The sequence below is a fragment of the Bidens hawaiensis genome, unplaced genomic scaffold (assembly GCF_021521415.1).
Source record: "Bidens hawaiensis isolate Kalapana, Puna unplaced genomic scaffold, B.hawaiensis_p1.1 tig00014347_1, whole genome shotgun sequence".
Taxonomy (NCBI): domain Eukaryota; kingdom Viridiplantae; phylum Streptophyta; class Magnoliopsida; order Asterales; family Asteraceae; genus Bidens; species Bidens hawaiensis.
The window spans coordinates 375697-447785 of NW_027492239.1; positions in this window are offsets into that span (position 1 = coordinate 375697).

The following is a 72089-nucleotide window of genomic DNA, read 5'->3' on the forward strand; positions in this document are numbered from 1 at the left end:
TGTGTCAGTTGGGTTTGTCAAACCGATAGTACTATCCACACGTCATCGGCGTGAAGTTAATCACTTGTGTTTGTGGGGACTTTCAAGTGCTAGTACTTAGATAATTCACATCATCATAAGTTTTCAAGTATAAACTTATATGTGAACCCGCTTTCTACCCCAAAAGTTCGTAAAACATTTTAAAAGTAGGGTCATGAAACTCACCTTAGAGTAGTCTTGATCGGTTACACGAGTAGTATGTATAGTGTCTCGACTATAGCTCGTATCCTATAATCGGTATAGTACGGTTAACACTAGTACAATGTTTAAACTAAATCGGGTTGTATAACTAGTCTGGGTATAGCTTTTTGGCCCAGAACATGACCGTAGTCTTAGATTGTTATGTTGTACACTATGAAATGTTTTAAACTAGACTTGCCTCAGTTTCACCATTTTCCGAGCCTAGCCAAGTTGATCGTTTACGCGTTTTGGAAATAGGTAAGATCATAAAAATTAAGTAAACATACTGATTGATAAAATGATTAGATTTATGAAATAATTTTAAAGTTTCGGTATCTGGATTGATCGTCGGGTTCGTTTCCGTTTTCATACGGGTTTGATTATACGAAACGCGTATAATCCACCCGAATTATCCGGAAATCTCGTAAAAAGTTAGTTATTATCTCATCCAAAACTATGGTATTTGACCACTTTTGACGTTTTGAAATAATAGTCAGTTCATTAAACACAAAACTGCCGGTTTTGTTAAAACATATATAATTTAAATCTTCAAATAATCATAACTGTCAAACCACAACCCAAGGCAGAAATGTCGGGGCGCGAACTGATTGTCACAGCTCACAAGGTTACTATCATGCAACATATAAGTTTCAATATCTATTTAATAATTTCAAATAAAACAATTATTCATTTCAATATCTTAAAAGAAACACAAATCAAAATCATAATATTAATTGTCCATTGAATTTCTTCTAGCATAATTCCTTATACAATCTTCTAACTTCAACTACATCATACGATAACCTGCATAAGCGTTGAAAATAATATAGTTTTGTCAACACAAGGTTGAGTGAGTAAAACACCAGATTTTCATGATTTTATATATTAATAAATAAGATAGAAAACTGTGTCAAGTGAGATAAGCAATTTAACCATATCATATAAACAAATCAATAAAACCATAAAGAAAGGGCTAAACCGCTGCCATGCGAATGCGCATTGGTTACCAAAAATGAGGTGTCGGTGAAACCATTGTCAATGCGTCGGACGCCGGCCACTACGACAGTCGTATGATCATACTAGACTGAGATTATGTTGGACCTCTCCGAATGCGGAAGCATATAAAGCAAGTAAGCACATAAACAAGTAAGGTATAAATTGTTAAACACAAGTGACAACAGTTGCAAATTGAGTAATATATAGTAATAAAATAAGTAGAACACATATGTCCCCAAAACGGTTAAAAATGAGTTAAAAGGGGGAGTGACATACTCACCTGATCGGATGAAAGAAATACAAATGAAGATGATGAGTGAGATGAACCCTTAGGGGTATACCGTCAAGGATTCCTAGTTAAATATAATATTAATATGAATTATTTAATAAAAGATATACACGATTTAATGAATTAAGAATTTAATGTGAACTGAGTTATGTTTGAGATTAGAATGTTTATTAATAGATCGATGGAATTCATCAATAATTATTATTGTAAAGATTAATGTTATTATTTGTCATACATTTAAAAGATGATTAATTATTATTATTTATAAAATACTATTGATTATTCTTGATAAAATATAAAATTCATTTACTTAAATAACTTTAAAGAATTAAGATATACGATATGCTTACAATAATAATATCTAAATAAATATATAACTAAATATACAAATTAAATAAAATAATTTAATAAATATAACTTGAAACATACTTATAATTATCCGAACGAACAAATAATTAATTATGTAAAAATAAATAAATATAATATGTATTAAGATCTAAAATAAATACTTTGTTTAATTCTTTTAACGAAAATCAATATAATATGTTTATTATAATATATATATACATATATATATATATATATATATAATAAATAAATATAAGTAAGTTTATAGGCAATTGAAGACAAGCATCCTAAATGATGGTGTCGGGTTTAAATAAATTAGAGTTTGTTAACAATAATTACAATACTTACATATATAAATATATAGACATACATGTATATATATACACGAAAAGTTAGTGAGATTAATTGATAAGAACAACAGTTTAAAAGTGTCGGTTAACAAAAGAAAATATTCCTTTGATACTTATTATTAATCATACATCATTAATAAACCTTAAGTCCTTTTAAAAAATATAAAACAATAACCGCGCCCTGAGGGGCTCGTACACGCGCCCCTGGCCGGTTCAGTGGTTAACAAACACACAACGCAACCAATTCAGCTACGTGACCAATTGGTTATAAGCTGAAAGTTAAATATTAAATATATTACTGATTAAAAACCCCAAATCCCAAAGAACCCTAATCTACAAATTCGTTCATTCTGATCGTTTTGATTTAATTGATGATAGGGCTATTTTTATACAAGTTAAGACGATCATAAACATACAAACAAGTACCTTTAACACTGACAGATCGATGATGGACGACTAGATGTAGTTGACGGCCAATAGCAGGATCAGAACGTGATATTACAAGCTATGTTAATGTAATTAAGGTTAGGGTTACTGACATCGATGATGGTGAGATGGTGCTGGCCTATTTAATTGCGTTATGATGATGATTAAATGGTAAACGTAAATGGGTTTTATTCGGCTAGGTTAAACATGGTATAATGGATCAATTAGATCAATTTAACTTCATTGGGCCGTCGGTGTGGCTGTACATGGAAAGTATAACGCGAATATTGATCTAATTTCCATATTGATTGCGAGAATTAAGGTCCAAGCATGTTAAACGGGTGTACGGTATGCAAAAATGGTCACAGGTTTGGGTCATTGGTCCTGAATACGGGTCAGAGCTGATATTAATAATAATATTTGCACTTTGGTCCCTGAGAAGCACAAGTGGGTTATAGTTTAGTTTTGGGTTAGAATTGCCACAAATTGAAAGATATATATATATATATATTATTTAAATAATTAAGAAATAATATAATAATAATTAATTCATTCGACATACGCGATTTTTATATTGAAAATTTCCGAACATAAAATGGGTCGGGTTACGGATATAAATTATAAGTTTGAAATCCCGAGTTGTTATAGTCTCCCCTACTTTAGGGAATTTCGTCCCGAAATTAGAGAAAACTAAATAAAACATAATGTAATTAAAATAGTCGAATTTTTAAATAATATCCTTTAAAATAACATTTAAAATTTTAATTGTAATAATTGAAAATTTGAGTAGTCGAAGCAACGCTCCAAATGAAAATCTGATAAGGGCACTTATATATAGGATTACCAGCGGCGTATCCTCCATGTCCTTATCATCTCTACATTTGCGCCATTACTCCAACACTACTTTTGGTTCTATATTATGACACACAATTGTACGTTTATGATTTCTATGCGAGAATTTTGATAATTATGTTCCGGAGCATAATTATTTAGATTGTAAATGGTCCACATAACCCGTTCCATCATGTGTGTTACAAAACATTTGAAAGATATGATTTTTAAAGAAAATAAGAATCATAATATGTTTTGGTTATAAATTGAAGATACTCATTGCGTAAAATATTGCTAAAATGAATTGAATTTGTGAGTTGTTTTAATAAAATATTAGAATTTCAGAACATCTTTTGAAAGTATAGTATTGTAAACAATTATCTTTGAAAATATAGATTTTTATTGTATGAGCTTAATTGATAGATTATAAAGATTGAATAAGTTAAATTTCAAAATCGAATAAAGATTGGTTTATTGTACAAAAGATAAAATATGTTTAGATAAAAAAAATAACAAAGACATATTCTTTGATAACTTGATTAATTAGATCTATATAAAAAAATTTGAATAAGTGCAGTTGATTGAATATTTTGATTAGATTACAAAGTAGGGTTTAATAGAATAAGTTTGTAAATTTTTAGCTTGATAAATATGATTGAATCGAGAACACACACGGCGTAGGTGATTAAGATTTCCATAGCTGTAGCAATTACATGTGGCAAGGTATAAAATTTAAGAAGACGTCGTAGCATGGGTTTTAAAAATAGACAGCATGGACTGTTGTGGAACGTCTCGTGGTACGTGGCAAGTACTAACAAAATAACCGAGCGATTACATGGGGTAAAAAATGATATGAGGATTGGATTGAATTGAATAGTGATACTGGCAAGCGAAACGTAACAAGTGGATTTTGACGTAAAGAGTCTTGTTTGAGACGCTATGATTTTGTTGAGATTGGTTGTTAATTTGGTTAACATCATATAGTTGATATTTAGACTTGCATTTGTTATTGTTGTTGTTATGAGAAAAAGTAGGGGTAAATAAATCAAAATTACCAACAATTAGTTTAATGAACAAGATTTAGTTGATTGTAATTATGTTTTGGAAAAGAGATCGCAGAAGCTATTTCCTTGACTAAACATGTGGTCATTAGGCGTTTATAGAAAATAAATGGTTGATGTTGTTTGATGTTGAGAAAAAAATCCTATGATTAATAAAAATGTTATTTAATGAGACGATTGAATGATTTTATAGATTTTATATGAGTTATTGTGTAAAAGAAACTTAAATATGTTATGCTGATGTTTATTTATAACTTAAGGATAAGTTAGAATCTAAATTGAAAATCAATGAGTTAATTTGAGTGAAGGAATTTTATCAAAGTTTGACATGTTTTAACAAACTAAAATTTTAAGTTGAATACTTGAAATACGTTTAATAGTTTATGTATATGATATCATAAGTATTAGATTGTGCTATATCATTTAAAGTACTTGCGGTATTGATATTATAATAACGTGATAAGATGAATAGTTGAAAGTCAATTTCAATAATAGAGTCCTAATGAATGAAGAGTTTGTATCCGATCAGAAGAATAAAAATATTTTGAGTATATGAATAGATTGAATCAATAGATCTTGATTCAAAAGTGATTTAATAACTAAATAATTGAGTAACTGAATAATATAATAATAGAATAATTAAATAATTAGATCAAATCATAGATCATTTCGCATAAAATCAATCAAACAAACAAATAAACGAATGGCGAATGTTCTTCGAGGTGTTGGGTTTCCCATGAGCTTTCTATGGCATTTTGTTTCTCTAAGTTATTAGCATACCAAAACCAAAACAAATGTGTAAGTTGGCCTCCCATGAGCGTTTCTTGGCAATTTGAATGACCCAACTTAATTAACGAATTAATTAAGTTTTCTGCCCATGAGCGTTACATGATGATTTGACCGACCAAACTAAATAACGAATAAACGAACTCAAGCATATGTAGTTGAGACATCTCGTGTATCACCACGGATGATAATGTTCCAACAAAATATCGCAAATATAACAAATTGTGCAAGTGTACAGTTGGCGTGTCCATGGCGTCCCATGTGTTTTACACCCGACTAGACATTTAAAAAAAATAAAACACAAAAAATGGTGTAACCGTTTAGCCGATTACGTTAAATGCTTTAAGTTTCGGTCACATGAAAATTACCACAATGGCAGAGAATCTTGTCACACTCCGTAGTTTTAAGTGAAAACGAGCAAAAACAAAGCTAGGAAATTCGCAAGGAAACTTTCGACAATAAAAGGCAATCTAATAAAATTTAATATAAATATTTTAAGATTGAGGCATAGCGTCGAAGTTATAAAAATATTTTGAGAATGAGATATAGTCTCGGAGTATGCAAATATTTTGAGAGTGAAGCATAGCTTCGGAGTTGTGTGTATGCATGACAAATAAAATAAACAATTAATTAAACAGTGAAATAAGTACCTAATCTAGTGAGGCAAATACGTAAGCTGTAAATAATCAAATATAACACATCAGGTAAACAAATAAGCATGTATGGGTTCCTAAGCATGTCACTAAGGCACCACTAACGACCTATCTTAAACCTTCGGCTCTGATTCCAATCTGTAACACCCCAACCTAAGGCGAAATGTCGGGCGCGAACTGATTGTCACAGCTTATAAGGTTACTATCATGCAACAATATAAGTTTCAATATCTATTTAATAATTTCAAATAAAACAATTATTCATTTCAATATCTCAAAACAAACACAAATCAAAATCATAAGATTAATTATACGATCTTCTAACTTCAACTACATCATACGATGACCTGCATATGCGTTGAAAATAATATAGTTTTGTCAACACAAGGTTGAGTGAGTAAAACACCGGATTTTCATTAATTTATATATTAATAAATAAGATAGCAAACTGTGTCAAGTGACATAAGCAATTTAACCATAACATATAAACAAATCAATCAAACCATAAAGAAAGAGCTAAACCGTTGCCATGCGAATGGTCAGTGGATACCAAAAATGAGGTGTCGGTGAATCCATTATCAATGCGTCGGACGCCGGCCACTACGACGGTCATATGATCATACTAGACTAAGATTATGTTGGACTTCTCTGAATGCGGGAGAAAATAAAGCAAGTAAGCACATAAACAAATAAGGTATAAATTGTTAAACAAGTGACAACAATTACAAATTGAGTAATATATAGTAAGAAAATAAATTGAACGCATATGTCCTCAAAACGGTTAAAAATGAGTTAAAAGGAGGAGTGAGATACTCACCAGATATGATGAACGAAATACAAATGAAGATGATGAGTGAGATGAACCCTTCGGGGTATACCGTCAATGATTCCTAGTTAAATATAATATTAATATGACTTAATTAATAAAAGATATACACGATTTAATGAATTAAGATTTTAATGTGAACTGAGTTATTTTTGGGATTAGAATGTTTATTAATTGATCGATGGAATTATTCAATAATTATTATTGTAAAGATTAATGTAATTATTTGTCATACATTTAAAAGATGATTAATTATTATTTATAAAATACTATTGATTATTCTTGATAAAATATAAAATTCATTTACTTAAATAACATTAAAGAATTAAGATATATGATATGCTAACAATAATAGTATTTAAATAAATATATAATTAAATATAAAAATTAAATAAAATAATTTAATAAATATAACTTGAAACATACGTATAATTATCCGAACGAACAAATAATTAATTATGTATAAATAAATAAATATAATATGTATTAAGATCTAAAATAAATACTTTGTTTAATTCTTTTAACAAAAATCTAAATAATACGTTTATTATAATATATATACACACACACACACACATATAGATATATATAGTAAATATAAGTAAGTTTATAGGCGATCAACGACAAGCATCCTAAATGATGGTGTCGGGTTTAAATAAATTATCTATAATTACAATACTCACATATATAAATATATAGACATACATGTATATATATACACGAAATGTTAACGAGATTAATTGATAAGAACGAGAGGTTAAAAGTGTCGGTTAACAAAAGAAAATATGCCTTTGATATTTATTATTAATCATACATCATTAATAAACCTTAAGGCCTTTTAAAAAAAATATAAAACAATAACCGCGTCCAGGGGGGCTCGAACCCGCGCCCCTGGCCGGTTCAGTGGTTAACAAACACACAACGCAACCAATTGAGCTACGTGACCAATTGGTTATAAATTGAAAGTTAAATATTAAATATATTACTGATTAAAAACCCCAAATCCCAAAGAACCCTAATCTGCAAATTAGTTCATTCCGATAGTTTTAATTTAATTGATTATAGGGCTATTTTTATACAAGTTAAGAAGATCATAAACATACAAACAATTGCCTTTAACACCAACGGATCGATGATGGACGGCTAGATATAGTTGACGGCCAATAGCAGGATCAGAACGCGATATTACAAGCTATGTTAATGTAATTAAGGTTAGGGTTACTGACAACGATGATGGTGAGATGGTGCAGGTGTGTTTAATTGCGTTATGATGATGATTAAATGGTAAAACGTAAACGGGTTTTAGCCGGCTAGGTTAAACATGGTATAATGGATAAATTAGATCAATTTAACTACATTGGCCGTCGGTGTGGCTGTACATGGAAAGTATAACGCGAAGATTGATCTAATTTCCATATTGATTGCGAGAATTAAGGTCCAAGTATGTTAAACGAGTGTACGGTATGCAAAAATGGGTCATGGGTTTGGGTCATTGGATCCTGGATAGGGTCAGAGCTGATATTAATAATAATATTTGCACAAATTGAGGGTTATGGTTTAGTTTTGGGTTAGAATTGCCACAAATTGAAAGATACAGATATATAGTATATACATAATTTAGAAATAATATAATACTAATTAATTCATTCGACATACGTGATCTTTATATTGAAAATTTCCGAACATGAAACGAGTCGGGTTACGGATATAAATTATAGGTTTGAAATCCCGAGTTGTTACAATAACTATTTATGTAATTATAAATAAATTATGAGATTTTTTGTAAAAACAAATTAAAATCTGTAGAGACCTATAAACATATTTTCAGATTTTTTATACTTAATTATTTAGTTATAAAATTTCATTTTATGCGTTATAACTAACCGATAAATACCTCGTTTATACCAAATTGTTCCTGAAAAATCTGATAATTTTTCTAAGTGGTCACAATACCATGAAACAGCCCCTGTAAAATTCACAGAATTTAATTCTTTGACCAAAACACCCTTTTGTGCATTCTTCAGCTGTTAAGACTCGATAAAAACGCAAATGCACCAACCATACCTAGACATCTCCAAATCAACCCAAATTTTTCCAGTGATCTTACCATAACATTTATGCGTTCCAAACCAAATTTAATTTTTCATGAAGTTTAACTATTTTTCCCAAATAAACGGTAATAAATTCGCCAAATATTCTCCGTTTATCGAAAAATTACCAAATTTGAACTGGGAGTCACTTACATGATCCTTAATGTTCTTGCAAAGTTTCCAGGCCTAAAAACAAGCACGACACAATCGAAGCACAAACAACCCGTAAAAAAGTAATATGGTAATTACCTTGTCGGTTTTCGATAGTTTTCGGTGGTTTTACAACTCTACGGGTCCTGGGTCACAAGGTCAGTGTATCTACATATCATATAACACAAAACCAAGCATAAATCATCCATAGTCCAACCTTGTTAATTAGGGTTTCGGTTTTTTCTTCAAACCGAATTTTCGAATCGTAAAAACGTCATATTCATGTTCTAATCCGTGCTTTTTGTCAAAAATCTATATATTTCTGCTTTGTAAACATGCTTAACATTAAAACATGATTTTATTTGATTTTTAGGGTTTTTGAATGGTTAAACATGTTTAATACTAATCAAAACCTAATTTTCTATGTTTTAATCGAGTTAATTAAGTATGAAAATCATATAAATAAGATGTTTACCTCTAGAGTTTGGCTACCAGGGTGAAGAACACAGCTGAGTTTGATCTGGTTTAGAGTTTGGTGAAAATATCCAAGTGATATAGCTTGTTTACAAAAGGGGCAAAAGTCCACTTTGGCGGCCGGACCAAAAGGGGGGCCCATCTGGCCTCTTTTTTCCCATTGATGCCTCGTTTTATGTGCCGAGGTTCGGTCTCGGTCCAAAATTTAGTTCGGGTCCGTTTTTTTGCAAGAAAACTAGTTCGAGTGCGAAAAACAGCGCGAAAACGAGTGTTTTTACCCCATTTTTGTAAAATAAGAAAAATGTACTGACTCATTGTAACAACCCAAAATATTTTCACGGATTGCTTAAAACATGTCATATAAGTGTTCCATAAGTCTTTTTCGGCTTGACGAATGCTAGAATGCTTGTTTTGATGTTAACGATTGCGTTTAAACTCATATCGTATCGTTAAACGAAACCTTTTTCGTTTAAATGGTTTTATACATACCGGGGCCTTAATATCAATATGTTAACTAATATAACATACATATAACTCATATATGACCCATCGGTATACAAACGGGTCATAATCAGTATCGGTCGGTTACTCGTTTAATCCCTACGATTTAACCGATTAATCGTTTATTCGCTACGTAATGAGTAAGGTATACCTCGTTTTGTCACGAATGTTACAACTATGCTATGGCATTCCTCAATGATAAACTATATCTTTACCCTTGTTACTAGTGATTGATATGTCACTTGAGATTCACTTCTGGGTTTCCACAAAAACCATTGTGGCTCAAAGCCATTCTTCATAAAAAATTTCTCATCACCATTAAATTCTTTTGATTTCTTTATCTTGAAAACTTCCCTTTTACCTTTCTTTTCACATTCTGCTGACTTTCCATGGTCAACTGTTTTCATAGGTTTGACATCCTTATTAGGTTTAACTCTGATAGGTAGTTTGATCGTTGTAGTCTTTTTCTTTTCTTGTTCATTCAAATTCTTGTTCTTCCCTTTCTTTTGAATAGTTTCAACAGTTTCAGGATTACCATCTATCTTCATACCCTTGTTCAGATAATCATTGTACCTTTTCTTATAAAAGCCAAAATCTTGACCATACTTTGTTGTATCAGGAACATGAAAAGGTTCAGGAATAAACCTCTGTTAACATGAATCAGTGTGATGACCATAAACATCACATATTTTACACCACACTTGACTTTAGAATTTATCACTTGAGTTTCTCATCTTGTATCCTTCACTTGGTCTAGGTGGGTCAACACCAATGTGTTGGGTCAAGAATTTGACCCAAATGAGGAGATTTGACCTAAACGAAGAATATGGAAGATTAGAATCTTCTCAGCCTCCTCAGAAACTGCTAAGTATTGAATCCGAGCACACCTTGGACCTTCGAGTAAGCTTTAACTTAGACGAGTACGAGATTTTGCCTTCCGGGCAAGGTTTACTTCAAATAGTCTTCTTAAGTGGATATCCGAGCAAGGTATGCTTTTTAGTGATTTCCGAGTAAGGTTCATTAATTTGGCATATCCGAGTAAGGTTCACTTTGTCAAGCAGGGTTGTTCTTCAAGACCAAGTATTTTACTCTTCCGAGTAAGGTTTGGTCAACCAAGTCCAAGAAGCCAAGTAATTGGAAGACCGGGCAAGGTATTCTTTAATAAATATGGTCCGAGTATACTTAATGAGTTGATGGAATATCTCTAAGTCATATCGAGTAAGGTTCTGCTCAAGTAAGGTATGTACTCCCGAGTACGCCTTATCAATAAGTTGTTTAACTGACAATGAGCCAAACAGGATCATAGAAGAATAAGGTTGCTCGTAAGGATTTGTCGAGCAAAGTTTGATAAGTCCAAGAAGATTGAAGTCTACTCGGTGAATATTTTACTTGGTAAAATATTCTTTAAGTAAAGTCTACCCGGAAACTGATTCCTAGTACACTTCTATGTTTACCAAGTCTGAAGGAAGGCCGAGTACACTGCGTACCCGGAGACTGAAGTTTAATGAAAAGCCTACCCGGAAGACTTGTTTTACACTTAGTATATTTTTGAATATGTAAATTGAATATGTACTATCGGATAGGGTTTCTAGAAGGAATGACAGCCTGTCTTAGGTTAGCAGGCCTATAAATAGAATAATTAGAGCACGCCGCTAGGGACGAAGACGAGACAGAGCACAATACGGATAAGACCAACACATTAATTAAGAGAATATTTTGTGTGTGACGGCTGTTCTAGGATTCCTTCTAAACCCTAATCGATTATCCTTTTGTATGATTAACGTTATATAAATGTAAAACTTTTGAGTGAATCCTTTGTGTGTCTTCGTATTTTGAATATTCATTGCAACCGTATGTTTGTTATTGATTCCGCCTTTAACAAACAGTCATCTTTCTAAACATAGTAACCCGTCATTAACTCGCTTGTCAACACGATTAATTTTGTGTGAGTTATGACATGATTGATTAATATCTGATCCGAAACGATTTGACAAGTGGTATCAGAGCTTGTTGCTGCTATTTTTAGAAAGATTGTTGCTGATTAAGTTTTGAAGAAGAATGACGTAAGCAGAGCACTGTTCGATTGATTTGTGACGTCAGAAGCTCTGTTCTTCATTTTTCTTCCAGATCTACAAGTTTTTGGTGTTTTCTTTTCCTTATTTCACTTAAAGCTTTGATTTTTTTATTGTTGAATCTTGTTCTATTCATATCAGACACCTCAGATCTAAGAATTTATTCTCAGATCTGATCATTTTAATCAATTTTTGATAAGAACTTAACTTTTATTTTAAGAAAATGTCTGGATATGAGGAACAAGATGTGTCTACTAATAAGATACCTAGATTGTATGGTCACGAGAACTTTACCAAGTGGAAAGTACTTTTTGAGGCTGCTGTTTGCTATAATGATGTGGATACGTGGAATTCTATCAAGAATGGACCACAAGCTGCTGTTGAAGAAGGTGCTAATGCAAATGCTATTGCTGCTGTCAGAGAGAGAATGAGAAAAGTTGATGACAAAGCATTGTCTATGCTCAAACTTGGTCTGTCTTGGGAAATCCTCACAAAGGTTGCACATCATCAAAGTGCTAAGGCAATGTATGATGCAATCCTTGAGATGTATGAAGGGAACACTGAATTGAAGAACATTAAGAAGCAAAGACTGAAGCAACAGTTAGAAAGATTCAAGTATAGAGATGGTGAAAGGTTGAAGTCAATACTAGAACATTTTCTGAGTATTGTGAATGAGTTGAGAACAACTGACTATGTAATGACTGACTTTGATTTAAATACAAAGTTGCTCAACTCAATGCCAAAAGAATGGTATACTGCTTGCAAATTCATCCTTCAAAAGCAAAATTTCAATGAATTGAAATTGGATGATGTAGTATGTTTTCTTCAAGCTGCTGAACTTGAAATGATTGAGAATGAAATGATCAAGGAAGATAAACCAAGTTTCAATGTGTCAAATGCTTTAATTGCTCCAATGGGGAATCTCACAACAAAGAATAAACAACAAATTCCCATCATTGAAGAACCAAGTGATCATAACAATGAGACTGCTAAGTCATTCATTGGAGGTGGTTTACGCAGTCAAGGTGGTCAACAGAGGTTTAATGTTCAATTGATTGATGATGATTCAGTCTCTGTGGGAAATGGAAATGCCCAAAGTGCTGGTACAGGGCATGTTCAAGGGAGTGATACACAAGTCCTAATGTCTATGTTCACTGAATCCTACAATGCATTTGTGGCCAAAAACTTGATTCACACAAGTGTAGTGCAGGATGATTTGGAACAAATAGATGCTGATTACCTTGAAGACATGGATCTCAAATGGCAAGCTGCAATGTTGGCATTAAGAAGCAAGAGACGGTACAATAGAACTGGTAGATCACTAGATCCTGGTCCAAATGAGAGAATAGGATTTGACAAGTCCAAGGCTATCTGCTACAACTGTCAACAGCCTGGACACTTTGCAAGAGAGTGCAATATGCCAAGGAACTTTCAAGTTAATCAGTTCCAACAGCCTAGAAACCAACAACAATACCAACAGAATGTGCATAGAAACAACAACCAGCAGAACTTCAACAATAACCAAGGCTTCAATCCCAACAACAACAACTTCCATCCAAACAATAACTTCAATCCTAATTTCAACAACCACTATCAGCCTCAGATGAACAACCAGCAGGGTATGAATCAGAATCAACTATATCAAATGAGCAACAATCAGAATCAAGCTGTTCAAAACCTTGCAACTAGCAACATTCCAGCAAACCAAAATCAATCAAGAAATCAAGGCAATGTGGCAGTAACTACTCAGCATGAGGGAAGCTTTGACTGGAGTAACCATGAGGAAGATATAGCAGATGATATCAGAAGAGCTAATGTGGCATTCATGGCAATAGACTCTACATCTTCATCTAAGGTACATTCTGATCCTAATGCTAATTTACCTAAACTTGTCAATGAATTAAAAGAAAAGATTGGTAAGTTGGAAAGTGAGTGTTTTAAGAAGCAAAGCATTATCAATGCTTATGAGGCAAGCGAGATGGTTAGTGAGGAAAGAATGAAAAGTTTGGAAGAGGATTGTATGAATAGCTATAGAGCTCAGACAAGATTCACAACTGAGATTAGTGGGTTGAAGAAGATGGTGATTGATGAAAAGGTGCTGAATACAAAGCTGCAAACTGAAAATGAATTCCTAAAGAACTTAGTTTCAACTGGAAATATTTGTGGAATTCTGAATAAAGTAAAAGAAGATGAAAAGTACAAGGCTGTTCCACCACCATTCAACAACACCTTCATGCCAAAAGTTGACAAAGAAAAGTGAAGTGCTTATCTACAACAATTCAAAGATGTGTTTCAAGACAAAGAAGATGTTGCAGATTTGTGCAAGAATGTTGAGGTGACTGAAGATGGTGAATTTGTTATGAAGAAAGAAATAAAAGAGGAAAAGTCAATTGGAGTTCAAGTCTTTGAAGATGACTTTGATTCAGATGAGTTGGATCAAGATGATCTGAGTGATTTGAGTGATCAAATTACTGAAAAAGAAATTCAAGCTACTGAAAAAGGAAGAAAATATAGAAAGCCTGAATCCGTTGATCAACTTTCAAAGTATCCTCCAGTTACACATAAAATGAAAAGAATGAATGAGCAAATGAAAAGAGAACATGTTTCTTTTGACATTGGTGAAAAGAGGAATGTGTGTTACAATGCTGTCAGACCTCCAAGCAAAAAGTTTTTGGAAAAACTAGAAAAGAATAAGAAAAAGAAGGTAAATAAGGAAGAAATGGATATAGAATATTTTACTCCTATTTATCCTATCTTTTCAAGTGTTGAAGACTTTGATGTGGGTGAGGTAGAAACTGTTGAGGAATATGAAAGAAGAAAGTCAAGATATAGAGAGAATGAAGATGATCAACCACTGAATTTGAAAAGGGTTGTCTTTGTTAAAGGGAATGTGGAAAGAAGTGATATAAGAATGGCTGAGTTTGTTCCATTCTTAATTGATTTTGACAATCTGAAAAACAAAAAGACAATTGGTGTAAGAGAGCCCAAACCAAGTGAAAGATTCAGGAGACCGAAAGAACATGAGATGTTCAAAAGAAAGGTGTGGTGTAGAAAGTGTGATGAATATGGACACCATACTGATTCATGTAATGAGAGACTCAAGTTTCAGCCATTTCATGTCCCAAATGGAACAAGGTTTGGTCAAGACTTTGTTTTGTACAAAGAGAAGTATGCCATGTATTTGGGAAAGGGAAATGTGAATAGCACTGAGACAAAGAAGAAGAAGCAAATGACTGAGAATGTGAGAAGAAGAATCACCTCAGAAGCAAAAGCAGGTGATAGTGGAGAACCAGTCATTAAAATTTACCAAAAATACTCATTCAGTCAAGTCTGATGAGTCACAAGAATCACCAGGCAGTGAGAAATCAAGAAGAAAAACTGTATATCAAAGAAAGAAACAAGCTACACTCACTGGTGATAAAAAGTTCTTGTTAAAACATGGATATGAACCACAAGGTTTCACATGGAAACCTAGAACTAAAGCTAAAGTTGAAGCTGTGACTGATGTAAGAGACTTCTCAGAAACTAAGGACTATGTCTTACAAGAAAAGAGAACTGCCTCAGTTGAGCTTGACAATTCAGCTTCACTTGACAAGACACCAAGAGAGTGTGGATATGAAACTGATCATTTAGACAACTTGGAGATCACTCATGAAGATCTTAAACCTACTACACTCACTTCCCAAGCTGCCACTGAAAATGACACTGATAAGTTGCAAGTTGAAGAAGCTTGCATCTCATCACTGAACTAATCAAATTTCTCTTTGTGCAGGAACAGGCCACTCCATTAAATGATATATGGTATATGGATAGTGGTTGTTCTAGGCACATGTCTTGTGACAAGAGGTCACTTGTGAATTATGTAGAGAAGTATGAGGGTCCAGTTGCCTTTAGGAGTGATGAAAATGGTATAAAGATTGTAGGTAAAGGGATATTGACAAATGGGAATGTGTCTTTTGACAATGTCTTTCATGTTGAGGGACTACAATACAATTTGTTGAGTATATCTCAGATGTGTGATAAGGGTTACAAAGTCAGTTTTGATGATTCTCATTGTTTCATCTTAAAACCTGAGTTTGTGATCCCACCTGAAATGATTATGATGATGGCACCAAGAAATGGCAACCTGTATGAACTGAATATGAAAGATGCTATTTCAAGAGGTGGTGCATGTTTTGTTTCCAAAGCCACTGAAAATGAATCTAAATTGTGGCATAGGAAGTTGTGTCATGTGAATTTGAAGAATATGAATAGACTGGTCAAGGGTGAACATGTGATTGGTTTGCCTACAAGAGAATTTAAGTTAGATGATCATTGTGACTCATGTCAGAAAGGAAAACAACACAAGTCTACTCATAAGACAAAGATCATCATTTCAATTGATCAACCTCTTGAGTTACTTCACATGGATCTTTTTGGTCCTGTGAGTGTACCAATTATTGGAAAGAAGAGATATTGTTTGGTGATCATTGATGATTATTCAAGATATACTTGGGTTTATTTCCTAAGTACCAAAGATGAGTCTGCTGACTTGATCAAGGGTTGTGTTACTATGATTGAAAACAAACTGAATAAGAAAGTAAAGATGATGAGAAGTGACAATGGTACTGAGTTCAAGAATGGAGTTATGGAGGAATTTTGTGCTCTGAAAGGAATATTGCAACAATTTTCATCTCCAAGAACTCCTGAACAAAATGGTGTTGCAGAAAGGAGAAACAGAACACTAATAGAAGCTGCAAGAACCATGTTGGCTGATGCTAACTTACCTGTCACATTCTGGGCTGAAGCAATCAACACTGTTTGTTATGTTCAGAACAGAGTGCTTGTGAACAAAAGGCATGATAAAACTTCTTATGAGATTTTCAACAATAGAAAGCCTTACATCAAGTTTCTCAAGCCCTTTGGCTGCAAATGTTTCTTATTGAACACTAGAGACTATTTAAACAAATTTCAAACTAAGTCACTAGATTGTTTCTTTGTTGGATATTCTACTCACTCAAAGGCATACAGAGTCTATGTGAAAGATCACATGAGTGTGATAGAGTCATCTGACATTATTTTTAATGAGAATCAATTCAACACAGTCAGTGGTGCAACATGGCTGTTTGATCATGAAAAGTTAATAAAGTCATTCAAGATTTATTCTGAAGACTTTGATGATACATTCTACAAGACCAGTGTACTTGAAGAAAATAAGAAGAAAGACCTGGACTTGGAAGAATTGTGGAAAAAGGTTGCTGGGAAAGAAAAGGAATACACTTTTGTGAAAGGCTCCTCAAACAATGACATTGAACAAGATTAGGAAATGACAAGTCAAGATAGTCCTCATGTACAAAATGATCATGTTCAGAATGGGAATGACACAATCAACCAATCAAATGAAGTTGAGAATGCTTCCACAACAAGATTTCAAGACTTGTTTCAAAACTTGAATCTGGGAAACAATGGTGCATCTACTTCAGAACAAACCAATGATGAAGCACCAGAGTTTCATGATGCAGAAGCTGATTTGATCATTGAAGAACCTGAAATCAATGAAACAAATCTTGACATAAATTTGTCTACAAATATGATAATACAAACTCCTACTGTTGAGAAGAATCATCCTGCTGAAAATATCATTGGTGACTTGCATGAAAGAGTAACAAGAAGTCATTCTGAGATAGCAAACATCTGTCTGTACTCTTGCTTTCTATCCCAATTAGGACCAAAGAATATTGCTCAAGCTTTAAAAGACAATAGTTGGGTAGAGGCAATGCAAGAGGAATTGGCCCAGTATAGAGATTTACATGTATGGGATCTTGTAGACAAGCCACATGACAGATATGCAATTGGAACCAAATAGGTGTTCAGAAACAAAAGGGATGAAAGGAGTTTGGTGATTAAGAACAAAGCTAGACTTGTAGCACTGGGATGTCTTCAAAAGGAAGGGATAGACTTTGAGGAAGTGTTTGCACCAGTTGCAAGACTGGAAGCCATAAGGTTTTTTCTTGCATATGCTGCCTCAAAGAACATAAAAGTATTCCAGCTTGATGTAAAATCTACATTCCTTAATGGAAAGATTGATGAAGAAGTGTATGTGGCTCAACCACCAGGTTTTGAGGATCCTATGTATCCAAACAGGGTGTATAAGTTAAACAAAGCCCTTTATGGATTGCATCAGGCTCCTAGAGCATGGTATGATGAGTTATCAACTCATTTACTTGAAAATGGCTTCACAAGGGGAGCCATTGACAAGACACTCTTCTACAAAAGACAAGGGTCAGATTTGCTGCTTGTACAAGTCTATGTTGATGATATCATCTTTGGATCTACAGATGAAAATATGTGTTTGGAGTTTGAAGAGGTGATGAAGTCCAAGTACAGCATGAGTTCCATGGGTGAAATGAATTTCTTTCTGGGACTACAAGTTCAACAAAAGGATGAAGGAATCTTCATTCACCAAGCTAAGTATGTGCAGGACATTCTGAATAAGTTCATTTGTCATGATTACAAGGCTGCCTCAACTCCAATGGACACCAAAGAAAAGATGATAGCTAATGAAAATGGGGAGTCAGTTGATGAACATGAATACAGAGCCAAGATTGGATCACTGATGTATCTGACTGCAACAAGACCAGATATCATGTTTGCTGTTTGTGTATGTGCTAGGTTCCAATCAAACCCAAAAGTCTCCCACATGAATGCTGTGAAAAGAATATTCAGATATTTAAAGGGAAGTCCAGACTTAGGGATTTGGTATCCAAAGAACCAATCCTTTGATCTGATTGCATATACAGACAGTGATTATGATGGATGCAATATGAGTAGAAAGTCAACATCAGGAGGATGCCAGTTTTTGGGTGAAAGGCTAGTGTCATGGCAATGCAAGAAACAGACCACAGTGTCAATCTCCACTGCAGAAGCTGAATATGTTGCTGCATCTGCCTGCTCTGCACAAGTTCTCTGGATTCAGAATCAGATGCTGGACTATGGTTTGAACTTTCTAAACACCCCTATTCTCATTGATAATACTACTGCATATTTTACTGTTAAGAATCCTGTGCAACATTCTAAGACTAAGCACATTGAAATCAGACATCACTTCATCAGAGATTGCAGTGAAAAAGGTTTGATTGATATGCAAAGAGTTGATACAAGTGATACTTTGGCTGACCTATTCACCAAACCACTTGATAGAACCAGGTTCAATTTTCTTTTGAAAGCCCTGGGAATGATCAACTCTGATGAAATCTGATTAAGGATGTGTGCTTGGTTGTGTACCTCTATGTGCTACTTGAATATTTTAGAAGAGGTCACACATGTTGAATATGTTGCTAAATATGTTGCTGAATATGTTGCTGACTATGTTACTGAGTATGTTCTATGCAATTTGACTTAACTGTTTCTATGTGTGTCTCTCTGTGATAACTGTTTATTTTCTTAGAGATTACACATATTGAATATGTTTCAACTGAATGTTGATTGAATATGTTTTGATTATGTCACTGTTTTTGAAGTTAACTGATAGGTGGTTAAGTAACTATCTGTGCAATTTTTTTGAAATTGATGATAATTCTTGACTATCATGTTAACTGATCTGATGTTATGATAATTCTTGACTATCATGTTAACTGATCTGATGTTATGATAATTAGTTTGATCTGTTTAGGTGAGATTAATTGCTTATATAATGTCATGAGTAATCACATGTTTATGGTTACTTGAATATGTTCTTAATCTGATCTTCTGAAGTTGTTAAGATAGAATAGACATTGAATGTGATTACAGTCTGTTTTTTTCTTGATGATGAAAGAATGATTAAGATTTGAGTATGTGATGCAACTGTTTATGTCAAAATTAAGTGATTCAATGAAATTTATCATGAATTTTGCATAAACACTATATTTTGATCAAAACATGAGAAAGTTGATTAATGGTGTAGAGATATGATAAGATTATTCAGTTCAAGCTTTTAAGAAGCTTAAAAGAAGGATTTTTATAGGGATAGATCTCAAATAGTTGTTCTTGCTGAAAATTATGTCATTTGCCCAGTTGGAAGGACATGCACTTGTGTATGTTTGGTCCTTAAATCTCTTAGATTCAAAGGATAGCCATTGACCTGAAAACTGAATGCATTTGGGGCAATTATGACTTGTTTGTTATTCCTTCACTTAAAACTATGTCAATAGCTCTGACTTTGAAAGGACATATATTCACATGTATGTTTGGTCCTGTTGACCACTTTTGGTCAAACAGGATAGCCATTAACCTGACAATGAAAAGATATTGGGGTGATTGAATATTAAACTGTATTTAATGGGAAATGATAGTACATTGACTACTTAGCTGATCATATGGAATTAATAGGCTAAAAAGGCCTTAGTATAGTCATTAACATGTATGGTTGCTTTCCCATGATGTTGTAAACTCTAAGGTGATATAAACACATAGATATGCTAATCTTTATGTGGAGATGCATAGTTGTTTTGCATGTCTCAAGATAGATCTCTCCGAATGATATGGCAGAAAAGTGATTACCCAGTCATACACAAGCCTGTTGTTATTTGGTCAACCAAAATGAAACATTTTTTAATATGACAAAGAACTTGCTTTAAGAAAATTTGAGAAAATATCAAAAACAAGGGGAAGAATGAATAAGTCAACCAAAAGTTGATAAATGTTTAAAATATTTTATCAAACAAGAGGGTTACAACTAGAACTACAAAGATGTTGACAAAATCTGTCTCATCTTGAATGAAAGGCATGTTGCTAACTGTAAGTCCAATGTTCAACCTCTATACATGTTTGAATATCAAAAGTCCAAAAATACAATAAGTTCGGTCATTCAAAAACTATTTTTGACCAAATACAGGAGGTTGGAGTCAAATTGGGGTGATCTGGGGAAAGCCAAATAAGCTTTGAGAAGAGATATGAGGCATCAGAGCACAATGTTGACCATTATTGCATTATGCTCAAATTGAACCATAATCATATCACCAAAGAGATGAAAATCGTGCTATGTTTATACCTGCTGTTAACCTATCTAAGTTGTCATAATAATGCTGAGAGTGAAGTATTGAGAAAGCTACTTAGTCAATATGATCCCATTCCTGAGATCTTTTAATTTATAAAAGAAATTGTTTTGAAGTGAAGTATAACTGAAATTTGATCTCTTAATGCACTATTTGCTCTTAAACTATGTTCTGAAATGATACATAACTCAGAAATGTCGTTGAAAAGTGGTTTAAGTCAAAAAGTGTTGTATTTTGCCTAAAATAGGTTGAATATGTAAGTTCGAGTAAGTGTAACGATTCCGGCAAATCCAGGTATATCCTAGCCGGTATATACTATTTACGTGTCATTTAAATATTGATTATATGAGTTATAGTACGTATATACGAGTATATATGATTCATAGTACGAATCATACTCGATTATATAGTGAATCGTATTGGAATTACAATTAACCAATGAACGATTATTGAAACCCGAACGAATCGGGAATTTCATTATAGACGAAGTATATAATGTTTGGTGATGTTTACGAAGTATTAATGCTTCGGGATAAGTGAATTATAGCACAGAAAAAGGATTTCGATTTATTAGTACGTCGGTACGATGAACGAAACCTTTAACACCAAACCAAGCAAGAGACGATCGATCAAGCCGAAAAAGATGCGTAATTATTAATAATATGATGTTTTAATGTCATGGGTTAAGTTTTTAAAGTTTTTAAATCAGTTTTATGTAAATTTTATTTTAACCCGAAAAACGACCATTTTATGCTCGTTTTAAGCCGAATTGCGAGTTTAAACGAGAAACGAACTGAACCAGATTATCCACAACATTATCCGGATTGTGTAATCCAAATGTGTGGCAATGGTTTGAGATGTGGGCCCCCTCACACCACCACTTAGGCCGGCTCACCCACACACACATTATACACTTTTCATTTCTTTTTTCTAACACCAATTCTCTCCCAAATCCTCTCAAACTTCAAGTGTTCTTCCAAGATCATCAAGTTTTAACCAAAATTTTCAAGGTATATACATGTTTTAAGGCTTGATTCTTGTTTATAACTCTATAATCTTGAGAAAAGGAAGTTTCATGTGAAAAATGGGTGAAAACCCGAGATGGAACCGATTCTCGTGTGATCAAGGGATGTAAACAAGTTATACAAAGGATCTTGATCCAAGTGATGAGTTAAAAGTGTTTAGAACGAAATTTTACGGTTGAAATATTTTCAAATGAGTTTTCCATGTGAAAGACGGGTGAAAGCTCGAGATGAAACCGACTCTTGCATAATCAAGAGATGTATACATGTTATACAAGGGATCTTGGTCCAAGAAATGAGTAAAAAGAGTCGAGAACGGATTTTTACGGTTAAAACCTTTGTTTTTACATAAAAACCGACACTTTGAAAGAAATGGTTTGATTGTTGGTATAGTTTGCTTGGTATGGTGTTATTGTGCTTGTAAGTGTTGTATCTAGCGGCTAGCAAAGGCTAGAAACCGAGATCCTTGCGATCTAAAGCTAGAAAACACAAGATAGTTCGGTTTTCGTGTGGTTATGAAATTTGGACAGATTGTAGCACGCTTAGAGTCGGGTCACGAAATTTCACAGAGATTATCTACACATGAAAATAAGAGATCTGTGAAATTTTGGTAATTTTTGGATAAAAGATGAATATTTGGTGAATTTAATGCTCGGTTTTGGCCAAAAATGGTGAAAAATAGCTAAACTTGATGAAAAATTCTGAAAAATTTAGGATAAGCTTTTTATAACATATAAAGGTCACACACAAAATTTGAACTCAGTTGGAGAAGTATAAAGGGGCTTTTCAGTAAAACGAGTTCTAGAGCTTTCTAGCTCGGTTTTTGTGAAAATGGCTTGAAAAATGAGTTTTGGGTTCTGGAAAAATTTCAGGGAGTCATGAGAATGGCAAGGATCATCCCAGAAAAATTTGGGATTTTTCTAAAGTCTTTTGGTATTTTTGACATATTTAGTGTTTTAATAAGGTTTAAAAATAGATAAATAAATGTAAATATAAGAAAATAAATCTGGAAAATTTTTATAAAGTTTCTTACTGTCAAAATAAGTGTTGTGCAAAATTTCAAGACCCGAGACTAAACGGGTAATTATTTGTGCTAAAAAGAACATAAAAACAAATTTTTAAAGCTTAAAACGTGTAAACCGGAAAAACTCGCATAAGCGAGCTGACTGGTATATAAAAACCTAAAAATAGACCATTTTCATAATACTAAGTAAATTAAATAAAAGAAAATCATCCGAAAATAATTCGGATGATTTGGGTAATTTTACCCGATTTTACTGTTTCCGGCACCTAAATGACGGAAACGGGCCCCGCGGCCAAACGGGGTGTCCAAACCGAGCTCTAATTTCATCACTTTAACTAAAATAACAGTCAAACACCATTTTTGGGTTAAGTGTGAATAAACTCATTTTTTGAAACTAAAAACGGATGACCGTGCTAGGCACGCAAATCAAGGAAAACATAAAATGATAATTTTGACCGTCCGACTCTAAGTAATGGCACAATCTGAGTCCTTAGGAGTGTCACGGGGTTAACATTGTCCCCGGATCGAGTACAGTACTGGGTTAACAATGTCCCCAGACGTACCGATTGACATAGATTTAATTTATGGGAATTATATAGTAACGACTAGATATTATATTACAGATCCAGGCACGTAGCTGTTCATTGTATTACCCACCGACTCACAAAAAGGTGAGTTTTCACGAGCCCCTTTTACTGAACTGTTTTAAATATTTTCCCGGGGCGGAAAACATGTCTGTGTTAAAATATTTAAGTACATACCGATCGTTTGGAAACACTTGTATATTTATATATATATGGTTTGATGCATAGAATATATAAATTGTTTATCGTGTGGAATTGTTCTGGGGTAACATAGTTCCCAGGGGTTATCATTGTTCTGGGGTAACATAGTTCCCAGGGGTTATTATTGTTCTGGGGTAACATAGTTCCCAGGGGTTATTATTGTTCTGGGGTAACATAGTTCCCAGAAGTTATTATTGTTCTGGGGTAACATAGTTCCCAGAGGTTATTATTGTTCTGGGGTAACATAGTTCCCAGAGGTTATTATTGTTCTGAGGTAACATAGTTCCCAGAGGTTATTATTGTTCTGGGGTAACATAGTTCCCAGGGGTTATTATTGTTCTGGGGTAACGTAGTTCCCAGAGGTTATTATTGTTCTGGGGTAACATAGTTCCCAGCATAATTTCATTACTAATAAATGGTTATTAAAATGATCTGTCAGTGTTTATTTAAATTAGTGAAACTCACCAACTATTCGTAGTTGACCCGTTTTCTTTACATGTTTTCTAGGTATGCCCAAGTTGGAATGATTGATATGTGCTTAACTATCTGTGCTACCTGTTGGAAGCATGCTGCTCTATATTTTGTAATGAATATATTAATGTCTTATCGGTAAAATATGTGTGTAACACCTAGACAGTAACGAAACTCGCAACAATGTAATATGTTATAAATTAATGTAGTGGTATTTTCTTTATAAGCAATGCTGTTGATATCAGATGTGTCTGTTGCATCCCGTGTACGTTTCCGCTGCGGTTACGGGGTGTTACAGAACTTGGTATCAGAGCCGTTGGTTATAAAGAATTAGGATGTCTGAAAGAGATACCTAAAATATAACCAGTAGCTCAAGTATTATAGGATCTGAATATCAACTAATAATTTATTGTGACGGGATCTGGATGAACTTGGATGGACAAGTGAGTTATTATAGTCCGGAACATAATAACAGACTTGTCTGCACGGGAGAATTCGGGGGAAGTCACAAGGAACTTTAAATAGGTAAAATTGGCAACATATGTGTAAATATATGATAATATTATTATGTGGTAAAGTTGTATAAATAAGTATGTATTAATTTGATTATGAATTACACTATGGAAAGAACTATATGTTTGTTAACTTGTGTGTAGGTAAAAAATGTCAAGCCCGCATAGCTTATCTGTAGAGGAGGATCCGGAGGAGGTTAGCCCCGGAAACTCCGGGAGCTTACACGTGTCATCTGACTCCAAGCCTAGCGAGGCGAGTCACAGGAGCTCGAGCCAGTCCTCCCCGGCCCGGATCGTCAGATCCCCTACTCCCCTCGCACCGCAGGCCACCTCTGTCCCTCCGGGATTTGGTCCCCGCCTTACGGCGCGGATCAGCATTCAGCGTGTCCCACCGACCTCTCCCCCACCCCGACCTGCTACTCGTCGGGGAGAGTCCTCATCCCAGCCCGAACCGATGGCTCTACCTGTCTGGGGCCTTCCCAGACAGGAGCGGGAGGCGGTAGCCAGGCTACGAGTGCTCACAGAGCAAGTAAATGAGCACTCAGCCGCCCTGACCGTGGGGGTACAGAGACGAGTGTACCTTGGTGACCGCATACTGGATTGCCAGTATGCAATCGACCGGTTGACCAGGGAGTGCTCGTACTCCCTAATGATGGTTCAGCGGTTAGAGGCGTGGCTCCGGGGGGTGATGGCAGTAGTGGTGGCGATGGTGGCAGTGATGATGTGGTGGGCATACCACCGTGTTTAGTAGTTATGTTTGGATGGGGATAGTCAGGGACCCTTTTTTTTGATACTCTGTGTAAGTAGTTAGTGGTGATACTAACACGGAGTGAATCTTGTTTAGTTATGATACAACCACTGGCCCCTAGGGTGGGTCTCTTTTGGGGCATATCTTTATAGATACTTTTGGGTATCATTCAAGCACTGACCCTTTTACGGGTTATGTCGAAATGATACCGACATAGTGCCCTTGTATTAGAACTTAGTTATGTAATGTTGACTGGGAAGTATGTAAACTGATGTTTGTGTAATATGTATCAATGTTTACTAATGAATGAAATATGTATTGTGTTTTATAATTTGAGATGGTATTGATTATATGTATTTCTTATTGTTGTGTAGAATGGCACCGAAACGATCAACGAAAACATCGGAAGTAGATGTGAGCCGTTTGATTGCTCAACAGTTGGAGGCGGCGATACCGGATATAGTATCGCGCATCGCCGCCAGTATTAATAACTCGACCAATCCAACCCCTCCGAGCAATCAAACGCCCATAAATAATGACGGGGAACAAAATGCTAATCCTCCAAGGAATGATAACACTATTCCGAGTAATGACGCACCGCCTAGGGTGGTCGTTACTGACAGCAATGGCCCTATACCTACGGTAGAGACAAACCGTACTGAACCAATTCGTACATCCAGGGGATGTTCGATCAACGATTTTATGTTGTGCAAGCCATTAGAGTTTAGCGGGTCTGAAGGACCGAATGGGTTAGTTAAATGGATAGAGAAAATAGAATCAGTGGTGAATATTAGCAACTGTCCCGAGGATTGTGTCGTTAAGTACGCCACTTGTACATTCACCGACCATGCCTTGACATGGTGGAACACCATAGTACAGACTCGAGGTCAGGCGGCGACAAACCGCATGACCTGGACAGAGCTTAAGGCTCTCGTTTTGGAACATTTCTGCCCAAAGAATGAATTACAGAAACTGGAAAATGAGTTGTGGAACCTGGAAATGCAGGGGGCGGATCATTTGGGATATACAAACCGGTTCAATGAGCTGTCACGATTAGTACCATGGTTGGTCACCCCAGAGGCAAAAAGGGTGGAGCGTTATATTTGGGGACTAACTCCAGTAGTGAGGAGTATAGTTAACGCGGGGGGACACCAAACGTATGAGGGAGCAGTGACACAGGCCGGTATTGTCACGTATGATTTCTTAAGGAGTGGATCACTAAAGGTGACAGGAGAGTCTGCTGGGGGAAAGCGAGGTACGTATGACAATAGGATCCGGGAGAAGCAGCAAGGTAAACGGGCTAGACCCACTGCCCAGAACTACGCCATGACTGGTTCGGGCGGAAGGCAAGAACCGCAGAAAGGAACGTTTCCTAAGTGTGGGAAATGTGGTTACCACCATGGTGGCGTGTGCAAAGAGGTGGTGTGCCACCGGTGCGGCAGGATTGGGCACACAGCACCAAAATGTAGGACAAACCTGAACAACCTAAATCGACAACCACAACCAATTCGTGCTCAACCATTTAGGACCCAACCAGCCCTGCAGCAAAACCCACAAGGAAACCAAATGGTGACCACTAGCCGTGCCTGCTACGAATGCGGCAGCACGGATCACTTCAAAAGAAACTGCCCGAAACTGAACCAAGGAGGAAACGGGAGACAACCCACGGGTCAGGCATCGTCGTCCAACCCGGCAAGAAGCCGAGCTTTCGTGATAGGGGCGAGCGAAGCACGCCAGGACCCCAGCGTAGTGACAGGTACATTCCTTGTTTCTGACCATTACGCTTCAGTATTATTTGATACGGGTGCTGATAGAAGTTTTGTCTCCGTTAAATTCCTATTAATAGCAAACATGCCGGTTAGTGAATCCATAGAACCCTATACCGTAGAAGTCGCTAACGGTAAGACCATGATAGTCAATCAAATCGTTCGGAATTGTCCTTTTATTCTAAACGAACAATCTTTTCTGATTGACTTGTTACCGGTAGAACTGGGTAGTTTTGATGTGATAGTGGGAATGGATTGGTTAGCACGCAACAAGGTAGAAATAAATTGTGAAAAGAAAGTCATCAAGATCCGGGTGTCGGATGACGAGGAGGTATTAGTGCAGGGAGAAAAATCCGGCCCCATGATACCATTTATATCCCACCTCAAGGTGTTGAAATATATACGTCAGGGATGTGTGACGTATCTAGCGAGCCTGACGGCCGCTGATTCTGAGGAAAAACGGGTGGACAATATTCCAGTGGTGCGCGAATTTCCACAAGTTTTCCCAGAAGAACTTCCTGGATTACCGCCAACCCGACAAGTTGAATTCAGAATCGACTTATTACCTCAAGCTGGCCCTGTTGCTAAGTCCCCTTACAGACTTGCACCGTCCGAGATGCAAGAATTATCCAACCAGTTGCAGGAATTGTTGGATAAGGGATTTATTCGTCCCAGCTATTCTCCGTGGGGTGCACCTGTACTATTTGTGAAAAAGAAGGACGGAAGCCTTCGAATGTGCATTGACTACAGGGAATTGAACAAATTAACCATCAAAAATAGGTATCCTCTTCCCCGAATCGATGATTTGTTCGACCAACTACAAGGTGCGAGCTATTTCTCGAAGATTGATCTTAGATCGGGATACCACCAAGTTAAAATTCAGGAGGAGGATATCCCAAAAACCGCGTTTCGGACTCGCTACGGCCACTACGAATTTTTAGTTATGCCTTTTGGACTAACAAATGCGCCAGCGGTGTTCATGGATCTCATGAACCGAGTCTGTAAACCCTATCTTGACAAATTCGTCATCGTGTTTATTGACGATATTTTGATATATTCGAAGAGTAAAGAAGAGCACGAGCAACACTTAAAGTTAGTTCTAGAGCTCCTGGATCAGGAAAAGTTATATGCGAAATTCTCCAAGTGTAACTTCTGGTTACAAGAGGTGCAATTCCTCGGTCACGTTATAAACCACCAAGGGATACACGTTGATCCGAGTAAGGTTGAAGCAATTAAGAATTGGCAAGCGCCTAAATCTCCAAAGGAAATCCGCCAATTCTTAGGCTTAGCTGGGTACTATCGTCGATTTATTGAGAATTTTTCCAGCATTGCCCAACCTTTAACCCTGCTGACCCAAAAGGAGCGAAGGTATGATTGGGTGTAGAGCAGGAAACGGCGTTTCAAACGCTAAAGCAAAGATTGTGCCAAGCGCCAATCTTAAGTCTCCCCGACGGAGACGATGGATTTGTTGTATATTGTGACGCATCCCGTAAAGGGTTAGGATGCGTGTTGATGCAAAATAAAAAGGTCATAGCCTATGCGTCTCGACAGTTAAAAGTTCATGAGAAAAACTACACTACTCATGACTTGGAACTGGGAGCAGTCATCTTTGCACTTAAAATCTGGAGACACTATCTCTACGGTACAAAGTGCACCATCTTCACTGATCATAAAAGTTTGCAACACATATTCGATCAGAAAGAACTGAATATGAGACAACGAAGGTGGGTCGAGTTACTAAGTGACTATGACTGCGACATCCGATATCACCCCGGCAAGGCTAACGTTGTAGCCGATGCCTTGAGTAGGAAAGATCGAGTTAAGCCACTACGCGTGCGAGCGTTGGGGATGATAGTCCAGTCAAACCTTTCGGATTTGATTCGAGTCGCTCAACGCGAGGCGTTGAAAGAGGACCAATTGGATAAAGAAGGACTTTTCGGGAATGAGAAGAATTTCGAACAGCGTGTGGACGAAATTCTCTATTTCAAAAATCGGATTTGGATCCCGACCCTCCATGACCTTCGTGATTTGATCATGGATGAAGCGCATAAATCGAAATATTCCATACATCCGGGATCAGATAAAATGTACAAGGATGTGAAAGAATTTTACTGGTGGCCAGGTATGAAAAAGAATATAGCCACATACGTCGGCAAATGTACGACATGTGCGAGAGTTAAGGCGGAGCACCAGAAACCCTCGGGAATGCTACAACAGCCGGAAATTCCCGAATGGAAGTGGGAGCAGATCACAATGGATTTTGTGACACATCTTCCCAAGACACCCCGAGGTCATGATGCGATTTGGGTAATCGTGGATCGATTAACCAAATCGGCACATTTTATTCCGATTAGGAATACTTTTAACACTGAGAGACTTGCACAGATTTATATAAATGAAATAGTGTCTCGTCATGGCATCCCCATCTCGATCATCTCCGATAGGGATAGCCATTTCACCTCCAAACTTTGGCAAGCTGTCCAAGAAGCATTGGGAACACGTATTGACCTAAGCACAGCTTACCACCCTCAGACCGATGGTCAGTCTGAGAGGACCATTCAAACTTTGGAGGATTTGCTTCGTGCTTGCGTACTGGACTTTAAGGGAAATTGGGATCAACATCTCCCACTCGTTGAATTTTCCTATAATAACAGCTACCATAGCAGTATAAAGGCAGCACCTTATGAAGCATTGTATGGACGGAAGTGCCGATCACCACTTTGCTGGTCTGAAGTGGGTGACTCGCAGGTCATTAGATCGGATCTGGTCCAGGAGACGACCAGCAAGATTCTTGAAATTAAGAACAACCTAAAAGCCGCGCGGGACCGGCAGAAGAGTTATGCCGATACCCGTCGAAAACCGTTGTCATTTGAGAAGGGTGAAAAGGTATATTTGAAAGTATCACCCTGGAAAGGAGTGGTCAGATTTGGAAAGGCGGGGAAGTTGGCCCCTAGATATATTGGACCATTCATTATTACTGCGAAAATCGGTCCTGTAGCTTACCGACTAGAACTGCCTGAGGAACTAAGTGCAGTTCATAACGTGTTTCATGTGTCAAATTTGAAAAGATGTCTGGCGGATGAGACATCGGTGTTACCCTTAGAGGGTGTTCAAATAAGTGATAGGCTCCACTTCGTAGAGGAGCCCATCGAAATAGTGGACGGTAAGATCAAGCAACTTACACACAATAAGATCTCGTTGGTCAAAGTTAGATGGAATTCGCAACGAGGCCCAGAATTTACTTGGGAACGAAAGGATGAATTTCGGAAGAAATACCCCCACCTATTTCCTCAAAAGGAAGTAGTTGACATGTAAAATTTCGAGGACGAAATTTTTATAACGGGGGGAGAATGAAACGATTCCGGCAAATCCAGGTATACCCTAGCCGGTATATACTATTTACGTGTCATTTAAATATTGATTATATGAGTTATAGTACGTATATACGAGTATATATGATTCATAGTACGAATCATACTCGATTATATAGTGAATCGTATTGGAATTACAATTAACCAATGAACGATTATTGAAACCCGAACGAATCGGGAATTTCATTATAGACGAAGTATATAATGTTTGGTGATGTTTACGAAGTATTAATGCTTCGGGATAAGTGAATTATAGCACAGAAAAAGGATTTCGATTTATTAGTACGTCGGTACGATGAACGAAACCTTTAACACCAAACCAAGCAAGAGACGATCGATCAAGCCGAAAAAGATGCGTAATTATTAATAATATGATGTTTTAATGTCATGGGTTAAGTTTTTAAAGTTTTTAAATCAGTTTTATGTAAACTTTATTTTAACCCGAAAAACGACCATTTTATGCTCGTTTTAAGCCGAATTACGAGTTTAAACGAGAAACGAACTGAACCAGATTATCCACAACATTATCCGGATTGTGTAATCCAAATGTGTGGCCATGGTTTGAGATGTGGGCCCACACCACCACTTAGGCCGGCTCACCCACACACACATTATACACTTTTCATTTCTTTTTTCTAACACCAATTCTCTCCCAAATCCTCTCAAACTTCAAGTGTTCTTCCAAGATCATCAAGTTTTAACCAAAATTTTCAAGGTATATACATGTTTTAAGGCTTGATTCTTGTTTATAACTCTATAATCTTGAGAAAAGGAAGTTTCATGTGAAAAATGGGTGAAAACCCGAGATGGAACCGATTCTCGTGTGATCAACGGATGTATACAAGTTATACAAAGGATCTTGATCCAAGTGATGAGTTAAAAGTGTTTAGAACGAAATTTTACGGTTGAAATATTGTCAAATGAGTTTTCCATGTGAAAGACGGGTGAAAGCTCGAGATGAAACCGACTCTTGCATAATCAAGAGATGTATACATGTTATACAAGGGATCTTGGTCCAAGAAATGAGTAAAAAGAGTCGAGAACGGATTTTTACGGTTAAAACCTTTGTTTTTACATAAAAACCGACACTTTGAAAGAAATGGTTTGATTGTTGGTATAGTTTGCTTGGTATGGTGTTATTGTGCTTGTAAGTGTTGTATCTAGCGGCTAGCAAAGGCTAGAAACCGAGATCCTTGCGATCTAAAGCTAGAAAACACAAGATAGTTCGGTTTTCGTGTGGTTATGAAATTTGGACAGATTGTAGCACGCTTAGAGTCGGGTCACGAAATTTCACAGAGATGATCTACACATGAAAATAAGAGATCTGTGAACTTTTGGTAATTTTTGGATAAAAGATGAATATTTGGTGAATTTAATGCTCGGTTTTGGCCAAAAATGGTGAAAAATAGCTAAACTTGATGAAAAATTCTGAAAAATTTAGGATAAGCTTTTTATAACATATAAAGGTCACACACAAAATTTGAGCTCAGTTGGAGAAGTCTAAAGGGGCTTTTCGGTAAAACGAGTTCTAGAGCTTTCTAGCTCGGTTTTTGTGAAAATGGCTTGAAAAATGAGTTTTGGGATCTGGAAAAATTCCAGGGAGTCATGAGAATGGGAAGGATCATCCCGGAAAAATTTGGGATTTTTCTAAAGTCTTTTGGTATTTTTGACATATTTAGTGTTTTAATAAGGTTTAAAAATAGATAAATAAATGTAAATATAAGAAAATAAATCTGGAAAATTTTTATAAAGTTTCTTACTGTCAAAATAAGTGTTGTGCAAAATTTCAAGACCCGAGACTAAACGGGTAATTATTTGTGCTAAAAAGAACATAAAAACAAATTTTTAAAGCTTAAAACGTGTAAACCGGCAAAACTCGCATAAGCGAGCTGACTGGTATATAAAAACCTAAAAATAGACCATTTTCATAATACTAAGTAAATTAAATAAAAGAAAATCATCCGAAAATAATTCGGATGATTTGGGTAATTTTGCCCGATTTTACTGTTTCCGGCACCTAAATGACGGAAACGGGCCCCGCGGCCAAACGGGGTGTCCAAACCGAGCTCTAATTTCATCACTTTAACTAAAATAACAGTCAAACACCATTTTTGGGTTAAGTGTGAATAAACTCATTTTTTGAAACTAAAAACGGATGACCGTGCTAGGCACGCAAATCAAGGAAAACATAAAATGATAATTTTGACCGTCCGACTCTAAGTAATGGCACAATCTGAGTCCTTAGGAGTGTCACGGGGTTAACATTGTCCCCGGATCGAGTACAGTACTGGGTTAACAATGTCCCCAGACGTACCGATTGACATAGATTTAATTTATGGGAATTATATAGTAACGACTAGATATTATATTACAGATCCAGACACGTAGCTGTTCATTGTATTACCCACCGACTCACAAAAAGGTGAGTTTTCACGAGCCCCTTTTACTGAACTGTTTTAAATATTTTCCCGGGGCGGAAAACATGTCTTTGTTAAAATATTTAAGTACATACCGATCGTATGGAAACACTTGTATATTTATATATATATGGTTTGATGCATAGAATATATAAATTGTTTATCATGTGGAATTGTTCTGGGGTAACATAGTTCCCAGGGGTTATCATTGTTCTGGGGTAACATAGTTCCCAGGGGTTATTATTGTTCTGGGGTAACATAGTTCCCAGGGGTTATTATTGTTCTGGGGTAACATAGTTCCCAGAAGTTATTATTGTTCTGGGGTAACATAGTTCCCAGAGGTTATTATTGTTCTGGGGTAACATAGTTCCCAGAGGTTATTATTGTTCTGAGGTAACATAGTTCCCAGTGGTTATTATTGTTCTGGGGTAACATAGTTCCCAGGGGTTATTATTGTTCTGGGGTAACGTAGTTCCCAGAGGTTATTATTGTTCTGGGGTAACATAGTTCCCAGCATAATTTCATTACTAATAAATGGTTATTAAAATGATCTGTCAGTGTTTATTTAAATTAGTGAAACTCACCAACTATTCGTAGTTGACCCGTTTTCTTTACATGTTTTCTAGGTATGCCCAAGTTGGAATGATTGATATGTGCTTAACTATCTGTGCTACCTGTTGGAAGCTTGCTGCTCTATATTTTGTAATGAATATATTAATGTCTTATCGGTAAAATATGTGTGTAACACCTAGACAGTAACGAAACTCGCAACAATGTAATATGTTATAAATTAATGTAGTGGTATTTTCTTTATAAGCAATGCTGTTGATATCAGATGTGTCTGTTGCATCCCGTGTACGTTTCCGCTGCGGTTACGGGGTGTTACAGTAAGGTTTGATGATTTATAACCTTCTCGAGCACAAACTGTTTGAATATGTATTTTCGGGTAAGGTTTAACCTTTCCGAATACAAAACAGTTGATTATGTCTGAATATGTAAGTTCGAGTAAGGTTTGATAATTATCAACCTTCTCGAGCACAAACTGTTTGAATATGTATTTTCGGGTAAGGTTAATGATTTTTAACCTTTCCGAGTACAAAACAGTTGTCTATGTGTGAATATGTTGTTTCGGGTAAGGTTTGATAGTTTTCAATCTTTCCGAGTAAGCTTAGTCATTTCTGAATAACTTTATGATTTTCGAGCATGCTTTGAAGTGTTTACACTTTACGGGTAGAGTACACTGTTGTACTCACTTCCCGAGCAAGCTTGAAGTCTTGAGATGATTATGTGTTGAAATAGCTAACTGTTAACAAGAAACTCTTGTTTCGAGTAAGCTATGCATGTTATATGTTAGCTTCGAGTAAGCTATGCATGTTATATGCTGATTGTGTTTACAAGCAAACTTTGTGAACTTAAATAAGTACACCGAGTAAGCTTTGTATGAATATGTTAGGAAACACTTGTTAATCTTTCCGGGCACGCTTAGATGTTACTGTTTAAGTTTGTCATTTTCGGGTATGGTTTGATATGATAAGTTCCCTCGAGCAAGGGCATACCTGATGATTGAATGTGTTTATCCTAGCAAGCTTAATGCTAACTTAGGATTTTTCGGGCAAGCTCTATGAAATTTTAGATTATGGCACACTTAAATGTTTGTGTTTAATTTCATTCCGAGCATGCTCTGTGATATGTGTGTTTATGATTTCTTTGAAATTACAAGTGTTTTCGGGCAAACTTTGTTTACCGAGCACACTTTATATTTCGGGTACACTTGTGTTCCTTCAATATACTTGGTAATTTTCAAAACTTAACTTTCCGAGTACACTGTCTGCTAGAATTTGGCTTCGAGCATACTTTGTATTATATGAAAGTTATTCGGGTATACTTTGCATAAGATTGTTGTCCGAGAACACTTTACATTTGAAAGAGTGTTCGAGCACAATCTTCATACAATCATACTTGGATGAATGCAGTGATTGAATATGTGAGTTGGTATGATGAAATTGTTTAGTGATTCATACTTGAATGAATACGTTGTTCGAATATGTTTGTTAAAATGACAAAATGTGATTATGATTTTTAGGGTTCGTGCTAGATGAGTTTTAATTTCAATTTGAGAAATCTTTGTGAGAATCTTAATTGATTCTTAGTAAGAATGTTTATTTGATAACTATATTTGATTATTTGTCTTGTGATTTATTTCTCAAGAAATCAAGTATTTCGGGTAAGCTTTCTTCATTATGTCTTAACTTTAAATTAATTTTCTTGATCGAGCATGGTTTAAAAAGAGAAGTATTCGGGCAAACTTTATATTCAAAATGAAAATCTTTTCGAGTAAAGTTTGACCGAGCAAGGTTTGTTAGTGGAAGTAGACCGAGTAGACTTTGGATAAATTAATTTTTCGAGTAAGGTTTTATGATTTTAAATGAGATTAAATGTTTTAATATATCAAGTGGATAACGTTACTGGTTGACAGCTAGTAATTCACAAGAAGACAAAAAGCATTTAAAACCCACTTTCAAAATGTATAAAAGAGGGACTTAGGCAAATATTTTCTACATTATTTCCCTCTATCTCTCTCCTTCCACTGCAAAACCTCTCTTACTAAGAAAAATAACCGACTTATCGAATTCAAGATTAATCCAAACCCTAATTTTTATCAGCCACTAATTCCGACTCGGTAAGCATAAAATTTTATGTTTTCCGATCACGATTAGATTGTTATGTAATTTGATTATGTATTCGAGTACTAACACTCTGTTTATGTGTTTAGGTTATTAATTTATCGAAGAACAGGTTCTTGAAGATTTCTTTCTTTCTTCTTCATTTTTATAACTTGAAATTGTCTAAGTATTAAACTTTATGTCTAATTTCACTTTGAATGTGTTTGTTTATGTATTACAGATATGGCAGATAACGAGCCAAAGTATGTTTTTGAGTCAAAGCACAACATGTGTGCGTTACTACAAGTTACACCGGAGAATGAACCGATGGCTCGTATGATTTTATTGATGGCGAGGTCAAATATCAGCTTCGCTCTCACTGAATGCCCAACTATTTACAGAAATCACTCCTTGGATTTCTGGAGATCAGCAGAGCTAGTTGAAGACTGTACTGAAAGATGAATAGAGGCAACCGTGGCCAGACAGGAGATACAGATCACTGAAAGGTTGATCAGAAGATGTTTAAGACTAAATGACGATGATCACAATCACATCAACTTCGATACAAAGCATCTATTGAAGATTTTCAAAGAAACAATGGGGTATCAAGGAAATGTCCATGAGGGACAGTTTCAGAAGGGTCTGTTTCCGATGCTATACAGATTCCTTATTCATCATATCATTCATGGATTTGCTCCGAGGAAGGGATCATGGACTCTAATGAGTCATGATCTAGCAAATGCCACAGTTGGAACTATCTTTGATCTGCCCTTTAACTTTTCCAAGATGATTTTTGATGGGCTAGTCGGAATCTAAAGAAACCAGAGAGAAGGAGATTTTTGCAGTACCTAAGATTCCTGCAGATCATATTCAACAGCACATTACAAGATTTACCAACAATTGGAATCACTCATAAACTGCAGGATCCAGATGCTTACAAAAGAATAAAGACTCCTGGTGTATCTAACACTTTTGATGCAAATATTCCATTTGAAATTTTACCTTGGTTATTAAACCATGATCTGGCTGTTATGCCTGTGCCTGAGCTGACCTCAGATGAGGAAGAAGGGAGTGATGATGAGAGTGCTGAAGGAGACTCTGATGATGATGTTGATGGAAATGACGGTGGTGATTGTCACACCCCGATCGTGATGGCGAAAAATCGAGGTTGCGGCGACTAAGTCGTGATTGTTGAGCACAATAGTATAAAAGTCTAAATGCATAAACATAACCAAAATGTCAAATATTACATCAACCAGGTAACATGAAACAAATTGTTTTAATACAAAATATCAAGTTTCCAACAACTCCTAGTCTAGCCTTCGTCTTTCTAAGGCCTCTAAACTTGCTAGGGATTTCTTGCTGCATTATTTCCTGAAAACATGTAACAAACTGTCAACTACATAAAGTAGATGAGTGAATTCATAGGTTTAAAGAAAAGAGTTTTATACACAAACATACTAGTATAGGTTGTAGGGGTTTATATATAGGGTGTACCTGCGGCTAACCCACCACTCCTACAACTTATACTACTATGTTTGGGTATAATTCCCAGTTTTTAAAATGGTTTGTAAGAAAAGATCTCTTGGTTTTCCCACAGAGGTTTTTGTAGTAAGTCAAACATGAAATGTTCTCCTGGGCTCTCAACGGGCTTATCAATCTCCCATTAGAGTCGTATGTGATAAGATTACTCAAAGATTTGCGGTCTCCCAACGGTACATGTAGCACATAACAGTTAAGCATAAACAAGGACATATAGATTTGAGCATGCTAAGTTTACTAGATAAACCAACACCAAAATCCCATTGTTTACTAGTATCCAAGATGATGGTGAACAAATGATGATGATGATGAATGATGATGAAAACCCAATGATCACACAAGACTTGATTGAACTCACGCAAGACTTAAACCAAGACTACCTCGTTCTTGCCATCCAGGACTCAGCTAGGTTCTACCGAGAGTAGGATAGACACCCCAAAGAATCCTGGGTTCCCTTGGTCCCTACCGAGAATAGTATAGGTCCTCAAGAGTTATGGATTTCACCGAGACTAGTATGAAATCCCATGAGTTACGAGTGCCACCGAGAATAGAATGCCACTCATGGTCGTGAGTTCTACCGAGAGTAGAATAGACTCTCGCGTCCAATTCAACTCATGATGTTTTGATCTCTAGATTTCCATGCTGACACAATGACTATGATGATATGAATTTGATTCCCGTTCCCATGATGTCAATGTTCACAGAATTTCCCATACTCATTGATTTCCAATGTTCTTAGATCTCCATGAGTTAATGGGTTTTCCCCATGTTCATAGATTTCCAAAGTTTATAGATTACCAAGAAGCTCATGGATTTCCGCACGTGTGTAGAAATCCAAATGTTTATAGTTTAAAGAATGTTTGCATAAATGATTTTATCCAAACGTGTAAAGTTACCATGTTTCCACCCCATAGTTTTGAAAAGCTTAAATAGGGGCTATGAACTCACCTTGATCTTGGGTTAGGATGGTGCTACAATAGATCTCCTTAGCCTAGAGTTGGACATATATATAAGGTTAACAACGTGCTATAAGTCTAAGAAAACAAGCTTACGTGACCTCGAGCAAAAACTGGGTTTTAAAGACGAAAACAGCTTGGTTCTGGCTTGATTCGATCGAATAGGAACACGTTCGATCGAATAGGAACTTGTTCGATCGAATAGACACACATTCGATCGAATAGACACACATTCGATCGAATCTGAGGCACACTCGATCGAACTAGAAACACATTTGGTCGAACCAGTTGGGAAAACTCGTTCGGTCGAACATGGAACTTGTTCGATCGAATAGACACTCGTTCGATCGAATACGAAACTCATTCGGTCGAATGAGTTGGAGACCATTCGGTTGCTTTCCTATTCGGTCGACCGGACTGGTTCGATCGACTGGTTCGATCGAATGGGCTGATTCGATCGACTGGTTCGATCGAATGGGCTGATTCGATCGACTGATTCGATCGAATGAGTCTGATTCGACTCCTTCAAGCTGGGCGACGGAGAAACCTACGGGTTTTTCAGATTTTCCAGATTTTTGACCCAAAATCGAAGTTTTTGACATGGAAATGCTCGGGATTGAAGGGACTATCGATTCCCAGTGATTTTAAACACAAAAGCCTGCATTTTGACACCAAAACAAGACGGTTTTTGACCCGAAAACTCAAGAAACGAAAATGGGTGTTTTTGCTCGATTTGAGGCCGAAAATGGTTATGAAAATGGATGATTTTCAAGAAGATCTTACCAAGAACAACAACAAACAGATTTGTGGACTCGGATTTGAAGTTTGAAGACTTTCTCTCTCTAGTTTCTCTCTCTAGAATGAGAGTGTTTGGGTGGGAAGTGTTGGTGGAAATGAAAGAGGTGGTGTAAGAATACTTGATTTTCCGCTTAAATACTCGGGTGACTCGGGTTCGGGTTAGGCTACCGCCGGGTCAAGACTAGTCGAGTTCATAAGTTTTTAAACAAACTAAAACTTTTTCAGCAAAACTTTTATAAAAACCATTTTCCGAATAATTATTTGAAATCTTTTTAAATAAGAATATTTAAATTTTTCGAAAGCATAAAAATTAATATTTTTCAGGCGTAAATGTCGTTTTATAAAATAAACATTTTAAATGATAAAAGCAGATTTTTCCAATGATATGGGTTCCGAACTTATCGTCCAGAATCCCAAAGTCTATAGTTTCCGATGATTTCACGATCCTAGTTTACCAATCGAATTTCAGGGCGTTACATCTGTTGCATCCCGTGTACGTTTCCGCTGCGGTTACGGGGTGTTACATCACCACTCTCTTGTTTGAGGTTCCAAAACTCAGCTTCCAAATTCATAAGCTCACTTGGAGGCAAGAACTGCTTGGTCACCAGTTCTTTCAATTCGTCCCATGGCATAGCCATGGCAGTTTCGGCACCACGGGTTGTCTTTTCCTTCACCCACCAGGTAAGTGCCCCTTTTTCAAAGACACTTGTAGCAAAACGGGTTCTCTTGTCATTGGTACACTTAATGTGGAAGAATTTGCTTTCCATTTGTTCGTACCACTAAAGTAGGGCAGTGGCACCTTTAGTCCCATCAAACTCCGGGGGTTTGGTGCTGGAGAAAGCCTTATACGAACAATGAGATGGTTTAGGCTCGCTTGAAGCAGAGGCGATACTAGCAGAAAGGTTTTGGTGAATTTGGGTCATCATATCAGGAATGATCGCGCTAGTTGTTTGGTGAATTGAGCAGTTAACTTGCGGCTAGAGGTTTTGGAAGAACGGCGCTTGTTGAAATGGATAGACATTCTGTGAACAATAGTAGCGGAATTCGTGAGACTCGGAATAGGGTATAGTATAAAAAAAATCATTGTTAAAGTTTTCTTTAAAAGAAATAAATAAATAGACATAAAAAATTAATTAAATAAAAATCATAACAATGGTAATAAATATGTTGTGGAACTTAAGAAACTCGAAATCAGACCGAAAGTTGGGTATTCGTATACAGACTTCCAGTTAAAACACATTGTAAAACATAAAGGAGTGCAACCAAATTCTTTTCACCAAGAGAACATGGTCATGTTGAAAACTTAAAGTTGTGATTCATATAGCGTTGAAAGTGGTATGCTTTGGCCTAATAGGATTCATGCCCTTTCCTAACTCTCCAGGTAAGCAACTAGGTCCCGCGTCTGAGTGGGATTTATACGCATTGCTTATCCTTAGGTTACAATAACCTTGGTGTCAAGAGTTTCGGAAAACAAGCAGGTCCCCCTTCCAGTTACTACATACCCGCCATAATGAACCATCTTTAAGAAAAAGAAATATTGGAACACCACAATAAGAAAATCGTTTATTGAAAATGTTTGAAAAATCTTTGCTTTTAGGCATAAGCCTTGGACTTGTGTGTGCTTTGTGTACATGAGGCGTAAATGAATTGACAATAAAATATTAAGCAAGTTCATTGAACAATCACATAAGGCCCACATAATTTTCTAATCATGCAACCTATACAATTAAGCAAATAAACTATAACTAACTAGAACACTGCGTCTAATGTCCTATCTTATAGTCACGGCTTTGATACCAATCTGTAACACCCCGGCTTTAGCGGAATACTCCCGGGTGTGACGTACAGATTGCCCAAAACACATATGACACTATTAAGTGACAATAATATCATTAAATCATTCAAATCCCGAGTACACAAGTTGTTCAATAAGACAAATATAAAGGAAAAACAATAAAACACATCTTCTTGTTTATTCTTTAAATAACCTAACTTCTAGTGTCTTTCGCCATTTCATCAACTAATGTAAGTACCTGTAGCATATATATAAAATAAAGTCAACTAATTGAATAGTTGGTGAGTTCACACAGTTTGAAATAATATATAAAAACCATACAATTCCATGAAAACTTGTGAAAAACACATAAGAGTTCTTTACACTAGAAACAATGGTCCATGAGTGTAAAGAATAAATGAAGGGGTTTTCCAGTTGGGATTATGCACCAACGTACTCCGATCGGAGTCCCTTTTCCACCAGAAACAAATGGTCCATGGATGCAAAGGGGGCGTATGATCATACTTATCGAAGAAACCATGCACGTAATAATTGAGCAAGTAGAAAGTAAACACACAAGTTCATTATGCGAATTGTAGTTTGTAAATAATAAATAAATAAATTGTATTTTTGATAGGATATATATGCTACCCCCAAAATAGTTAAAAAGGGCAAAACAGGGGTGTGAGAGACTCACCTTTGAATTGGGATGGCAAACTTGAAAATGAAACGAAAGCACGTTATATGAACCCACACGATCAAATCTCACGAGCTAGAAATAATAAACACAAGAATTACTAACTATTTTAATGGAAAATAAAGGTTGGTTTTTAGGTTCATGCATTATTGTTTGTTTATATACTTTTACTTATTTTATTGTATTTTTAATGATTAAGTCTAACGGATTTTAATAAATTATAATATTACTTATAAGTTGAATATTAGATTTAAACAATATTTACGGAATTTATCGTTGTCGGTTAGAATTTATATAGTTACAACGTTATTATATATATATATATATATATATATATATATATATATTATCTAAATAATTATTTAACAAGTTTTAAGGAGTGATTTGGTTTGTAAAAGTTGATTCTTGAACGGAAATTGTTAACGGAAATCAAAACATCTTTTTTTTAACAATAAAAATAATTTTATTTATTTTTGTATGATTAAAAATATAAATTTAACTTATTAAAATTGATAAAAAAATGGTTTTTAAAGGAAATAAAAAAAGATATGATGTGACCCGGGTTCGAACCCGGGTCTCCATGACCACATTAAACAAACTCAGCCACTGGATCAAGGAGCATTTGTTGTTAAAAGTTGAAAGATATTAATTTTAAACACACCCAACTTCATCTTCTTCATATAAACCCTAGATTTCAATTCTTCAAATCCATTACATGTTTGATAGATTTAGGTTAGGGGTTTTGTTAGACGTATCAAACTAATGAAAACCCACCTATCAATTACCTCTAATGATGCCGAAAAGTGGGTGAATGACGAGTTGGCCGGAATAAACTTGGATGAAACAATCAGAGATACTAACGAGTTTGTTTGCGTAAAAATATGTTTGTAGCATGTTTAGAAGATGATTGAGATGCTATTTATAGTTGTAATTGATACGTTGGATAATTATTTCGAGTTATTGAGATTTTAATAATATCCGGCGGTTTAGGTGATTAGTGGGTGTTAAATGGGTTGTTAATGGTGAAGTTAATTGCGTAATAATGTTTATAATTAGTGGAGACAACGTTTCGATGCATTAACGGATTGATTCGGCTATTAAAAGTGTGTTTATAAGAGTCGCTGGAAATTATCGTCGCAGGCCGGAGCACCCCGCTGGAAAAACATGAGTTGGTGGGGGGAAGACGGGCTGGGTAGGGTTATTTTTAATATTTTATTATATTTTAAATATAAAGTTTCACTTTAGCCCCTTAACTTCTTAAATCCATATAAATTGTTTTTAAACTTATAAATCTTTAACTCTTTAACTTTATAATTTTACATAATTGACTAAAACTTGTTATATTTAATATTCTTAGAATGTTTACGTTTTATATCTGCATAGATTCCAACTTTGATAGACGTTCAGAGCTCGGAGATTCGTTAACTGAATTAAACAAACATAAAATAAACGAATAATAACTATTATACATCTTAATTAATATTAAATGATAAACGACAAACACACATTTATTGAAACGACACAACAGGTCGGTTTAACGAATACAAATACAGATACAAATACGAATAAAAATTAACAAATGTCACATAATAGAGGCCGCCATACTTGTGTATTCTTTCGCAACCGCTTCAAAGATCGGGTCATCTATTATATGGAATGAGCTGAGAGTCTTGATATCTCTTTCTCCAAACTTTAACAAATCCCTAGGATCAACAAATCTGTATTGCCTTTTTCCCTTCTCTAGTTTGACAACAACAGTGGCATTTTCACTATCATACATCCAGAACCTCATGTTGTCCAATGTGCCATTTGGAATCGCTTCAGGGACAGGAATGTGAGTGGCCTTGTTTGTAGCCGGCCACATAACGTTGACCATTGTTTTTCCAATCTTTCGGATCCTTGATTCCCTTTGATTTCTTCAGAAAGGATTCTGCGGTTGTCATATTTGGAAAGCCTCTATCAACTTGACTTCTCAGAAAATTCCAAAAATCTATACCATGTTTATCATTATTTGGGTTGGTGAAGGAAGAATTTATCAGGTCACTAAGATCCACTTTAGTCAATGATCCAAAATCTTTCATCTTCTTATAGTACTCAGTGGTGCCCGACTTCCTCTTAATCCACCACAAGTTCTTTTCAGCATCGAAACCCTATGATACAACTCCCGTACGATCACCACACTTATCTGGGAAGCCTTTAGGAAAAGTGACAATGAATCTGTCTGGATGATATGATGATTGGACATTTTGATTTGAGTTTTTCATCACCCGCAACCTTTTCTGAATTCTATCGAACTTTTCTTTGGAGATTGGTGGTGCGTCCATATACTGTTTCAATGTCTCAGACTCATCAATGTTCTCTACTGGGCGAGTAGTAGAACTTCCACCTTGATCAACATTTGGCACTTTATCAGTACTGCTTCTGAACTCATCTCCAAACTTTTGAACGAGTTTTGTTGGAGATCTAGATAGATAGCAGTTAGTTCTCCCATGCTAGATTTAAGCTCTTTAATTTTGGAATCTTTACTAGTGTTGCTAGCTTCCAACTCTTGAATTCGTACATATTTAACAACAAACTCTTGTTCGAGCTCAAAAACTTGATGTTGGAGAGCTTGTACGTCAACCGGAGCATCTTCTAATACAATGCCCTTGCCTTTGTTCAGCATAAAGTATTCTTACATGGCAAGAATTTGGGCAACTTTATCAGAAACATTTGAGCTTGACTGACCTTGATTTTCTGGGCCTAATGAGCTGGTGGGAGCAGCATTGAACGGTGCATCAGCCTCACCCGTTTGTGGAATATCTGACTCAAGATCAAAATCACGAAAAAATTCATCAAACACCTGATCTTGAATCAGTAGCTCAGCAATGGATGCACATGGTTCAACTTGAATCTCTGGAGCATGTGACTCAGGTTGGAGAATTTGTTGTTGTGGGCTAGTGGTGGCCATTGATGTTGGTGTTGTAGTTGTTTCATGTTCACTAACCAGCACGCCAGGCCTCAGATCTTTCTTCCTTTTTTTGCGTGGAATGAGGTCGGCGGCTGGCTCTTCAGTCAAATCTTCTTCAATGTTTTCAGCAGCTATCTGAGGAGGCTTCAGAGTAGTTGACTGAAGTTGTTCTTTGACCCTTTCAAAATCTTCTAAATCTTGAGTACTCGGAGCGGTCTCCAAGTTACGATGTTCTATCTCTTCATCTTCATCATCAGATATCTCAAATATTGCAGCACGTGGTTGACCTGGGGCCACATGCTCATCAGCAACCTGAGCTATAATTGGTTCAACCTATGTTTCAGCAAATCATCCAAATTTTACCAGAGCATTGAGTCCCTGATATACAATCTTGGATCCTTTTCTGGACTGTTTCATTAACCCAAAGGTGTTGAGTCCCATAGACTACATATCCAAAGTATCAACAGACTTGACGAGATCGGTGTAATGAGAATCGAAAATCATCTGGAAAAATCTTGAATACATAAGGAACATCTCCTTCTTCTTCCCTTTCAGATTTCTCATCATTTCATTGAAAACAAACTTGGAATTGTTCTAATTCTAATCCATGATCAGAGTAGTGACGACAGACATCTGGGTATGGCTTATTTCGTCAGAACCCCCTTTTCTACCCGACACGCATGTGAAAAACATGTGAATTAAAAATCTCCAGTAGGGGTGAAATGGCTTCTTGATTGCCAGAGGATAAGTACCCTCGTAACCCATCCTGGTGAGAATCTCAGTAACAACTGTAGCAGCGTATTCTGTCGGGTAATCAAGTTGATCACCAAACAGTAGCACCTCCCTGACAATAGCTTTTGTAATATTGACTGGCTTCTTCTGAACTTTGGAGTCTATCGACACGACTCCATCCTGTCCTGGTTGGTTGATTGAGGCATTATTCCAAAACTCTGCGACCATCTTCTTGCATATGAAAGGATTTTCTCGTAGTGCATGAGAAATCCTGCAAGTGTTGAGGCCGACGATCATGGACTTGAATTCCTTGTGAGCCAGTGGTGGATCATATAAGTGTCCAGCAATATTATGTGTGTCTACAAATTTTAACGGAGTCTGATCAGCCATTTCTGCAAAAAACGAATCAAGTTAGTAAATATAAACTCGTTAGTTGATTTGGGCTTTAGGATTAAAGTTTTTAGCCCAATAATTTGTTAGTTGGTCCATAAGAACATAATAACAGTATTGGTTAGGCCCAACAGTGAGCTTTAAGCCCAAATGGAGAGATCTCGGTCAACGAAATGTTCTCTGTCAATAACTGAGTTTTCGGTCAACGAAAGTCAACGAAAATCAACCGAGATCAAGAGTTCTCGGTCAACATCTAACCGAGAACAGAAGTTCTCGGTCAAATCTAGGTGATCTCAGTCAACAAAAGTCAACCGAGAACACCTTGACAGCTGTGGACAGAGAACCCCTTGGTTTCCCCCTTGGAAAGTGTGTCGTCTTCTCCAAGTTACCGAAAACTCCATTAAACCTGCAACACATCCAGTATAATTTCCAGCAAATAACCCTAAAACATACAATCAAAATCATCAATCACTAATCCTAACACCCCAAGACACCTCGTTTGTCTGTGTAATCCATTTACTCATCTGTCAACACATTAAGAATACAATTAGCTTGAACTTTGGCTCATTTACCAGTAAATCAACAAACACAAACGATAACAATGACTTAATGTGAATTGATTATGCAAGGAGTGGCTTTCGGTTATTAGAGTGATTTGAGAGTTGGAAAAATTTTATGAGTGAAAGGATAATAATGGAGTTGGTTTTTTATATACACCCCAATCATCATGGGCCGAGAACCTTCAATGGGCTCAAGACACAATCAGCCTAGACTCAAGATGCCCAAAAAGACAAGCAGCCCAAAACCCTTTTAAAGCCTATATTAAGAACAAGCTCAGTTGAATCAAATGTTTCGAGTAGAGTAGATTCGAGATAAAACAAACAAAACATGTAAATAAAATAAAAATAATATGAACTAAATAAAAGAAAAATAAACATTAGCATACAAAAGAACTCCCTTGAATTTTATAATATTGGGATCAAATTTCAGTTTTTATAAAAACGCCGCCCTTTTATGAAAAGATCCGAACATGGAATCATATCGTTTAAAAGGCTGTCACTAGGATTCATGTTCAGCATTATTATGACATAAAGAAACAGGTTGATAGCAGGTATAACAAACTTAGCATGATTTTCATTGCATCAGTGATATGAGTTAGGTTTAGTTCAGCATAAAGCTTAGATGGACATCACTCATGGACCTGTGATGCCTCCTATCTCTTCTCAAAGCGTATTTGGCTTTCCTCAGATCACCCCAATTTGACTCCAACCCCCTAATGCTTGATCAAAAGATTTTTGTATATTTGTATATAAACAAACAAGAATTTTAAGCTTTAAGGTGGAACGTTGGACTTACAGGCCATCTGGACTTACAGGCCTTTCATTCGAGACATGACAGGACTTACTTTTATACCCCCATCTCTGTAGTTCTAGTTTGACCCTTTAAGCTTTAAAAAAATGAATTTTTTTAATAACACAATAATCAACTTTTTTTTAACTTAAACAATAACTTAGAAACATAATATTTTTGGTGATCAAGACACTAACGGGCTCGTGTATGACTGGGTAATTGCTTTTCTGCCTATCATTCGGAGAGATGTATATAGAGACATGCACGTTTCTTCAAAATGACTTTCCACAGTAAGTTCAGCATACTTAGTTTATATCACTTCAACTTTTACGCATCATGGAAAGCTACCATACAAGTCAATGACTGTTCTAGAGCCTTTTAAGTTTAATAACTTCACCCGTTAGGCACATATAAACAATTTATCTATCATTTTCCAAAGGTTGGATCAATTTTTATTTGAAAATATTTTGAAGCTTCTAAAAACCTGTTAACTGAATATTGATATCACCTTCCCAGGGATTTACATAAAACACACGTGTTAAGAATTCAGTCACCCCGGTCACTTTAAGATTTCAGATGAATGGCTATCCAGTATGACCACAAATGGATAACCGGACCAAACATGTATGAAAACACATGTCCTTCCAGCTCAGGGTTACCAACATAATTTTAAGTGAAAGAATACGAAACACAAAACACATCATAATCGTCCCGGGTGCTTTCAACCTTTAGATAAATGGCTATCCTTTGACTATACGAGTAGAACACCAGACCAACCATATACAAGTATATGTCCTTCCAACTTGAGCAACCGACATAATTTTAAGCGAGAATGAATCTTGAAACAAAAAAAAATTAATAATAAAACAACGCGCACACACTATTTTTGATTTTTTGATTTTTAATAATAAAAACGACGCACACACACTATTTTTGACTTTTCATTATTAATAATAAAAACGACGCGCACACACTATTTTTGACTCCTTGATTTTTCTCCCCCTAAATTTGTGCAAAATTAAAAAATATGTACAAATTTATACCCAAAAAGACTCAATCCTCAAAACGAAGCATTTTAAGAAAATTCACAAGCACATTAAATTTGGATGTTCCGACCGGTTTTGTAAATAAGTCCGCCACATTGTTGTCAGTGTGAACTTGTTCAAGGTGAATCAATTTACGACTGAAACAGTCACGAATAAAATGAATTTTAATATCGATGTTCTTGGTTTTAGAGTGTTGAACAAGATTTTTCAGAAAATAGCAATGGCAACATCATTAACACAAAAAATGGGAGTATCAAGAAATTCCAAACCGTAATCCAGCAGTTGGTTTTGCATCCAGATAACCTGAGAACGGCAAGCTGATGCGGCAACATACTCCTCTTCGGCGGTTGAGGTGGACACCATATGTTGTTACTTACACTGCCATAAAATTAGACGATCTCCTAAGAACTGGCATCCAACGGATGTGGATTTCCTGTCAATGTCATCTTCACCATAATTGCTATCAGCAAAAGCATAAAGATCAAATTCTGATTGTTTGGGATACCAAAGACCTAACTTCGGTTGTCCCTTCAGATATCTAAAAATACGTTTAACATCAATTAAATGAGAGAGTTTAGGATTAGCCTGGAAACGACCCATTGGTAGACTGCAAACATGATGTCAGGATGACTTGCTGTGAGGTACTTCAGAGACCCGATCATCGACGATAATATGTTTGATCTACGGGACTCCCTTCAGGATCAGATGACAGTAGTGACCTTTCTGCCATGGGAGTGTTGGCACTCTTGGAATCTTGAAGTTCAAACTTTGCTAGCATATCCTCAACATACCTCCTTTGATGCGGTAAAATTCCTGCCGAGCTTTGGCGAACCTGTAACCCCAAAAAAGTTGTCATTTCACCCAACGAACTCATTTCAATTATTTTCTTCATTACGCCTTCAAATTACGTGTACAACTTAGCGCTGGTGGATCCAAAAATAGTTTGTCATCTACATAGATCTGGACTACAATCAAATCTTTTCCGAGAGTTTTCCGGAACAAGATTTGATCAATGGTTCCACGCTTGTAGCGATGATCTAGAAGATGTGCAGTCAGAGTAGCATACCATGCCCGAGGAGCCTGATGTAACCCACAAAGTGCCTTGTCTAGCTTGTAAACATGATTTGGTTTCTTAGAGTCAACAAAACCTGGTGGCTGATCGACATAAATCTCTTCTTTGACTTCACCATACACTGTAAATCCCATGGCCAGAAAAATCCTAATGGCCTCAAGTCTAGCCACTGGAGCATAAACTTCAGTGTAATCTAGTCCCTTAACCTGACGAAAACCACGAACTACCAACCGTGCCTTGTTCCGAACAATAACCCCGGTCTCGTCTTGCTTGTTTCGGAAAACCATCTTGTATCAAGTGCTTTCTTTCCTTCTGATAACTTAGCCGATCTCCAAACCTTCAACTTATCAAACTGATTCAATTCTTCGTGCATAGCATCAACCCAACTGGCTTCTTGAAGTTTCATTTCTACCGGCTTTGGTTCAATTTGTGAAATGAAACAGGAGAATAGACAGCTATTTATGTGTTCAGTCTGACTTCTGGTGGACACACCCGTTTCAAGAGGACCTATGACGTTTTTAATTGAATGATTTTTCTGAATATTTGAAGGAATTGACTGATCAGAAACATCACCAGTAGATTGTAAGTTAGACGGGTTCTCATTATCATCATCAAGAGGATTCTTCCATCCAGATGTCGCTGTACTGTGAGAGTACGAGGTGCTTGCGACATATTCATTTGGAATGACATCAGGAAATACTATGCTCCTGAAGATCTGACGGATTGAACTCTCCCCATAAACTGTAGAATCATCTTCAGACGAATTCAGAGAGCTTTTGGTTTCTGGAGTTTCTTTCAGCTGAGCGTTGGGTGCGGGTGAGTCATTATTCAGTTCAGTGACATCATCATCTAGAAATGGAGAGATGTGAGATACTGCTTGAGGGTCACCTTTTGCAGTTTCCATGGTAGGACCACCTAAATGGTTTGAAGAGTTCGTTATAATCAAATAACCAGTCCGGACTGACACGAGCATCAGTCGCATTTTCTTCCAACCAGCGAACCTCATAGGACTCTAGAATCTGCTTGGTTGACTTGTTGTAGACCTTGTAAGCTATATTGCCCACATAACCAATAAAATAACACTCATCAGCTGAGGCCCCAAATTTTAGAGTAGACTCGAGATTCAATAGTGTGCAGGGACACCCAAAAGCTCTGAAATGTGCAACAATGGGTTTGTGACCATAAACATTATCATATGGAGTTTTCATCTTGGATTTGTTAATTATCACCTGATTGTGAACATAACAGGCCGTATTAATAGCTTCTGTCCAGAAGAACAGAGGCAGTTTAGAATCACATAACATGGTCCTTGCCGCCTTGATAAGAGTTATGTTTCTTCATTCCGCCACACCATTTTGTTGTGATGTTCTTACGGCGCTGTACTGACATAGCACCCCCTTTTCTGAACAGAAATTATTCAATGATGCATTTTTGAACTCCGTTCCATTATCACGACGAATTCCCTTTAGCTTCAGGTTAAGTTGATTCTCCATGAGCACCACAAACTTGTTGATTAAATCTACAGTTTCACTCTTATTTGACAAAAAAAACACCCAACTGAAACATGAGTAGTCATCAATAATAACAAGACAATAAGAGCTACGAGAAAGACTCAAAACATGGACTGGTCCAAAAAGATCCATATGAAGCAATTGAAAAACAGATGAGATAGTATTGATCAACTTCGGCTTATGAGATTTACGATGATGTTTACCCAAAGCACAAGCCACAATTTTTTCAATAGTTACAAAATCCTTAATAGGTAGACAACGGACCAAATTATTTTTAGCAAAATGATTAAGGTTTTTGGAATTTGCATGACCAAAACGACAATGTCATAGCATGGCGTTATGTTCAGACACTCTTGAAAACAAACATGTTATTTCATCATGAACATTTTTGTTTATGTCGATCACATACGCATAATCGTTTCGTTGTGATCGAACAAGAATCCAGTCTTCTGGTATAATTATACCATGTTTGAAAATCAGACACTTCTTTTTAGTAAAATGAGTTGAAAATTCTTTGTCACAGATTTGTGACACGCTCAAAAGACTGTGCTTCAATTCTGGAACAAAATTAACATTTTCAAATTTCAGAACACCGTTACTTACAGTACCCTTCTGAGTGATCTTTCCTTTCTCTCATCCCGCAAAGGACACATACCCACCATTAAAGGTCTGAATATCGTGAAGTTGGGTAATGTCCCCTGTCATGTGCCAGGAACAGCCACTATCAACATACCAAGGTCTGATGATATTCCTCTATAGTTGTCCCTACACAAAACGCGGGATTAGTTAGATTTTGGTAACCAGTCCATAGTTACACTGGGTGACCCTGACTCATCTACAGTTGTCATAGATTGCCATGACATGTCCTTTTGATCGTCAAACATAAATTTTGTAGATGCTTTTGCCGGAGGTTTAGGCAAACAATTATGTCAGTATGACTTGGCATTATAACTACGAATGGTTGTCGTAACCTCCAGTGTTTTGGGTTTGGAAGAGGACGAATTTGTCTTTTCCTCCTATTTTGGTTTAGACTTAGTGTTTATATTTGAATTTGAAACACCTTTTCTAACCCTTTCACGAAACATGTTAGGTTTGGTCTGATGAGGACTAAACCTACCAAATTTGTTTCGATTCCAATCATCGTCAGAGAGACTAGCCTGATTGTGCCTGAATTTTTTCTTGTACGAGTTATGAGGCATATATGGCATATTCCTATGATAAAATCCATAATAAGGAACATATGGACGATGTGGACAATTTCTGGCAATATGACCAGGAGTGCCACAATTAAAACAAGTTTTATGTTTTATGAAAAAATCATTTTGGGCAACTCCTCGTCTGGACTGGTTGTGCGGACCAGTTTGCTTAAAACTGCGAGAACCCCTTTTTGCATCCTTGAGCTTATCACCTTGTTTGTCATTAGAGCATCTCTCTTTAACAAATTTAGGTGCTATGTATTTTTTGGAAATTTTTGATTTTTTAGTTTTCTTAGAAACCACATTACTAGAATTCAAAGTTTCAACCGAATCAACCACACAAAAATCCTTGCTGTTTAAAACAGAGCCCACACAAACAGTCGGAATAGTAGAATTCAAAACAGGAAGTTTTAAAGAAACATCAGAAACAATGTCATTATCAAATTAAAAACAAGGGTCGTCATCCTCATCAGTCCATTCCTTCACAATTACTTTTTCTGCACATAAAGTAGACACATTAGAATCGTTCATATCTGAAGTGGATGGAACAACATTCACAGAACTTATTCCATCACCTTTGTCTTGTTTACCGTACTTCATGTCCTTTACCTTTTCCTCCTGTTCTTTAGTAACAGGGGTAGGGACATAATTGTAGTTGTAGGGTGGGGGAACTTGACTGAATCTTATTCCCTCACCTTCATTTTCTTTCCACAACAATTGATTTTCAATCATTGAATTGACAACTTTACTGGAACCATCGAATTTCTTGAAGTCTAGTTCAGCCCTTTCAAACTTACTAGTTAGATTCAAAATTTCTAAATTTGAGGCTTCCAGCTTAGCAGTCAATTCAATGATTTCTTGTTTGGCATCAAGATGACGACAAGACTTTATACTAAAATCTGACTTAAGCTTAGAGATATCCTTTTGTTGAGCTTCTATTTTATCTTGAAAGCCTTTTCATTTTTCTTAAGTTTAAAATTCTCAGATTTTATTCTTTCCATATCTCTTATTAAGTTGTCATTATGAAGCTTATACAGTTCTATTTTCTCAACACAATCTAAAGAGCATGGTTAAAAACTTAACTCGGATGAGTTTGGAAAAGTGAACACCATATATGCAAATTTAAGTTCCTTGATCTTCTCCTCAATAGTATTTTCTTCTCCAGTGTCATCAACATTGGTAAAGTTGGTGGTCTAGTTTCCAATATTGAGTGCAGACATCTAACCCTCCCAGTAGAATTGTTGAGCAACCATTCCTATTTTACCATTTCCTGAACTACCTCCAGCCTCACCTCTAGCATTCCCAACGGGAACCAATGCCCTTTCCGTGTTTCCATCCTTTGCTGGGTTAGTGCATTCACGAGCAAAGTGACCCTGCTCGTGACAGTTGTAGCACCTAAGAGTGTCTTTGTGAAAACCCACTTTCTGATTGTTAGACATGTTCCAATTATTTCTGCTCGTTCTCTTAGTGAACTTATTCACCCGAAACACTGCCATGGCGAATTCCCAAGCGATATCCAGTTATTCAACATCACCAGGATGGATCTGATCAAGTACAATAGCAATCATAGGTTGAACCAAGTCCCCAACTAAAAATGCATTATAACAATTCATGAAACCCGCCACTAGAGCTATATTCTCCTAAGTCTCTTTTGGTATGGAAGGAATCTGACTGAAGTTCTGACTGGGAGTGGCCCCTGAGTATGTAGGTTTTCCAGTATCATTTGAAGATTGTCCAGACTTAGTGAAGAATACTGGAGCTGGTTGGGGTGGGATGGAGGATGATTGGCCTTGAGTAGATGTGAACATCTGGAAATTTCCCAGAGGTGGTTGTTGAGTAGCCTTGAACATTGAAAACTGTCGTGGGAGATGAGAGCACTGTTAGAGGCAACGTTGTACCCCGCTGCACTGTAGGAGCTGGCATGATTTATCGCACGTTGCTTATCATCCATGTCACACGCCTTGATAGTAGCTATCATCTCAGTGATAGACATTCTGTTGAGATCTTTGGTCTTCTTGATAACAGCAACATGCATATCCCAACTCTTTGGCAATGAGTTCACCAGTTTGTAGTTTATTTCAGAAGTCTGCAGATAAATACTTGCTGATCTCATTTCAGTCACTAGTGATATGACCTTTGAATTTGGGTTTCCAACGTTTCTCCCAGAACATGATTAAACATGTTGAACTTTTGTCGCAGCAAGTCTTGGCGACTTCTTTTCATATTCTCGTTTCCCTCATACACCTCAAACAGTGCCTCCCATAATTCTTTAGCAGACTGAAGCTCTCTAAATTGAAGGGCAATCTCGGGTGAGAGTGCCATGGTTAGAGTAGAGAGAGCCTTTTTATCTTCTTCAACTTTAGCAAAGTCGTCATCATCATACAGTGCAACAGGCGTCACAATAACTTCAGTTGAGTTTTCCCTTTGATAGGTGATTCTCTGAAGCCCCCTAACAATGTTTCTTCAAACTTTGGCATCTTTCATTTTAACATATTTTTCAAAACAAAATTTCCATTCACTAAACCCCTCATGTGACAGGAGACGGGGTATACTAGTGGTGGTCCCCATGATGGAATCCAGTTCTTGATGAAGTGATGAGTTGGCTGAATTGTTACTACTTGTTAATTGTTCCATCTTAATTGGATTAGTTGATTGTTTTTTAAAAGGTCCCAAGATTACTTAAGTCCAAATATCAAGCCCAAATCAGATTGATCAGGCCCAAACAGCAATAACAGTCTACTCAGGAGAGAACCAAGTTGACCGAGAACTTCGAGGATTTACCGAAACTCCAATATTGACCGAGAACGAGGTAAATTTGACCAACCTTGACCGAGAACGATCAATATTGACCGAAAACCCAAAGTCAACCGAGAACTGCCTTAGCCGAGAACTAACAGTGGCCGAGAACTGGTCTTGGCCGAGAACTAACAGTAGCCGAGAACCAACAGTATCCGAAAACAGGTTAATCTTGGCCGAGAACTAGCGTTTTCCGAGAACACTGATTCTCAACAAACTCAATCTCAGTGTAACAAACTTCCGAGAAAAAAAGGATTTTGATTTGTTTCCAAACCAAGATCAATTCTTTCCCAAAATTTACTAATCTCCTCTCCGGTCACCTGTTCACTGGAAAACAATCAAAACACCAAGGAACACTATTCTTGAATCTTTGATATCACAATAACGAGCCTGAAAAAGCTCTAAGGCTTTGATACCAATTGTAAGTCGCGAATCTGGATCACTACAATTATGATATCAATAAATAGGTATTGGTGCTGAAATCCAACACTTGGTGACTCAAGAACACACGCAAACACAAACACAAACATGTAACACAATGATTTCTTCAAAACACACGTATGTCTATTATACGTCGGGTGCTTAAGCACAAATACACATCGTCTATTAAAATATGTAGACGGCTAACAAACAAGTAAATGAAAAACCCTTAAACCCTATACAATATATGCTATATATAGGGAACCAACTACACAAGCCCAAACCAACCAAAAGCCCACCGAGATCCTAAGGGATCTCGGTCTACATATGTAGGACGTAGCCCAAGCCCATAATGCATGCTAAACCCAAACACAAATAGACTAAGTACAAACCATACAAAACTTGGCCCAACAATTATTAACGTATTGGGTGTTATAATATATATAGTTTCAAAGGCAAATCACGAAATCTTTGGAATATATAGTATTTACGTATGAAAATATATGTGTTATGGTAAACATATGTTAAGGGAAGAGAAAGCTATTAATTTGGCATAAATTATGTTTCTGGTAAACACATTATAAATTAACAACTTTAGGTGTAATATTGTTTTACAATATTTAGATAATATTTGACTTTTTTATGTGATTCTAAATAGACAATTACATAAGCCTCAAATTTAGCCTTATTTAGAGGGATACTTGTTATTCTATTTTTCTACTATGTAGATATTAAGATTTTTGTTAATTCACTTTAAAAATAATAAGCTATTTTATGATTTTTAATTTAAAATTAAAAGAAAATATAATTACCATAACAAGTAATCCTAGTTATAAGGGATATATTTTAATTCTCAATATCTCAATTTAAATCAAATTAATACATGAGTCCTTTTGAAAAATATTTACGTAACCACGAATCAAATACTTCAGCAATGAGTATCTAATGTAAAATCAATAATAACTTCAAAAATCATATAAACTATTTAAATAATCTACAAAAAAGCTCGTTGAATATAAACTTAATGTTTTGTTAGCAGTAATATTTACTTATTTGAGTTTTCATTATTAAAAATATGTAAAATAAAATATTGTATAATAAGAAATCACAAAATTAGGGTTAATAATTATCGGTATACTCTAATTGATAAATATCATTATTATAAAGCCTTGGAAATATAAAACCATCATTTACTTAATTTGGTTAATATTAAATTTCAATCTTATTTTTCATCTTTGCATTCCAAACGTTTCATCCTCTCTCTAAAGATATCATAATCTATTTTCAAAATGTCCACCATTGTTGGTTGGAGATACTATGCATCTTTGAGAAAATACTCATTTGTATTTAGTGATTTAACAACAGTATAAAGGGAGAATATCGAGTCGGTTATGTTATTCAACGATTAGTTGAAATATCAAATCCATCAAATTGAAGTTAGGAAAGAGTTACCATGTGAAGAGGAAATCAATCTGATCACTATGTTACGTGATTTTCTTGAAGAACATGACCAGCCGGTTGTCCCGTATGTACATGTGAGAGAATGGTTTTACTACCCGAACCAAAAAAAAGTTGTGATAAAGTTTGAAAATGGACAATACAAGACTATGACGGCTAAATCACTTTTGGAATCTAATGATTTGATTATGCTTAGAGAGATCTGGATGTTTTGAAGCTTGGTAACGGAAGACAAAGAAATTGCACACAGCGAATTGGAAAGTGAAGTGAGTATGAAGGTCAAATGGTTATCAGAATGTGATAACTATGAAAGTGATTTCGATGATGTTGCCAATTATTTTGATTGTGATGATGAAGAATCAGGTAACGCGGTTTAACTATGTTTTAGAATTTGTTTATTAAACTCAGTTTTAATATTTAGTTTATTGTTGATGATACTTAGTTTGATGAATTTGTTTAGAAATATGTTACAATGTTTGGTGATATTCTAAATGGTGTATCATATTGGAATGCTATTTTTTTATATTTTCAGGTGATGAAGAAATTTAAGTATGTTCCGTTACAAAGTTTGAAGATGTAAGGCCCCGTTGCCGGTGCCCTACACTGGACATTGGATTTATTCATAAATACAGTTCTAAATATTAGAGTTAATTAAAACTTTTGCGGAATAATAAACTTCAACCATAATATATTACATAATATTCAAATCTTGTCTTTAAAAAAATTCTTAGTCTTTTAAAAGTAAAACATGGTCTTTAAAACATCATAACATTTCCATGAGATGCCAGTTTGTTCAATTCCATGCCATGTGTCCACATCAAACGAACTGCCTCATCCTACTCACCAGCGTGCATACTAAAATTTTGCTACGCTGAGTGAGTTCTAGTTAATCAAGCAACATACAATTAGTTCACATTCTTCCACACATGCCCGAAGGTGTGTACACCATTCATACTTAACCTGTTAACATTACTTTCTTACATACGTTCATACATTCATTCTTCATACTTCCTTTACCTTCATAGTACATACATAACTATCTATACAACTTATAGAGCCTTTCGCCCTATAACCTCACAGATATTGTAATGGTCTGGTCCCTAACATCCCAGATATTGGAAGGGTCTGGTCCCCAACATCACATATATTATTAGGGTCTGGTCCCTATCCTCACATATGTTATTACGGTCTGGTCCCTATCCTCACAGATATTATTAGGGTATGGTCCCTTTATTCCGTGCAACCATATCATACCTTTTTTTACATACTTTCCTTAACAATACGTGCAATATCCGAAGATTGTTCACGTACTATCAATCATTCATTCATAATATAAACATACATACTTTCCTTAACAATACGTGCAATATCTGAATATTGTTCACGCACCGACAAGCATTCATTTATAACATTCATACATACTATCACATAATTCATTATAGCATACAGTTACCATTTAAGGTGAGTGTATTAACGTTCACATTAAGTATGCACACAGCCCCGAAAACATAACAAGGAAGTGGGGCTAGAAACTCACATGGATTCTGTTACTCTCTCTGTTAATTGTTATTCCCTTCCTTAATTGAGCTCTGCTAACTGTATATTAATCATGTGTATTGTAACATCCTGTTTTATGTTAGGTTAATAAATAATAATGTTAGATGTTTTGATATGGGCTTGTGTTGGGTTAAGTAATATGGGTAATGGACTTGGGTTAGTAAGAAAAGGGAAAGACCATGGGCTTAAGCCCATGACCCATCATATATAAATTATAATTACCCCATAACCCGTTCATTTCACATATTCCATACACCATCAAAAACACACACTTAAGCTCTCTCTCATATTTCTCTTCTCTCTAGCCGAAATAACCAAGAAAACCAATCATCGACCCAAGTTAATGATAGTATGATATTGTATGGATCCAAACTCGCTAGGTTTAGTCATGAAACGATGAGCCGACACCGTTAAACTATTAAAGTCACGAGATCCGGGTGGAATCGGGTGTAAACCAATCAAAATATGAGCTTAGGGCTCACCCTAGCTCAGATCTGGATCGAATGGGACAAAAAATGGTGAAAACGATGCAAAAATACGCTTTTCTGGCCACTGCCCGGTTTTCCGGTGGTGACGGCGCCGGAAAGGTGGCGGGTATGAGGATGTCATGTCAGAGACATTCTCTGACCTAACCCTAATTCGTTAGCGAGGGACTAACGAATGGGCTTTAGTTCGTTAGCAGGGAAATGACGAATTAACCCCAATTCGTTATGTCATTTCGCTAAGGAAAAAGTAACGAATAAGCTTTAATTCGTTAAGGCCATTCATTAACTGAGGAATGAACCCCATTCATTATGAGGTTTATTCGTCAACTTGACCAAACGAATAAGTCCAAATTCGGTATGAAGATCAGTTCGTTACAAGGTCCAATTCGTTATAGTAGCCAATTCGTCATGAAGGCATATTAGTTATAATAGTCAGTTCATTATGAAGTAACGAATGAGTTCATTCGTTAAGAACCCCATTCGTTAAGAACTGGGTGACGAACTAGAAGTTTGGTTGAATGACAGAAAGGTCCCTGGACTTTGAAAAGAATGATATAATTACATAATAGCCCTTGGACATTATTAATTAATGAAAGATGCCTTAAAGGATTAATGGGTTGACAATAAAATATTGTTAAAGAATTATAATGAAAAATGTGTTAAGACAGTTAATAGAAAAAAACTTTTTTCATTACTAGCTCGACCCCAGCCAGGGGCTCTTCCCCTTAGACCCTACTAGGGCCTGCCGCCCCTAGAACCCCGCTGCCAGGGGCGCTGCCCCCGGACCCCCGTTCGTTGAGGGTTATAATTAAGCTAGAAACGCGAAATAGGTAGTGATTGTTAATTGATACGTGTAGTTGTTATACAGTTATTCATGATCAGCTAAATAAAGGAATAACAATAAACGGTGAACGTAATCGCATTCAGGTGAGTTTCTAGCCGCATTCCTTGTTATGTTTCCGGGGTTGTGTGGATACTCGACATGATTAGTTAATACACTTACCTTAAGTGGTAAGTGTATGTCTTATATGATTTTTGTATGAATGAATGCTTGACGATGCATGAACGATCTTCGGATATTGCATGTACCATCAAGGGATAGTTTAAAAATATGATTGATATATATACATATACGATGTATAAATGATGTATGAATGTATGGAAGTTATAATTATGAATGTATAGAAAGGTATGGAAGGTATAGTTAGAAAAGGGAACCGACCCTAATAATGTCGGCGAATGTAGCGAACCGATCCTAATAATATCGGTGAATGTAGGGAACCGACCCTAATAATATTGGCGAATGTAGGGAACTAAACCTAATAATATCGGCGAATGTAGGGAACCAACCCTAATAATATCGGTGAATGTAGGGAACCGACCCTAATAATATTGGAGAATGTAGGGAACCGACCCTAATAATATCAGCAAATGTAGGGGACCGACCCTATTACTATCGGCGAAGGTTATAGGGCGGAATGTTCTTTAAAACGTATATGTATGAATGAAAGTACGTATGTATGTAAGTATGAAAGAAAGAATGAAAGTACGTATGTATGTAAGTATGTAAGTAATTATGAAGGTATGTACCTTCGGGTGCATATGTTAGTATGTGAATGTATCGTATGTCATTTGATTAACTAGAACTCACTCAGCGTAGATGACTTTTAGTATGCACGCAGGTTAACATATTGAGACAGCTAGTTTGAGCGGGACACATGACAAGATTGAAGAGGCTAGCATCTGAAGATTCGTCATGATGTTTTGATATTATCATTTATGTTTGTAATGAATGGTTGACTATTATTAGTATTCCGCGAAAGTTGTAATTAACTCTGATATTTAGAACTGTGTTTATGAGTAAATCCAACACCAAAGTAAGGCACCGGTAACGGGGCCTTACAAGTTACAAATGTTTGTAATGAATGGTTGACTATTATTATTATTTTGCCAATGTTTTAATTAACTATGATATTTAAAACTGTGTTAAAGAGCAAATCCAACACCAAAGTAAGGCACCTGAACTATGTTCTAATCACATTATGCAGGTTTCAATAGAAATGATAAAGTCTTGTCCATTCTAATGTATTCGTAAGCATGGTCTTGTATTAGAATACAATTTACTTAGAATATAATTTTTACTCTCAAACACTAAGGTATTCGAATATAGGGTATTCAATTACGTTAGTATTCTTTTCTTTCTTTTCTTTTGTATTCATATACTCCACACTTATTTAATCTATCTTTCTCCTTTTTCTGTATTTTAATGGGGGGTTACACGTTTTATTCTAACCATATGAAATTCAAGGACCTATAGGTCTATCATCACTCATTGTATGTGAATGCATCATGCATACGAATACAATATGTATTCGAAAGCTCAGTGTAATCGAGCCTATGAAATGTATTCGATTCATCATCAATGTATGTAGGTATACCCCTTGTATTCGAATGCATCATATGTAATCGAGTGCAATCATATAATCGAACATGTTATATGTATTCGAACCTTTCATTGTAATCAAGTTATACATTGTATGTGATTACTGTTATTGTATTCGAGTTCCTTGTTGTATGCGGATATGTATTTGAGTTTTTGATGTAATTGATTAAGTATTTGTATGCGAGCCACATTACAATCGGGTTTATGTATTGTAATCGAGTTTACATGTATTCGAATATGTTCCTTGTAATCGAATGACACCATGTATGCGAGTATATGATTGTATTCGGACAAGGGCATGTAATCGAGTCATGATGTATTCAAATTTTCCCATTGTAACCGAACGTCTCAATGTAACCGAATCTATAAAGTGTAATCGATTTTACACTTGTAATACTATGGTTCATTGTAATCGAACAACCTAATGTATTCGACCATGCAATTGTATGCGAACGAGCTGATGCAGTTTGGTCCTTTATCCCATTGTCATTACATGTTTTAGTCATTTAAACCCCTATTATGGTCCTATCTCGTCCCATAAACGTTCCTATAACCATTTTCGGCTAAGACCTAGCCCGTCCACTCATAAAGCTTGAACCTTTAGGAGTTAAAATGCTAAAAGGCTAGACCTAGGGCTTCTTTATAAGCCATAACCCTAGCCGTTTTCATCTAGTCCATTTTAGGCATCAAGTTTGCAGTTTTAAGATTCATTCACACCCGATCTACTCTAAGACTAAATTCTAGGGCAAACCGTTCATAAAAAATGTAATCTTTAAGATAAAGAACATACCTTTAATCGTTTTTTAGGTCATGGCTAGTCCCAATAGGTAATTCTAACTTGTATCTTGCTTGTATGGTTAAGACTTACCAAGCTCTATGCTCGATTTTGGGTCTTGAATCACTTCTCTTGGTCATGGTCGTAAGAGAGAGTATGTGTGTGTGTTTTGAGTGTGTAGGGAATTATGAAAGATAGAAATGAGGGTTTTAGGGAGGTTTAAGGGGGTATATATACCCTCTCAAGCCCATGTACTTAAGGTTCATCCAACCCCATATTCCATCTTTCCCACCCAAGTCCATACTCTTTACTATATTTAATCTTAATTAAATATCATTAATATAAATTTTAGGATGTTACAGAATAAGTGAATGGTTGATTAATATGAAAGTCATGTGTATGTGTTTTGTGGAAGCTTTTTTGTGGTTTGGAGTAGACTAAGTTATTGTAAGTTTTAAGCTTTAATATGTAGACAATGTAAACGGTTAACATTTTGTTCCAAAAATCTGGGAATTATATTTGTGTTGCTCTAATAGGTATGAAAGTTATGATATTTATTTGTATATTTTTCCACATGTGTGTAACACGGTTTTATATCCTACTAAACATTATATTATAGTACAAAAAACACATTTTTCAAATTGTATGGTAACATTAATATAATATTAATAACTACGGTAGTACGTAAAACAAATTGAGGTTTGATATATTAAAGTATATATATATATCGTTTGATTTACAAGGAATACCAGGTTGAGGTAGTTTATATCATGAGTAGAGTAATATTTAAAATCGTGAGATACCATAAATAAACATGCCTTTAGTTCAAAATCAATAACTAAAAGAAAAACATGAAACAAAAATTAGTATGGAACATTATTATTCATCATCGTCATCATCGTATAAAGGAATACTTGTCTTCGGTATGAGAATCTTGAAGAATTATAATCCATGTCATCTACGAAATAAAAATGTCATATTTAAGGGATCTAATATATTGATTTGTAGCATGTATTTGTAAAAAAAAAATAATTAACGACCACTCACCATTCCAATATTATCAAAACCGGTTGTATGTGCTCATCCTTGACATTCTATTTGACATTGTATGATGGAAATGGTTGAAGACAATGTTACATTGAATTTAAGGATTCTTTGGCATACATAGTATCAACACCAAAATTTATGTACTTAATACTGTCAGTGCTAAACACATGCAAAACTAATTCATTGTAATGTTTCGTATCAAATTCTATATAATCATCGGTTCTTAAGTTAACATGATGAGCAACCTTAGACCATCAAGTAGTAAATCCATGTTTATTAGTATTGGGTATAACGGTTAAAAGGACATCCAATGACATTCCATCAACAGTACTTAAAACCCATTTGTAATCTTGGTTTAAGGTATGGTATGTTTTTAGTTGATCATCCCTCAATGCCTACAATATTTGTATGGACAAAGAATTAACAAAATTAATACAAATTAAATAATTATTTAATAATATAATATAAATATACCATTCATTAAAAAGTATACTAACCAAATAGCTTAAATTCGGGTTGACAACAAATGAGTCATAAACCCAAAAATCCATATGTGGTTTTTGATGGACGCATATAGAGTTCCATCGATTTTGTTCCATTGGTATAAATACAAAATAGTCACCAAATTCAGAGCCTGTTTCCTTAATTAGTAGATCTCATCCGGATTTGAATGTATAATTACCTTCAACTAATTGAACTTCAAATTCCCATTCGTCCAATAGACGTCTAGTAAGAACACGATGAACATCAAATTTATGTCGAAATATTTGGACACATGCGTGATTGGGTAAAGCCTATAAGTTTAAAGAAATCATACCAGAAATAATCGGTTAATTGAACTACATGAATGTTGTAAATATGTTTTCACCAAAATAAGTATATCATCAAAGATGTTTCAATTACCGTTACTTCTAAAGAAGAATCATAAGATACATAATACCAAGGATAATCCATCTACAAAACATTTAAAATGTTACATGTTAAATGAATAAGAGCTGGCAACATATCGGTATGAGTAACGAATTTACATATGCAAAAGGCTACCAAATTGATTTGAAAACATTGAAGAAACAAAATGTCATTGTGAATAACAATATGTTAAAAAAACAATTGTATAACTGTTTAACATATTGCTTAACATAAAATTAGTAATAACAACGAAATAAGTTGAACCTTGTAACAATTGAAAAATAGATTTTAAAACTGTGTCGGTAAAATTAGAATTTATAGACTTCAACTTATAAATTTTTTAATGTGATTTGAAGTACAAAATGAGAATAGAACTAATTATGCCACAATTTAAGTCTGGAATATAATAACGACTACATATTGTTTGGACTAATTTATAGGGATTGTAAGGCCTCGATCCCGGTGCCCTACACTGGATGTTTGTTGGTGCATGATGCCAGTAGTTCATTTATCTCGTGTCTATTGTGTCTGTAATCGTTACATTGTTCTTATGTTTTGATGAACGTGTTAGTTTTGTTATTGGGAATAGCGAACTTGTGGCTCGGCGAAGTCAGTGACAACTTCGCCTAGGGTGTTAGTCGAAGTTTTCGTGTTATTAAAACTAACTTCCGCCATTTGCTTGTTAGACCTTTTGGTGAGATCTGGTTTGTAACCATTTCGAGATAGTTTTTTAGGGTTTTGGTTCTTTACATCGATATAAACAGTAATCATTTGTTCTTACGTGTTTCGTTTTATTTACGTTTCTCTCTTGTAATCACTCGTATCGTATATGTAGGGGATTCCGCACCCTCGTGTTACGAGATACACCTGTGTAGATCCGTCTGGGAACCTACATTTGGTATCAGAGCTTTTGCTCGTGATTGTGTGGTTCGGGATAATCACACGAGTGTTAAAATAATTCCGCTTGACTTTTGCTGAATTGTTTCACGTAAAGACACCGTTCTTTTGTTCGTCTCTCCACAATATCCCCCAAATTGCTTACCCTGTTACTCTCAAAACCCTTCGAAATAAAAGATTCAGTCCAACAATCATCACAGATCAACCAGCGAAGTTGCCGTCACCTGTATCTAGGGTTTCGGTGAAGGTATAACATTAGGCGAAGTTAAGCGACTGGGAATTTGTCCTAAGCGAACTTAAGACCCAACGAACTTAGCTTGTTCATATAACTTTGCCATAAGCAAAGTTACTGTATTGGCGAAGTTATCTTATCTTCGCTAACTACTGTTCACAGAATACTTTTTGATTTAATTTCAGATTTCGTTTTGGTTAAGTGTGACTTCTATAAACATTACTGAACTGGTAAAGATGGATGTTGAAGCTGGCTCAGCGACTAAAGCTCCAAAGTTACTTAAAGGCACTGATTTTCTTGCACGAAAAGACAGATTTGAGCAGTATGTGAAATATCAAGATGCCAAGATGTGGCTATGTATTCAGGATGGATATACCCCTCCAACAACTATGTTCGAAGGGAGCAACTTAAGAAGTATAATAAGATGGAAGATGATGAAAAGAAGATGTATGAGGCCAAAAGTAAAGCACTGGCAGCAATAACCATGGCACTACCTCGAGAGATTCTACACACATTTAGAAAGTACAAGTCCGCTAGAGAATTGTGGGAAGCATTAGAAAACCGCTATGAAGTAAACATTGGGATTCGAAACTCAAAGTCAAAATTGTTGAAAACTCAATTCTCGGTGTTCAAGTGCTTTAAGAATGAATCCCTTGATGACATCATCACAAGATACTATCACTTGATGACAGAGTTGAACAACTACTCCATAAAATACACGGAGGCTGAAATTGTAGAAACACATCTGGATGCTCTTCCACCAAAATGGGAGATATACAAAGTTTTCATGAGAGAACATAAAAAGTATGAAAATTTTGATTTGAAAATGGTGATCAACAAGTTACGTAAATATGAGCTTAATATGATAAGAAAAGAGACTCCTACTGATCAGGTTCAGGATCCGGGAATGTATGGTGCAAAAGGCTCTCCAAACTCAAGCTTTAAACCAGAATCGGCTTCTTATTACTCCGGTGGTGAATCAAACTCTACTCAAGATGGTCATGTGGTGATGAATATGGATGGAGATATATGCTTTGTAGCTGGTGGACGTAGTTCTTCAAAACCCCAATCCTCTGTCGGTAACACTTCCACTAGTTCTTCAAGTGTAAATTACTCAAAGATGCCTATGAGTGTAAAATCTGCTGAACAACAATTTGCCCTCTATGCCTCTTTCATTGCGTCTTATGAGAATTACATCAAAGGAAAGATAGTTGACCCTGCAACCTTGGATGAGGATTATGATCAGATAGATGCTGATGACATGGAATAAATGGATCTGCAGTGGCAAATGGCCATGATAGTAAGAAGGGTGAAACGGTTTATGAAGAAGACATGAAGAAAATTCATAGGAGAGAGACCGGGGTTTGACAAGTCAAAGGTTCGTTGCTACAAATTTCAAAAAAACGGACACTTTGCTAGAGAGTGTACAAATGAAAGAGTTGAATGAAATCAGAATAGGACTAGTTAACAGAACGGGAGTGTGAATGGTGCTGAAGAAAATGTCATGGTGTCTCAACAGAATGGTGGTTATAATTGGAATATCAAGGTTGAAGAGGTGATTGAACAAGCAAATCTGGTGAATATTGTGACTAGAAGATGTGATAAGGAATCAGTGAAGGATCAAGCTTACATGGCAGAAGTGAATGACCAGCTCTCAGAGGTATGTTCGTAACCTCAGTGTGAACAGTGTGTGAAATTGTCTGAACAATTGAGTGCTTTAACTGATCAGTATGTTAGTTTGGATAAAGAATTAAAAACGTTAAAAGAGGAACATCACAATTCTAAAAATAAGGAAAATAGTTACTCAGTAAAAATAAAAGCTAGTGAAAAAGACATAAGAAGCCTTAAGGCCACTCTAGTTGAGAAAATACAAGTCATCGATCTAAGGTATGAAGTTGTGGAAGAAAAGACTAAACTTATAGCTGAAAAAGATAAACAGATAGCTAATTACCAAGTAAAAGTGGTGGAATTAAATAGGAAACTAGAACGATTTAGGAATTCCTCCATGATGCTTGATCATGCCCTAAGTGTTCAACGTTCCCCTATCAACAAAGGGGGAATTGGATACAATGAAGTTCCACCACCTTTCAATAATAATTACACTTATAATCCCTGTAATCAGCCATCTGATAGTGTTGAAACTGATCAGGCTGTAATGGGTAACATGAAAGTCAACTCGATACCCGTTAAAGTCCAGAAAAGCAATGCTGATGGTAATATAAACGAATTGGTTCAGACAAATTCTCCTGTCGCAAGTCAAGGTTCAAATTCCGAAAAGTCCGTCGACTCAGTCAAGATAGATGATGACGTTGCGTTGCTCAAACGGGGGAGAATTATGCATTTGGTGAAAAGAAATCTTCCTTAAACCCATTTGTCCCCCCCTATGTGAGACAACCTGTCAGTAACACAGCCTCATCTTCTGCTGCAACTCCCGAAACGGATGTTCGGATGGACACTAATAGTCCAAACAGGAGTTGTTTAAGATATAACAAGATAGGACACTTTGTCAATAATTGTCTGCTGAAAAGGAAGAAATCTAAAAATATGAGGCCAACTAAAACTGAGAATAAAACAAACTTTAAAACTGGTGCTGGTAAGAATTCTAACGCATCCAACTTTAATTGTTGGACAAATTCAAGATTTCAAAAAAACCAACCTTGTTTTTTTCTAGTTAATCACAGAACGGGTAATTTCGAATCCATTAATGCTAGAAACTCAAGGATGTTTGGACGGCCTCATAATCAGTTTTCTAGAAATCTTCCATTCAGTTCAAATGAAAACTTTCCTCAAAGGAACTTTAGGCAACCAAGGAGTTGGATGCCGTTTAACAGGTTTGATCAACCCAAGACCAGTAGGTCTTGGGTCCCTCCTTTTTAATTCGTTTCTTTAACTGTGCAGGAACAGTCGAACAGGGCTGGGAACAACATGTGGGTTGTCGACAGTGACTGTTCCCGGCACATGACAGGTAACAAGAAATTGGTACGTGATTGGAAAGCTGTTCAAGGAGGAAGGGTTAGTTTTGTAGGAGAAAGTGGAGGAAAAATTACTGGAATCGGTACTATTACTAATGGGAGAATCAAGTTGGAAAAGGTAAATTTTGTGAAAGAGTTAAAGCATAATCTTCTGAATGTCTCGCAGATTTGTGACAAAGAATAAACTGTGCACTTTACAAAGGATAAGGCAATCGTGCTTTATCCTGGTTTCAAGATTCCCGAAACATGGGTTGTGATGAAAGCACCAAGAGAGAAGAATACATATGTGATGGATATGAGGTCAACCGAGATGGCGACGGAAGAATCATGTCTCTTGTCAAAAGCAACAGAGTCTGAGTCGGAATTGTGGCACCGAAGGATGGGTCATATCCATCTACGAAAGATGAATTACATTGTCAAGAATGGGCTGGTACTTGGGGTCCCTTTAAAGAATTTCAACTTTGAAGATCAATGCCTGTCATGCAAGAAGGAAAGCAACACAAGAAACCACATCCCTCCAAACTGGTTAACTCAATAGTCACTCCCTTGGACTTGCTCCATATGGATCTATTTGGCCCCATAAATGTTAAAAGCCTGGATGGAACATTCTGTTGCTTGGTTGTGACTGATGACTACTCACGTTACTCATGGGTTTACTTTCTGAAGACTAAAGATGAAACAGTGAAGTTGGTAATTAACTTGATTACCAAAGTGGAAAATATTGTTGGGGGAAAGGTCAAGTTCATCAGAAGTGACAACGGCACAGAGTTCAAGAACTATCAAATGGAGATGTTTTTTATGCAAAAAGGGATCGAACATCAGTTTAGCGCACCATATACTCCACAACAGAATGGAGTAGCTGAAAGGAAGAATAGAACCCTAATCGAAGGCGCCAGGACTATGCTTGCAGAGGCTAAACTTCCCGTGGTGTTCTGGGCTGAGGCAGTTGCCACGGCCTGCTATATCCTTAATAGTGTTTTAACTGTTAAAAGATTAAATAAAACTTGTTATGAATTATTGCATGGTAGAAAGCCAAAACTAAAAGGTCTTGAACCTTTTGGGTCCCATGTTCGATTTTAAAGACTAACTCAAAATTTGGTGAGAAAGCTGACGAAGGTATTCTCGTTGGCTACATAGTTGGGTCTCCTAACAAAAGAGTCTTTAATCTATCGAACAACAAGGTTGAGGTGGTCTGTAACACTGACATTACAAGTTACAAATCACCAAAGCCTAGCATGATAAATTATTTAAATCTTTTAATTTACCTTCTCTTGAGTTTGTAGATACAGAAGAAAGGATGGCCACTCAGATGCTACTCTATGAGGAAGAGGCCATTATGCATCGTCACAGTGTAATGAAAAACAAATGACCGTGTCAAGTGCTGGTGAAACTCCTGCTGTCTCAAGTAATGATGACTTTTTCAATCCGTTTCACACTCAACACGATTCGGATGAAGTCCCTACAAATATTAGAGAATACTTAGAAGTTGGCCCTGTCCAGACCACCAGAATCCACAAGAATCATCCATTGGAAAATGTGATCGGTAATCCTTCCGATGGACTCAGAACCAGATGGAGCTGGGAAGAAAATTTGTGTGCCTATGCAAGCATTAAAGACACTGGTATTATGAATGAATGCTTGTATACCTGCTTTATCAGTCAGATTGAACCAAAGAACTATCATATGGCTTTGAAAGATAGCTCGTGGGTCGAAGCCATGCAGGAAGAATTGGCTCAGTTTAACAAGATGGAAGTTTGGCAGTTAGTTGAAAAGCCACGAGATGTGAATGCTATCGGTATGAAGTGGGTATTCAAATGCAAGAAAGATGAGAAAGAAGTAATCGTCCGTAATAAGGCAAGATTAGTAGTCAAAGGTTTTAACCAACAAGAAGGGATCGACTACAATAAAGTGTTTGCTCTTGTAGCAAGACTAGAGGCAATACGACTTTTCTTGGCCTTTGCTGCACACAAAGATATGAAAGTGTTTCAACTTGATGTCAAGAGTGCCTTTCTAAATGGCAAGGTCGATGAGGTGGTTTATGTCGAGCAACCTCCGGGTTTTCATGATCCAGACATTCCTGATCATGTGTACAAGCTCAGTAAAGCATTATATGGCCTACATCAGGCTCCTCGAGCTTGGTACGCAACTTTATCTGATTATTTACTGGAAAATGGGTTTGTGAGAGGAAAGATCGACAGTACATTGTTTGTGAAGTGGAATGGGAAAGATTTTCTTCTAGTTCAGGTCTACGTGGACGATATCATCTTCGGAGCCTCAAAAATTTCTATCTGTCAGGAGTTTGAAGCGGTCATGAAGAAAAAGTTTGAGATGAGCGCCATGGGTGAATTAACTTTCTTTTTGGGGTTACAGGTTTATCAGAAAAAGGATGGAATGTTCATTCATCAAACTAAATATGTTCATGATGTGCTTAAGCATTTTAAGATGGAAGAAAGCACCCCTTTTGACACTCCAATCTGTGTCAACCACAAACTAGGTGCTGACTTCAAAAGTGATGAAGATGTGGATCCCACTCAGTATCGAGCTATCATAGGTTCTTTTATGTATTTAACTGCTTCTAGACCTGACATTAAGTTTGCAGTTTGTCTTTGTGCTCGTTTTCAGGAAAACCCAAAGGAATCGTACATGAAGGGAGTGAAGAGAATTCTGCGGTATCTTAAAGGAAAGCCTAAGTTGGGTCTCTGGTATCCGAAAGGAGGAGAACTGGATCTGGTAGCTTACACGGACTCCGACTATGGAGGATGCAATCAGAATAGGAAGTCAATAACTGGTGGCTGTCAGTTTCTAGGAGGAAGATTGGTGTCTTGGCAGTGCAAGAAGCTGACCTTTGTGGCCATATCCACCTGTGAAGCAGAATACATGGCAGCATCAAAGTGCTGCTCCAAGGTTTTATGGATACAACAACAAATGCATGATTATGGTCTGAATTTCACTCAAACTTCTATTTGCATTGATAACACTGCTGCTATCTCAGTAACTAACAATCCCGTTAAACATAGTAAAACAAAACATATTGACATTCGTCATCATTTCATACGGGATTGTGCTGAGAAGAAACTAATCTTGCTTGAAAAGGTTGATTCACTGGATAACTTTGCCGAACTTTTTACAAAAGTTTTTGACCGGTCCCGTTTTCAAAATCTTATTGAGCTTAATGGGATGATCAATCCCGAGTAACCGTGTTCTTTTGTTTTTATTTAATAAAATCACTATCGCTGATAATTATGTCAGTAGCTTAGGTTTGAAGGACATGTTCTTGAATATGATTGGTCCTTGGATCTACTTGTAGATTCAAAGGATAGCCATTAACCGAATAACTGAAAGCAACTGGGGCGGTTGTGATGAGTTTTTGTTCCTTCGCTGAAAATTTTGTCCATTACACTCAGTTGGAGGGACACATATTCGTATGTGTTTGGTCCTGCTAATCCACTGGTTTTCGGGATAGCCATTTACCCTAAGACTTAGAAGTGATCGGGGCGTCGGGATGCAAAATTTTTTTTTTGGGAAATGATATATTTTTCAGTCTATAGCTTCTCATGAAGCTTCCAAATTGGTGTTAAATTGAAAATTGATCCAACCTTTGAAAAATGATAGATGAACTGATTTTGTGTGCCTAGCGGGTGAAGTTATTAGGCTTAAAAGACTTTAGAACAGTCATTGTTTGGTACGGTAGCTTTCCATGATGCGTAAAAGTTAATGTGATACAAATTAAATCTGCTCAATTTACTGTGGAGAGTCATTTTGACACGTGCATGTCTCCACATATGTCTTTTTGAATGATAGGCAGAAAAGTGATTACCCAGTCATACACGAGCCCGTGAGTGTCTTGATCCCCGCGAATATTGTGTTATCTTACTGCAGTGATCTAGATTCGGGACTTGCAGGTGTTCAATATGGTTCTTCTTTAAAAAAAATTGTCTTATTTCCTTTGAAATTCATCAAGTCGAAAACAACATGGATGAGGCACCAACTGAGTCTTGTGAAAGCTAAGTGAAAGGATTGTAAAGTCGACTCACATGTACATTGTTCGATAAGACGCTACGGGTCGAAGTCAAATCGGGGTGATCTGGGGAAAACCAAATACGCTTTGAGAATAGATATGAGGCATCACAATTCTTTAAGTGATGTCCATCTAAATTTTGAGCTTAATTGAACCTAATCTGTATCACAAAAGCAATGAAAACCATGCTAAGTCTCATAC